Raw genomic sequence first — 72,089 nt, forward strand, 5'->3', positions numbered from 1 at the left:
TATTTAATTATGGAAAAATAGAATTGTTCGATGTTTTCTTCAAGGAATGCAAGGTTATAGAAATTAAATATTAGCTTTCACAGCAGGGGTCCTAGATTAAAAGTTGTACGTCTCTAGGACAATGGTAGGCGTGGGTTGTGAGACGATTCCCTCATCAACATCTGGGAGAGATATTTTCTGCGTTCGCCAGTCGATAAATATCATTGTTCCGGTTAGGTTATAACGTAAATTTGTATACTTTTATTTAGTTTTCTAATCAAAATTGCCTTGTAGCTTCAATAGTCAAATAAAAAGGAAGTCTACAATAATAATGTAATAGGAATTAAGTTTAGGAAAAGAAGGACACGAGCCCTCCACCCGATTGTTGCTAGCGTTTTTAAAGGCTCCCGAAGTCCTACCTTTCTCCTGAACGTAGTGATGCTCGAAAGTTACATTTGGAAAGTTGCATCAAAGATTCGTAACATATCCCGGACAATACAATTTATCGAGTTGCATTATTCTTGCAAACAAAGAAAAATGGATAAGAATTGTTATGCTATTCAAGATATATCAAAGTACATTCTATTCGTTCAAGAATTGCGCCTTTTAGGGGCTTAATAAGCATAATCGGGAGATCGGTTTATGTTAGAGCTGTAGGGGGCTATAGATCGACTAAGACCAGACACATATGTTAAAGGTCATGGGAGAACCGTTGTACAAAATTTTAGCAAAATCGAATAAGAATTGCTACCTCTAGAGGCTTGAGAAGTCAAGATCTCAGATCTGTTCGTATGGCAGATACATCAGTTTATGTACCGATTTGATCCATATTTATCGCAGTTGTATGAGGTCATAACAAAATACTTCATGCAAAATTTCAGCCAAATCAGATAAGAATTGCGCCCTCTAGTGGCTCAAGGAGTCAAGATCCAAGATCGGTCTATACAACTATATCAGGTTATGGACCGATTTAAACCATATTTAGCACAGTTCTTGGAAGTGATACAAAACACCACGTGCAAAATTTCAAACAAATCGGATAAGTATTGCTCTCTCTATTGGCTCAAGAAGTCAAGATCCAAAATCGGTATATATGGCAGCTGGACCGATTTCAACCATACTTAGCACAGTTGTTGAAAGTCATATCAAAACACGTCGTGCTAACCTTTCGGCCAAATCGGGTGAGAATTGCGCCCTCTAGTAGCTCAAGAAGTTATTGAAAGTGAAATACCAAAATACCACGTGCAGATTTAACCAAATCGGTAAGAAATGCGCACTCTAAAAGCTCAAGAAGTCAAAACTCAAGATCGGTTTATATGGCAGCTATATCAAAACATTGACCGATTTGGCTTATTTACAATCCCAACTGAGCTACACCAAAAAGATATATTTGTGCAAAATTTCAAGTGCCTAGCTTTACTCCTTCGAAAGTTACCGTGCTTTTCAGAGACGGACGGACAGACATGGCTACATCGACATAAAATGTCATGACGGTTTAAAATATATATGCACTTTATGGAGTCTTAGACGCATATTTCGTGGTGCTACAAACAAAACGAGGAAATTAGAATACTCCGCAACCTATGGTGGAGGGTATAAAAAGTTTGGTGTTAATCGAACGACAGACAAAAAATGGCAAAACGTAAACTTTTATCTATTGAAGTAAAGAGCCATATTATAACCAAAGTTGATTAAGGCTCTAAAAAAAGAAGGATTATTGGCTAAAACACTCTAAAATATTTAAAAAAATAAATAAAAAAAACAGTAAAGTCAGCCGCAATTAACTGTATTCAATAAATTTTAGAACGTTAGGATGCCTGAATATTCAGATGCTTTACAGAGGGTTAGAATCAGAAAGCTTGTAAAAAATCTACCGGTTGAGAATGGGCAGAGAGCTAAAGAAATTATGCGGGCGCCTCTCAGCAAACCACTACAACTGGAAACCTAGGCATTTTTTCGGACTGTCAAATCTTAATTTGTGGTCCGATTACCAACATTTCTGCGCAAAAGTGATCAAAAATCCCTCCAAAAAAGTCCACTTGAAGTCTCCAATATCTCTTCTGTTCTCGGAGATTTTCGACTTTTGATTTTTATACCCACCACCGTAGGAAGGGGTATATTAATTTTGTAATTCCGTTTGAAACACATCGTAATATTCATTTCCGACTGTGTACAATAAATTATATATATTCGTGATCGTCGTAAAAATCTAAGACGATCTGGTCATATCTGTCTGTCTGTCTGTTGAAAACACGCTACAGTCTTTAAAAATAAAGATATTGAGCTGGAACTTTGCACAGATTCTTTTTTTTTGTGCACAAGCAGGTTAAGTTCGGAGATGGGCTGTACCGGACTTTATATTAATATAGCCCTGCCGATTTAGGGTCTTAGGCAAATAAAAGCCTAAAAATTTGGGACAGTGAGTTGTGTTAGGACTGTCGATATCCTCCTTCAATTTGGCTCCGATCGGTCCAGATTTGGATATAGCTGCCATACAGTCCGATCTCTCGATTTAAGGTTTTGGACCCATAAAAGGCGCATTTACAGAGATGGGCGATGGGTAAATACCCGAATACGATGAAAATTGGCACAGAGTACTCTGATAGACCTCTACCCATTGCTGGGAAATGTGGTCCAGATCGGACCATATTTGGATGTAGCTGCCATATAGACCGATCTTCCGATATAGTGTAATGAGCCAATAAAAGAAGCATTTTTCATCCGATTTTGTGTCGAACATCGTCCAGATCAGTATAGAGTATTGAGCCCATAAGAGGTAAATTTTTCATCTGATTTTAATGAAATTTGAAATTGTGCGTTTTGATAGACCTCTACACTTTTGTGTCGAACATCGAATAGATCGAACCATATTTGGATATATCTGCCCTGTAGACGGACCATCCGATCTCCCGATATATGGTATTGAAGCCATAAAAGATTCATTTATTATCCGAATTCTTTTTAATGTGGCACAGTGAGTTTTGGTAGAGATCTACCAATCCTTGTCAAATGTGGTCAAGATCGGACCATATTTGGATATATTGGGTTGCCCAAAAAGTAATTACGGATTTTTTAAAAGAAAGCAAATGCATTTTTATACCCACCACCGAAGGATGGGGGTATATTCATTTTGTCATTCCGTTTGCAACACATCGAAATATCCATTTCCGACCCTATAAAGTATATATATTCTTGATCAGCGTAAAAATCTGAGACGATCTAGACATGTCCGTCCGTATGTCCGTCTGTCTGTTGAAATCACGCTACAGTCTTTAAAAATAGAGATATTGAGCTGAAATTATGCACAGATTCTTTTTTTGTCCATAAGCAGGTTAAGTTCGAAGATGGGCTTTATCGGACTATATCTTGATATAGCCCCCATATAGACCGATCCGCCGATTTAGGGTCTTAGCCCCATAAAAGCCATATTTATTATCCGATTTTGTTGAAATTTGGGGCAGTGAGTTGTGTTAGGCCCTTCGACAACCTTCGTCAATTTGGCTCAGATCGGTCCAGATTTGGATATAGCTGCCATATAGACCGATCCTCCGATTTAGGGTCTAAGGCCCATAAAAGTCACATTTATTATCCGATTTTGCTGAAATTTGGGACAGTGAATTGTGTAAGGCCCCTCGATATCCTTCCTTAATATGGCTCAGATCGGTCCAGATTTGGATATAGCTGCCATACAGATGGATCCTCCGATTTATGGTGTAAGGTCCATAAAAGCCACATTCATTATTTGATTTTGCTGAAATTTGGGACAGTGAGTTGTGTTAGGCCCTTTGACATATTTCTTCAATTTGGTCCAGATTGCTTCAGATTTAGATATAGCTGCCATATAGACCGATTTCTTGATTTATGGTTTTGGGCCCATAAAATGCTCATTTTTTGTCCGATGTCGCCGAAATTTGGAACAGTGAGTTAAGTTAAGCCTTTTGACATACTTCTGCAATATCGCACAGATCGGTCCAGATTTGGATATAGCTGCCATATAGACCGATATCTAGGTTTTAGGTTTTGGGGCCATAAAAGACGCATTTTTTGTCCGATGTCGCTGAAATTTGGCACAGTGAGTTTGGTAGGCTCTTCGACATCCTTCTTAAATTTTGCCCAGATCAGTCTAGATTTGAATATAGCTGCCATATAGACCGATCTCTCGATTTAAGGTTTAGGGCCCATAAAAGAGGCTTTTATTGTCCGATTTCGCCGAAATTTGGGACAGTGCTCTGTGTTAGGCTTTTCGACATGTTTATGCAACTTGGCCCAAATTGTTTTAGATTTGGATATAGCTGCCATGTAGACCAATATCTCGATTTAAAGTCTTGGCCCCATGAAAGGCGCATTTAGAATCCGATTTCACTGAAATTTGACACAGCGACCTATGTTCGGCTTTTCGACATCCGTGTCGTACATAGATCGGTATGAGGTATATGAGTATAAGGTATGAAATTTTCACCGAATTTTGATGAAAGGTGGTTTACATATATACCCGAGGTGGTGGGTATCCAAAGTTCGGCCCGGCCGAACTTAACGCCTTTTTACTTGTTAATAAAATTTAGAATGAACTTTAATCAAATATACTTTTTATACCCTCCACCATAAGATGGGGGGTATACTAATTTCGTCATTCTGTTTGTAACTACTCGAAATATTCGTCTGAGACCCCATAAAGTCTTACTGTAACCTTCATTGCGAAAGGACGTGTCAAGTACGGTTGCGCACAAAAAATCAAAGTGATCTTGTTTAAATATCGTTTGAAGTTTTGAGGAATTACAGTGTGATCTTACAATGGCATCAGCCCAAAAAGAAGTTATCCTTTGCAATCAGTGCGAACTACAAATTAAAGATAAGCATATGAAATGCTGTGATTGTGATTCGCATTATCATTTTACCCCTTGTTGCTCTATACAGCAATCATCATATTCAGGAATGACCGCACAAAAGAAGGCGATGTGGAAGTGCCATAAATGCAGAGAACGTAGGCTCTCTACAAACTCATACCATATCGTTGTCTCTCCAGCAGACAAAAACAATCAAAAACAGAAAAGAACTAACGAAGGAGAAGATGAAGTATTCGATGAAATAAACAAACGCTTTAAAAACAATGCAAACTTCAATACCCCAACAGGTACTCCAAATCAAAACAACACCGAAAATTTGCAACAACAATGCATCAATGTTAACCAGCAAGTGGCTGAGAGTGAGGTAATGCAGATGATGATGAAGAGTATGTCGCAAATAACAACACAACTGGCAGCGATAACTACGCAATTGCAACAACAACAAGGCACACTTCTTCAAATAAATGAAAACATCACCAACCTTAACGACAAAGTCATTGAACTACAAAATCAAAACAAGGAAAAAGAGAAAAGAATAGATGACATGGAAAACAAAATGCATACACTGGAACAAAAAATTATTCGAAAAAACATAGAAATAAATAACATACAAAACGAAGATATAAACGTAAATGAAATTGTTCAACTAGTTGCTGGAAAAGCAAGTGTGAATATTGAAGAAAGCGACATAGATAACGTATATCGAACCAAAAATAAAAAGAAGATCGTGGTAGAATTCTGCACAATGAGTAAAAAAAAGGAATTGATGGCCAACATCAAAGGTCATAGACTAGAAGCAGCAGATATAAACAAAGATGATGGAGACGGTAAAAACAATAAATATATCTATGTCAACGATCAATTGACGGCACACAAAAATCGATTGCTTTGGTTAGCAAAAAAGAAAGCCAGAGATGTGAATTGGAGATTTGTCTGGGTAAAGGATGGCGAAATTTATGCGAAAAAACAGGAAAATGAATCAATGTTAAAAATTATATCGGAATCGGATGTAGAAAAAATGATTTAAAAAATATATTAAAATATTAAATAATCAAAAAATCAAAATACATAAAAGCAAACAAAAAGATAGTGACTTTTTCCTCGGCCACATTCATAGGATTGGTCAGCCAAATTTAATAAAATAGAAAAAAAATAAAAAAATGAAAGACAGCAAAACCCAAACATTAAACAGCTTTAATGAAATAAATGAATTAAATGAATTACATAGGTACCAAATGAATTTCATATATCTGAACATTAGGTCTTTAAGAAAAAATTTCAACGCCTTTTTAACAGATATAAATAAAATATTAGATAAAGTGAAATTAATCATACTAGTTGAAACCAACATAATGGACGAAGAAAACTGCCTATACACAATCCAAAACTTTAATGGTGTGTTTCTAAACCGCAAAAATAAAGGTGGAGGAATAGCAGTTTACATGCGAAACGATATAAACTTTACCGTAAAATTATTAAATACAAAGAGCTTTGAGTCATTAGCCCTTGAGATGTGTATAGAAAAAATCCCTATTATACTTATGCCCATATATCGGCCACCTTCTCTAAATGTAAAAGATTTCATAAACGAACTTGAACTAAACATGAACTTAATAAATAAAGGAAAAGTGTTATTGGTTGTAGGAGATATGAATATTAATATAGCCAAAGAGAAAGACAAATCAACTGCTTTGTATCGAGACATGATGTCCGCAAATGGACTACAATGTGAGGTGAACACAATAACGAGGGACGCTGGCAAAGGTAATGGATCATGCATTGATCATATGTATGTCCGAACAAACAAAATAACGACCGCTCAGGCCTTCGTCATTAGAAGTATACTCTCTGATCACTATGCCATTTTCGGTTGCCTTAAATACACAAACAAAAAAAACACAAAAGATCAACATGTTTCTAGTAATATACACTGTGAGAAATCAAACCAAGAAAATAAAGTTAAAGTTAGCATTGATAAACGCAAATTAAATTGGTTTATAAACAACACAAGCTGGGACATCGTTTTAAACCAAAATAATACTTGCGAAGAAAAATATCAAATTGTATGCAAAACATTTCACGAAATCTACAATAAATCAAAACAAAACAAAAGAAAACTCAAACAAAGAAACGACTTTCCATGGCTAAACGATCAAATTATAAAGTACTGTGATGTGAGAAATAAATTATACCAAAGCTATAAGAAAAGCAAAAACAATACACAGAAAGAAAAAGAATACAAATTTTTTAACAATAAATTAAATGTAATCATAAATAACGCAAAAAACGAATATAGAAGAAGAGAATTTGAAAAAAATAGAAACAATATAAGAGGAACTTGGTGCCTTATAAACGACATTATTGGAAAAAAGACTGATAATGTAGACGATGTTATAAAGAAAAACTTTAAATCAGCAGACCTAAAAACTATAACAGAAAACTTCGCAGTTAAATTTAAGGAAAACGTAAATAATATTATCCACAAATGCGAAATAAAAACATTAATTCAAACTCCACGTATTGTTCAAAACACAATATTTCTTGAAAATACGGATGAAGCTGAAATTTCCAACATTCTCAGAACTCTGAATGTCAACAAAGGAGCAGGAGTTGATGGAATAAGGCCTATAGATATAAAAAACAATGCGAGAAAACTTACCCCTGTAATAACCTCACTTATTAACTCGAGTATTGATGAAGGAATAGTTCCGTCTGATCTTAAAACGTCAATAGTCAGACCTATTTACAAATCCGGCACAAAATCAGACTATAATAATTACAGGCCTATTTCAATACTGCCATTATTTGAAAAAATACTAGAAGAAGTAATAGTGAGAAGATTAAACGGTTTTTTGAATAAATATGGTATCATCAACAGACAACAGTATGGTTTCCAAAAAGGCAAAAATATAAATAAACTGTTAGGTCATTTCTCGTCTTATATAAATCAACAACTAGATAATAATATGAACTGTTTAGTATTGTTTATAGACTTTAGTAAAGCATTTGATACCCTACCCCATTCAAACCTTTTAAGTGTGTTGGAAAGAAATGGAATACGAGGACAATGCCTAAAGTGGTTCAATGAATATTTACATAAAAGAACGTTCAAAGTTAAAATTGATGCCAATTATAGCAGTGAAATGCAATCCAATTACGGTGTACCGCAGGGTTCAAAACTTGGACCCATATTGTATCTAATATATGCAAATGAATTAATAAACGTCACGACAAACAGTGAAGCATTTGCATATGCAGATGATACAGCCATTGTTGTGCGTCACAAGGACCCATCAGAAGCTGTAAAAATCTTGCAATCTGAGTTCAATGTTATATCAAGATGGTGTCACGACAATGGTCTGATAATCAATGCAAACAAATCTAAAGTTATGCATATTCGCCAACCACATCTAAAATCTTCAAATATACAAATAAAATTCCATAACTACGATTGTCTACATGACAATAAATCTACATATGAAATGTGTAATGGAAAATGTGATCAATTTCTTGAAGCTGTGGACACGTATAAATACTTAGGCGTAACAGTTGACCGAAACTTCAATTGGAAAACACACATAAACTTGCTAAACAATAAACTTCGTTCAACATCCTATATATTGTACCATTTGAATAACTGCGCACCACTCTCCATAACTAAACAAGTATACTTTACACTGGGTGAATCGCATATCAGACACGGCATAACGGCCTTTGGAACCTCAAGTCACATTAAAATTATACAAAAAACTCAAAAAAGACTAATAAAAACCTTAATGAGAAACAAATCGCACAAAGAAAACAGCAATATCTTAAATACTATAACACATAGAAACACTCAATATACACAAAATCAAAACCAACACTATGAATTTTCACCAGAAATGGTCTCGAACTTTCTAAAACAACATAACATTTTAAACGTAACAAATCTTTATAAATCTGTGATAATGAATGAGTTCGATGATATAAATCTGCTGAAACCCATTAACCACACATACAACACAAGAAGAAAATCAAAATCACTATTTAAAACGCCAAAAATTAGAACAAAATACGGAAAAAATGCCCTCAACTATCAACTGCCAAATACCTGGAATGCAATGCCATCGGATATCATCACCATAACCAGCCAAAAGAAGCGTAAAAAAGAAATCAAAAGGGTTCTAATCGCATCGCAATGAAGATAACCATAACCATTATTCATTAATTTATTAATTAGTAATATTTTAACAAACATAATAATGCAACTTTTTATATTCTATATACTTTTTTTTTTTTTTTTTTTTTTTTTCGTCCTTGCAAACAAGCTCAGCTTCGCGAGGAGAAATTGCTAAATGTATCTTGAAGTTATGAATTTCAATAATAAAATGTTAAACTAAAAAAAAAAAAAAAAAAAAAAAAAAAAAAAAAAAAAAAAAATATATATATTCTTGATCGTCGTGAAATTTTATGTCGATCTAGCCATGTCCGTCCGTCTGTCCGTCCGTCCGTCCGTCCGTCCGTCCGTCCGTCCGTCCGTCCGTCCGTCTGTCTGTCGAAAGCACGCTAACTTCCGAAGGAGTAAAGCTAGGCGCTTAAAATTTTGCACAAATACTTTTTATTAGTGTAGGTCGGTTGGTATTGTAAATGGGCCATATCGGTCCATGTTTTGATATAGCTGCCATATAAACCGATCTTGGGTCTTGACTTCTTGAGCCTCTAGAGTGCGAAATTCTTATCCGATTGGGATGAAATTTTGCACGACGTGTTTTGTTATTACATCCAACAACTGTGCTAAGTATGGTTCAAATCGGTCCATAACCTTATATAGCTGCCATATAAACCGATCTTGGGTCTTGACTTCTTGAGCCTCTAGAGTGCGCAATTCTTATCCGATTGGAACGAAATTTTGCACGACGTGTATTATTGTGACATCCAACAACTGTGCCAAGTATGGTTCAAATCGGTCCATAACCTGATACAGCTGCCATATAAACCGATCTTGGGTCTTGACTTCGTGAGCCTCTAGAGTGCGCAATTCTTATCCGATTGGAACGAAATTTTGCACGACGTGTTTTGTTATGACATCCAACAACTGTGCTAAGTATGGTTCAAATCGGTCTATAACCTGATATAGCTGCCATATAAACCGATCTTGGGTCTTGACTTCTTGAGCCTCTAGAGTGCGCAATTTTTATCCGATTGGAATGAAATTTTGCACGACGTGTGTTGTTATGACATCCAACAACTGTGCTAAGTATGGTTCAAATCGGTCCATAACCTGATATAGCTGTCATATAAACCGATCTTGGGTCTTGACTTCTTGAGCCTCTAGAGAGCGCAATTCTTACCCGATTGGAATGAAATTTTGCCCGACGTGTTTTGTTATGATATCCAACAACTGTGCTAAGTATGATTCAATTCGGTTCATAACCTGATATAGCTGCCATATAAACCGATCTGGGATCCGATCCGATCCGATTCCGATCCGATTTGCCTGAAATTTTGTACAACAGATCCTCTCATGACCATCAACATACGTGTTAATTATGGTCTGAATCGGTATATAGCCCGATACAGCTCCCATATAAATCGATCTCTCTATTTTACTTCTTGAGCCCCCAAAGGGCGCAATTCTAATTCGAATTGGCTGACATTTTACTCAGGTCTCCAACATATTATTTAATTGTGGTCTAAACCGGATCATATCTTGATATCGCTCTAATAGCAGTGCAAATCTTTTCTTATATCATTTTTTGCCTAAGAAGAGATGTCGGGAAAAGAACTCGACAAATGCGCTTCATGGTGGAGGGTATATAAGATTCGGCCCGGCCGAACTTAGCACGCTTTTACTTGTTTTACACTTTTTTTCTAAAGCAAGCCAAAGTAACAGCTGATAACTGAAAGAAGAAAGAATGCAATTACAGAGTCACAAGCTGTGAAAAAATTTGTCAACGCCGACTATATGAAAAATCCGCAATTACTTTTTGGGCAACCCAATAGCTGCCATATAGAACGTTCTCTCGATATAATGTTATGAGCCTATAAAAGTAGCATTTTCCATCCTATTTCCATAAAATTTCGCACAGCGAGTTCCGGCACCCTCGAAACCTTTTTGTAGAATATCGTTCAGATCTGACATATAAACCGATCTTGGGTCTTGACTTCTTGAGCCTCTAGAGGTCGCAATTATTATCCGATATGCCAGAAATTATGTACTACGGATCTTCTCATGACCATCAACATGCGTGTTTATTATGATCTGAATCGGTCTATAGCCCGATACAGCTCCCATATAAATCGATCTCTCTATTTTACTTCTTGAGCTCCCAAAGGGCGCACTTCTTATTCGAATTTGCTGACATTTTACACAGGTCTCCAACATGTAATAATATAATAATAGCAGAGCAAATCTTTTCTTATATCGTTTTTTGTTTAAGAGAAGATGCCGGGTGAAGAACTCGGCAAATGCGATCCATGGTGCAAGGTATGTAAGATTCGGCCCGGCCGAACTTAGCACGCTTTTATTTGTTTTTTTTATCCCTCCTACCCTTGGACAAGCTTCCACAATAGTCTAAAAGTTTTATAAAAACGTGGCCTTAAAATATATGGGTAACTTAGTGAATGCAAAGAAGTGTAATTGAAAAGAAAGTTATATTTCATATGGTGTAAAAGAAGGCGCAGCGAAGCCGACCGGGTTCAGCTAGTTTATTATAACACTACTATATTCATACTTATATCCAAACAAAGTCCGATCTTAATCATGTTTGGTTCAGGTGCCGAGAAGCGAGAACGGCCGTTCATGTGATGGACGGGCCTAAGTCGGATGATTGATCTATATAACAGCTATATCTGCCATGGAGTTGGGACCCTAAACCGACATATCGGTCTATTTGGCAGCTATATGTAAATATCGTCCGATATGGCCCCTAGTGCAAATCACTGTTTAAAATTTCAGCAAAATCGGAGAATGAATGCGCCTTTTATGATCTTTTGACCCTAAAGCTGAAGATCGGTCTCTATGGCAACTATATCTAAATATAGTCCGATCTGGACCATATTTGCGACAGTTGCTAAGAGTCTTGATGCAACACCCCCGTTTCGAATTTCAGCGAAGTTGGGTAATAAATGCGCTTGTTATAGGCTTAAGACCAAAAATCGGCAGATTCGTCTATATGGCAGCTATATCCAAATATGGTCCGACGAGCAACAACATTGGACAATAAATGCGCTTTTTATGGGCCCAAGACCTTAAATCGAGAGATCGGTCTATAGGGCAGCTATATCCAAATCTGGACCAATCTAGGCCAAATTGCAGAAATATGATAAAAGGCCCACCACAACTCACTGCCCTAAACATCGACGACATAGGACAATATATGCTTCTCTTATGGGCTCAAAACCTTAAATCGAGAGATCGGGCTAAATGGCAGCTATTTACAAATCTGGACCGATCTGGTCCAAATTGCAAAAAGATGTCGAGGGGCCCTACGCAACTTACTGCCCCAAATTTTGGCAAAATCAAACAATAAATGCGCTTTTTATGGACCTTATATCGAGAGATCGGCTTACATGGCAGCTATATCCAAATCTGGACCGATCTGCGCCAAATTGAAGAAGGATATCGAGTAGTCTAACACCACTGTCCCAAATTTCACAAAAATCGGATTATATATGAGCCTTTATGGGCCTAAGACCCTAAATCGGGGGATCGGTATATATGGGGGCTATATCAAGGCAGAGTCCGTTATAGCCCATTTTCGAACGTAACCTGCTTATGGACAAGAAAAGAATCTGTGCAAAGTTTGAGCTCAATGCCTCTTTTTTTTAAAGACTGTAGCGTGAACAGACAGACGGACGGTCATGGATAGATCGTCCAAGATTTTTACAACGATGAAGAATATATATACTACATAGGGTCGGAAATGGATATTTCAATGTGTTGCAAAAGGAATGACAAAATGAATATACCCCCATCCTTCGGTGGGGGATATAAAAAACGCATGAAATTCAAAAAAAAAAAAAAAAATATATATGAAATATTTATTTGAATCCGACCAATTGACCGTGAAATAAAATGTTGATCTAACTTGCCTCTCAATGAGTCCATTGTATCGCGCGCTTTCTACCATGTGGCACCGTCTTGTTGAAACCACATATCATGCATGTCAAGCTCTTGCATTTTGGACGAAGAAAAGTTGGATATCATCTCACCATTCACTGTTACATGACGATTCTCATCATCATTAAAGAAGTATGGTCCTTCTGGCTGATCTTAACGCCAAAATCGACAATTCTGCTTATTTATGTACCCATTGTGCCAAAAATGAGATTCGTCGTATTATGGAAGAAGCGAGCGATGAAAATTCCTAACAGAGAACTTATTTTGATAATAAAATTTATTTCAATTATGGTTTAATTATAGACCAAACTTAAGATTTCTAACAGTGAAACAAAACACGAAACGTGCGTGAGCTGTTTAAATCGGTGCTGCTAAAAATATAATAGCTAAAAAGTCACGCTTTAAAAGGCGATTCTAAAACTCTCCCCGATAAGGAGGCTCGGAGATTCGCTGCACAGGCTGCCCCAAAGACTACACGTCTATATTCGGAAGCTGCAAAACAGCAGTCAGCCAAAACACTGCGGTCATGTGGAGGGCATCCCATGCCCAAAAGAACTAGGGTGAACAATTTGAATATGCGTCCAAGAACCTTTGCAAATGTCTCTAGGGACAGCTTAGTAAAGTAAGTTGTCGACAAAGGTGAAGAGCAGGGCTGCATATCTTGGAGCAATAGCGAAATTGCCTGGGCCTCCTCCAGTTTGTAACGATTCAGTCTGGTATCGGAGCCGATACAAACTAATTGCTTTCGGGGATCCACGCTCAATTGAAATGTATCAATGCGCCGCAAAGAAGATTGGCGAGATCTGGCCAGGCGTAGGCTGGATTTAGTCAAGAAGGAAGATATTCATTCTCGACCAATGGGACACGCTTGGATACCAAGGACTCCCTCAGACACTGAATCCATCATTGGGGGACTAAGGGAATGTAAACTCAGTCTTTCAACCACCGACTGGAAGATTGGTAGATTCGATTATGGAGATCGAAGACATGCAGTATTCGTACTAAACTCCGACTATCTCGGAGACTTCGACAAGTCAAAAGTACCCTTCATAGAAGCGTAAGTGGGTCCTTAATTTCCGCCTCTAGGTATAGCAACATTCTCATCCATTCTTTTTTACGCACTTACCATACACAAACATTCACACAATAGACAAAAGCTTGATGCAAAACATCAACATAATAATTTCCTTTTACCACACTCTTATGGCCGGGCATACAGGACACTCTATGGCTAAATACAATGTATATTGTGCTATTGTGAATGTGTGTGTATGTGTGTTAGAAATGGAGGTATAATTGCAAGAACTATCCCACCTACCGGACAACAATTGTTTCACTAAACTGCCATTGTCGAGAATGACCGACAAATTTTATGAAAATGTTACACAAAGCGCTTTCAAAGCAAAAGCAAAAAAAACTTAAAAGTTACAAAATGTTTAGGAAATTGTTCACGTGCTCATTTTTAGTATCCTCCTCCACATCGCTTGTGTTTTTGGTGTTCTTTGTTTTGCAGTTTTAAATTCAACAAAAATAAACGGAAATGGAAAACAAGACTACCTAAGAGTATCCAGCAAGGATTGGTATATTAAGTGTGGTCAATTGGATAAGTTAAAAAAAATCTAAAATTAAAAAAAAAAAACAGTAAGGAAAGGCTAAAGTCCGGCGCAGCCGACTATATAATTTGCTACACCACCGAGTCTCCCTACTACTTTTAATGTATACTAGCTGACCCGAGCCCGCTCCGCTGCGCCTTCTTTTACTTTATATGGAACAAAAGTTTCCTTGGAATATTTATTTTCGACAATTAAAGATCTTTTAGTGAAATACCATGCTACGAAAATAGTATATCGCTTGACTAACAGTTTAACAATATAAGTGCCTTTATCTAAATCCCATATGAACTTAATTGGTCTACGAATTTAAGGTTGGATGTAAGGTGTACTCCATACTACTTCATTTCAGCCCGATATTCTCATGATGTATGATCTAGTGGTGTTTTCGGGGGAGAGGTGGTCCCCCAGATACTTTGCCCTGAAAAATATCAGCATTGTGCTCTTCTCTCAAATACCATTTATTTAAACCCCATATTGCCATTGGCTTAAGAGGAGTTTACAGGATGAGGCGTCCCCCAAATACATGGCCCAAAATTGGTTATCAAATTCGTTTTCTAATTTCAAATACCTTTCATTTGAGCCACATATTGGCATGGTCGAAAATTGTTTTCCTTTTGTGGGTGTGTTGGGAAAGGGGTGATGCCCTAAATACATGGTCCTACACTTGGATATCAAATTCGTATTCTACTCCTAAATACCTTTATTTGAGCTCCGTATTGCGATGGTCACTAAAAAAATGCTGTTTGTGCGGTATTTTGGGAAAGGAGTAGACCCACAGAAAATTGATCCCGAAAATGGGTATCAATTCTTGCTCTATCCCCCAATACCTTTCATTTAAGCTCCACATTGACATGGTCGGTAAATATGCCCGATTTAGGGGTGTTTTGGGGATTGGAGTGGTCCCCCAAACACTAAACCCGGAAAATATATCAACAACGTGCTCTATTCCCATATATCATTTATTTGAACCATATATTGCCATTGCCCTCAAAATTGGATATCAAATTCGTTTTCTAATCTCATTTAAACTCCTTATTGCAAAAGTCAGCAAATATGTCCGGTTTGGGGTATTGGCCCTAAAAACTATGAATATTAAGTTCCACTCTCGTTAAGACCCAAATTGTCTTGGTGAGCAAAAACGTCCTATTTGGGGGTTGTTATGGTGGTGGAACGTCAGCTAGACAGTTGGCCCCTAATGTTGATATCATTGGGGTCTACTCCCACATACCTTTAATTTGAGCCCCATATGTCCATAGTGGGCAACCATGACCGGCTTGGGGTGCTTTGGGGAATGGGCGGCCACTCAGTGCATTGGCCTTGAAAATATATAGGGGATTCAGGTTGTACTTTAAAAACCCTCTTATTTGAGCCTCATATTGCAATAGTCAGAAAATACTTACTATTTGGGTAGTGTTGTGGGGGTGGGGTGGCACCATAGACACTTTTCCCGAATATTGATATTAGATTCGTGCTTTACTCCCAAAGACCTTTCATTTGAGCCTCATATTACCATGGTCGTAAATTTGTCCCCTTTGGGGGATGTTTTTGGTGAGAGGTGGCCCCCCAAACACGTGGTCCCATATTTGGATATCAGATCCGTATTCCACATTCAAATACCCTCTATTTAAGCCCCATATTCCCATGGTCAATAAATAAGTCCAATTTAGGAGGTGTTTTGGGGAAGGGGTGGACCCCTAGAAACGTGGTCCAACATTTGGATATCAGATTCGTATTGAACATTCAAATACCTTTTATTTAATCCCCATATTCCCATGGTCAGTAAATAAGTCCTGTTTGGGGGGTGTTTTGGGGAAGGGCTGGACCCCTAGAAACGTGGTCCCACATTTAGATATCAGATCCGTATTCTACTCGCAAATACCTTTCATTTGCGTCTCATATTTCCATGGTCGGTAAATATGTCCGATTTAGGGGTGGCTTGGGGTGGTCCCCCTAGCACTTGGTCCGACAATTGGATACCAGATACGCTTTCTTATCCTAAATACCTTTCATTTGAGTCCCATATTGTCGTGATTGATCTAAATATATGTTTGGTAGGTTTTAGGGTGGGGCAGCCCCCCTAGGTACCCCATCCGAAATTTGGATACGAAATTTTTATTTTTAGGCTACTATTTGAGAGCACACAAAATTTCGCTTAAATCGCACCACCCATCTCCGAGATCCGGCGTTTCTGAAAATTAGGGTAAGGGGGAAGGTCCTATCGGCAAAAAAATATATATGGGAGCTACATATAAATCTAGGCACTCCGATTGCCGAGTTGGAGGCGTGCTTGGATTGCCAGAGCGGGGGTCTTGGATTGGATTACCACCAGAGGCCTTGGACTGTTGCTACTGTGGTATCACAATTGACTTAAAATTGTCTAAGAGACTTTTTAAAGGACTGCCACTCTTACCTTACCTAACCTACATATAAATCTGCACCGATTTTGATGAAATTTTGCACACATATTAGGACGTTAAACGAATCACCTCGAGCAAAATTTGGTAATGATCACTCTAAAATTTTAGCTTCTGCAGCCTTAAAAGACCACATCGGGAAGCTATATCTAAATCTGATCCGATCCTGGGCGTAAAAAAAAAACACTCTAAAATTTTAGCTTCTGCAGCCTTAAAAGACCACATCGGGAAGCTATATCCAAATCTGATCCGATCCTGGGCGTCAAAAAAAAAACACTTCGTGTCAAATTTGGTAAAGATAGGGCCAAAATAGTGGCTTCTACAGCCTTAATCTTTCAAATCGGCTGAAAGATTTATATGGGATCTATCTGATCCAATTTTTATGAAATTTTACACACGTATAAAGAGGTCACACGAAGCATCTCATGCTAAATTTTGTAAAGATCGGACCAAAAGTGTGGATACTAAAGACTGAAAAGGCCACATCGGATGGAAGATATATATGGGAGCTATTCCAAATCTGAACCGATTTTGATGAAATTTTATACACGTATTGGGCAGAATTTACAGCTTTAAAAGGGCATATCGTGTTCGTCCTCGGACGAAAAAGGTGACTTTTGCAAAATTTTATGAAAATCGGACAACAAATACGCCCTGTACAGACATAGCTAAATAGAATCAGTAAGTGATTCGGCTTAGAATCGGTATACTTATCGATGGGTCTAGCTCTTCTCCTTCTTAGCGTTGCAAACAAATGCACAAAGTTATAATACCCTGAACCACAGTGGTGGTGGAGGGTATACAAATTATGAGGATTCTCCACTTTTGTTTTTTTATACCGATAACCGAAGCACGGGGATGTCTTCATTTTGTCGTCGTGAGTAACACATTCAAAACTCCATATTAAATCCTACATATATAACATAAAGTTTTGGTCTTCGTGATAGAAAATTATCATGTCCCTCCGTTTGTTGAAATCAATTTCGAAGAAATTTGAAACAAGGATTTGTGTTTAACCCCTCGACATCGTTGCTGAATATTGTCAAAATTAGGCTACATTTGGATATAGTTGCCATATAGACAGATCTACCAATGGCAGGTCCTGGTTTATTATTTGATTTCGTTGTAATGTGCCACATGGCGTTGTATTACATCCCTCGATTTCCTTCCAGGCCGGGTTTGGTCCAGATGGGAGCATATTTGGATATAATTGCCATATATACCGATTTCCCGATGTAAGCGGTAGGGTCCATGAAATATTTTGATATAGCTGCCATATATGACCTGTTAGGACTTGGTTTCACAATAAACACATTTACTACTCGATTTGTTTCCAATATTGCATGGTGAATATGGTCTAGGTCGGTAAAATGGAAAAAAATTTTTGGGTTATATATTTTTCATCTGATTACTTCGAAATGTAGATAAGAGATACATTTATCGGTGGTGGTGTGTACCCATGAATCCTAAAATATATGAAAGAAAATTTGGGGTTTGGGGGAGGTTTAAATGGTACATCCTCCTAAATTTCATTCTATTTGGATAATAACCAACATCGCAAGACTCGGCCACAACGAACTGTAACGAGGAAAGTCGTTTCGCTCGTTTTCCTGCCAACATATTAAGTGCCATATAATTTAAGTCTTGAAACATGATTATCGTTGTTGAATTATTAAATGTTTGAATTATTATTGAGTGATTATTTAATTACTGCACCTAGTCCATTTGGCCACGAAGCGGAGTTGAACTACTATGTCGTAGAATCGACCCTTTTTGCATGGAACCAACGAAACATAATTGGTGTTTTGTCAACGGAAATATAGGCAACAACACCACACAAGAGTGAGTTTTAGCAGTGTTCAACGTGGAAACAACTAATCACAGGCCTTAGCAACAGAGTGAATTGTGGTAAACAAGTTACTGTTATCCCGAATGGTATAAAAATGGGCAAGGCCAGCTTGAAAAGGAGCAGTCAAGTAGCAGTATCCAGACAAGTGCAGTGAGAAATTTTAGTGTGCTGAGCATGAGTGACACAGGCTTTAAATCGATATAGGCGCCATCGTTTTGCCCGGTGTCCACTAGACATAGGAGCCGCTGAGCCAGTGAACAACTGACCCGCCTACCCGTGATCCACGCCGTGAGTGAACCACAACTCCGAGACCAAAGTTGCAGCACCTCGCCTTAGTCCTCCGGATATAAGAGCTGCTAAGCCCGCGAATACACCCACGTGCCATCTGTCCATGACTACAGTAAACCACGTCTCCGAGGCCAAAGTTGCCAGCACCTCGTCTTTGTCCTCCAGACATAAGAGCCGCTAAGCCCGAGAATACACCCATGTGGTATCTGTCCACGACCAACAGAATGAATGGTGTATAAAGGTCAAGGCCAGCTTGAAAACGGATAGTCAAGTGGCAGTATCCAGGTAAATGGAGTGGGAAACTTTAGTGTGCTGAACCTGAGTGACAGAGCCTTTAAATCAACATATTCGCCAGCGTTTTGCCCGGTGTCCGCTAGACATAGGAGCCGCTGAGCCCGCGAAAACACCCAAGTGCCATCTGTCCACTACCTCGTGATTTAGTGCCGCAGTCACGCCGTGAGTGAACCATGCCTCCGAGACAAACATAGCCACCACCTCGCATTTGTCCTTCTGACATAAGACCGCGAGCACCCGTTCGTGCCAAGAGTCTACGGCCATCACCCCTTGATTTAGTGCCGTATCCACGCTGTGAGTGTACCACCACTCAATTTTGTCCTCCTGACATAAGAGCAGCTAAGCCCGCAGAAACGCACTCGTAACATCTGTCTACGACCGCTAAGGCATCCTGCCATGTTAAAATTTCTCTATAAGTGGTGTCACTATGCCACACGCCGTTCGGACTCGGCATAAAAAAGAAGGTTCCTTATCATTGAGCTTAAACTTTAATCGGGCTGCACTTGTTGATATGAGAGTATCCCCTGTTCTTTAATGCAATGTTCATGGAAATTTAATAGACTGACCCGGCCTCGGTAAGTTGTACCCCAGCAATCAGAGGTAAAATCGTCGTTACAGAACTTATCATGCTTTTACTTGTTTTCTTATCGAGAAAAAAAAACCAATGTATTTCGATGCATTTGGCAATTGGAGAGTGACCCCACTCTAACACAGGAGTTTGAAGTACAGTGCCATAGATCTCCGACTTAAGCGTAGCAGCTTCGTCTTCCGTTCGCCACCAATTTCTATTCACCCACCATCGACAGCGACCTTTGTATGATTTCACTTATAGAAATTTGCCTATGATTTGGTGTATAGTAATACTCAAATTTCAGCAAAATCGGATACCTAAACATCCTTCAAGAGTTGAATTTTGTACAACCCACATCAATCGATTAAAATTTGCAAATTCACTCCCACCTGTTTTGCCTTTTGGGTAACTGTGCGTACAGCCACATTTAAGACACATTTTCTTTCAAATTTCATTGTTTTCTTCCATTGTATTTTTTTTTTTTTTTGGATATTTATGATTTTCTTGATTTGCCCAACTTATCACACTTCCTCCATGGTCAGCTGTGAGCTGTAGTAAAACGAAATGAACAGGAATTATTATAGTGCCGCGTGAGATAAGGATGGTGGAACCTCCGTGGTAAAAAAAAAAAAAAAATAACTCTTTGCAATTTGAAGTCTGAACAAAGAATAATTTTTATTTTCATTTTAAATCTTAAAGAAAACTAAGTTACAATATAATAAATGATGATTAAAGTAAAAGCTAGATTTCTTGGAATTATACAATAAAAGTTACAAAACAATTTCTTATTAATTAGTTGGTGTTAACAATGATATTGGTTATATGAGACAAATATATTTATTGGTTATTCAGCGTTAATTATGACCTAAATCAATAGGTTAACGTTCTCGGTGGTTTTGGTGGAGATAATAAGGTGGGTGTCGTAACTGGTTTTGGTGGAGACAATAAGGTGGGTGTCGTAACTGGTTTTGGTGGAGACAATAAGGTGGGTGTCGTAACTCCTCCCCCCTTAAGATAGAGCGACGGCCACAATGAAGATGTTGTGGTCGGAGTGATAGGCTGTGGAGGTGGAAAGTGGTGTTTGTACGTATTTTTTCGTTTAATGACAATGATGAGTATGGTAATGACTACTATTGTGCATACTAATGATGTTGTTGTTGTGACTGAGTGAACTGTTGTAGTGGTTATTTCCAGGTTGCTAATTCTGTTGTTGGTTAGAAAGTTGAAATCCTCGAGTTTTTGAAGACTAAGTATTTCGATTGTGGAGTTTACGGAAATGTTGCTGTTTGGTAACGGGGGTATGTGGAGTTGATCCCAATATGCATCGGTATCATCGTGGTATGTTATACCATTTATTGAGACGTCACAGTTCTGGAAACGCACAAGGGCTGTGTCTTTTACTGTGAGAGTTTTGATACTGCAAGTAGAATTTATTAGTGTCTCTGGTGAGTGTATAAAAAGTATTAGGTTTTGTTCCACTTGTGTGATCGATTCCCTTTTTCCAACGTCACTAATTGGGCAATTTGCTTCTTTATTGTTTATTAAGTTTCCAATACATAACGAGTATTTGGTTTCTTCCTGTCGGATCGGTATACCGCAATAATATGTTCCTTCGATCGATGGGCAAAGTGTTTTGTGATGGTGTGTGGAATTTTCATTAAACAGTATATATGGTTCTGTTATTATTAACTTAGTTATGTTTATTGGTAAAGGAATTATGTGGTATAGAAAATAGTCTTCTTCAGAGACATTCGGTACAAGAATATTAAAAATGATATTTGTTTCATTGTAGTAGGCTTGCATGCCTAGCATTTCATAAATATTTTCGATAGATCTGACTTCAATATTTTTTTGTTTTAATTTGACTTCTATGTTTTCGAGTTCTTCCGGGCTGAGGAGGAATCTTGAAATTATATTTAGTTTTGACAGAACTACTGCCTCAGCTATGTTTGTTAAGTGGTGTGTTAGAAGGTCGATGTTGTAGTTTATCTGGTTGAGGTATTGTGTTTGTAATAGTATGTCTTCTTCCTGTTTTATTTTATTAGTTGTGCTCGACATGTATCTTTCTATTGTGTGCTGTTCGTTATTTATGTGGGATGTTATGTTATTGAATCTTTCAATCATTTTAAAGTTGATTGAATGTTCGTGTGAAAGTGTATATGTAACGTTGTTTAGGTTTGAGTAAATGTTTTCTATCTGTTGATTTATTGTTCTAGCGTCTTGGTCATCCATGTTACCCGTTATGAATTTAATCACGGAACCTAGTCCATTTATTAGCCCTCTTCTCTGTCTTTTAATTGGGTATAATGCTAAAAACTTGGTCTTTAATTCTGCAAGTTTTAGCTTAGTTATTCTTACGATGTTAGGTTCAAATATATGTTTCTCGAAAAGGTCAAGATTGTATTCTATAACGTCAATGTTTGTTTTGTAGTTTTCAAGATTAATGATGTGAATAAAGCTGTTGAGATTTGTGACGAATCTTGCGGGGCCTAAACGCAGTGGTAAAATGCTTTGGTGTGTTGGCAAGTTGTGTACCTCGATTATTTGTGCCTGAATTGAAGGAATTCTAAAAGTGAAAGATTAGTGTTAGTTTGTGTGAGAAGAGCGTGAGGGTAGTTCTGGTCAATGTTCTATCCCTAGTATATATTCATATTAATTTACTGAATTATTGTTTATTTGTTTATTTATGTACTAAACATGTAGTAATAGTATAGGACATTTCTTTTTCTTTTTGCAAAGGCTATAATAATTCTTGATACAATTAAAATTTTAGTTTTTATTTATTTATTTATTTATTTATTTTTTTTTTTTTTTTTTTTTTTTTTTTTTTTTTTTTTTTTTTTTTGATATTATATTTTTCTTAATTTACTTAAAATAATCTTAGTTCCATTTTTATTTATTTTTTTTTTTTTTTTTTTTTTATTATTATTTTCTTTTCCACACACACACAAACACTTACATAAGCCCGATCAGGAAGTTAGTGATGCTCGTTCTCCTTGTTGATTTCGTCATGTTGTGATTTGTTGTGTCCTCCTAGGTTCCAGTGGATAAAGGGTTGATACCCACTATCTCGTTGTTGGCTTGATGTGTGTTTTCGTGTTTCCTCCAAGGGACAACGAGATTGTCCACTGAACTGCCGACTGCGCCAGATAAGGATGGTGGAACCTCCGTGGTAAAAAAAAAAAAAAAATAACTCTTTGCAATTTGAAGTCTGAACAAAGAATAATTTTTATTTTCATTTTAAATCTTAAAGAAAACTAAGTTACAATATAATAAATGATGATTAAAGTAAAAGCTAGATTTCTTGGAATTATACAATAAAAGTTACAAAACAATTTCTTATTAATTAGTTGGTGTTAACAATGATATTGGTTATATGAGACAAATATATTTATTGGTTATTCAGCGTTAATTATGACCTAAATCAATAGGTTAACGTTCTCGGTGGTTTTGGTGGAGATAATAAGGTGGGTGTCGTAACTGGTTTTGGTGGAGACAATAAGGTGGGTGTCGTAACTGGTTTTGGTGGAGACAATAAGGTGGGTGTCGTAACTCGTGCGTGTCCAAAAGTGGTTCACATAAATGTTTCTATAATTGCATGGGTGTACATCCTGTGGCGAATGGGTCAGTCTTATCTGTCTGTCCGCTGTAGAGTTTGATGGTGCACCTACCCGCTCCCATATTTATACTCTGCAACAGCATCGGAAACTGGGAAAATGAACATGTGTGTGTAAAAATGTTTGCATTTAAGGGATCCCCATGCATAAGTGATTGTATGTTGGTATAGGCAACAGCAAACAAATGGGTGTGTGGTTGTTGGGGAGTCTCTAAGTGTGTGTGTGATTATATGCGTAATTGAAATTTCAAAAGTGAAAAAAATGCGGCAGCACTTACAATTTGCACCTTCGCTTGGTCAACAAACACTAGAAATGGAAAAGCAATGATTTTTTTTTCTTTCTTCTTTTGGATGTTTATCTGTGCGTGTATGGGTGTGAGCTTGTGACCACGGCTACAAATGTGTATGTGTATATTCTTGGGATGGAGTTCAAATGCGCAACCATAACTGTGATGGCGAGGTTTTGCATAACTTGTACAGCTTCACATTTTTGTCTGCTTTGGGATTTTTCCCACACACACAAACAGATATGTATTTGTTCAAAGCGACACTATTATTCACTGTCATGGACCCGCTTGGCAGTCTACTTTAGTTTTTTCACCAAGAATTTTAAGTGTTTTCCAACATGTGAAATGATAATAAAATTGAAACTGTGAGCTTCCATTGAATTTTTTGGAGTTTTTTTTTTTTTTGTATTACTCTACTACCGCTCAGCTCGTTTTATGGGGCTAGTGGTTGGTGTTATTGTTGATGGTGTGTGGGTGTGCATCCAACATCGTTGGATTTTTCATTACTCACAAACGAATTTTTCATTTATTTGCCGAATACATGCGATTATCGTAAAGTTTATAGCAGGACATGTGCATTAAGTTGAAGGTAAATAGATTCATACTCTCCCACATTTACTAACCATCTGGTATCATCAGCATAGAGTCCCTGTTTCTCTCTCTCCTAGCCCTCATGTCGCTTGGTGCAAGGTTGTAAAATAATTTATTAAAACAACTCTCGTAGCAGTTATAAAATATAAATAACACAAAATGTGAATAGATTTTCATCTAAGGACTATTAAACTTAAGCATAGCCAGCTTATGTGGCATTGCCAAAAGCTTCTATGGGTATGAGTTCCTATTTCTATCTCTCCAAGGTTTGCGACGATTTATTGCCCTTGTGTTATTCTCACTATGGGACTGATGCAAAGGGGAATTGGTATGTGAGATTCAGCCAAATATAAAAGAAAAACTTAAAATTCAATTTATATTTCAACCTAAATTTGCTCAATTTAATACTCGTGCCTGGAATTCTAAAAATGACTACAACTTAGATTAGAATAGCATATAAAGGTGATTTTTAGTAGAGACTGTATTGGAAAAATGTAGGGATGATTACACTTAGTATTGTTGTAAAATATGCAGGTGTTAGGAAAATAATACTTTCCATTCCGTTTTTAATGCCCATATCTCTTTAAAGCCATACAATGAAAACCATATCAAGTAAAAGCGTGCTAAGTTCGGCCGGGCCGAATCTTATATACCCTCCACCATTGATCGCATTTGTCGAGTTCTTTTCCCGGCATCTCTTCTTAGGCAAAAAACGATATAAGAAAAGATTTGCTCTGCTATTAGAACGATATCAAGATATGGTCCGGTTTGGACCACTATTAAATTATATGTTGGAGACCTGTGTAAAATTTCAGCCAATTCGAATAAGAATTGCGCCCTTTTGGGGCTCAAGAAGTAAAACAGAGAGATCGATTTATATGGGAGCTGTATCGGGCTATAGGCCGATTCAGACCATAATAAACACGTATGTTGATGGTCATGAGAGAATCCGTCGTACAAAATTTCAGGAAAATCGGATAATAATTGCGACCTTAGAGGCTCAAGAAGTCAAAAACCCAGATCGGTTTATATGGCAGCTATATCAGGTTATGAACCGATTTGAACCTTATTTGACACAGGTGTTGAGAGTAAGAATAAAATACGTTATGTACAATTTCAGCCAAATAGGATAGGAATTGCGCCCTCTAGCAGCTCAAGAAATCAAGTCCCCAGATCTGTTTATATGACAGCTATATCAGGTTATGGACCTATTTGAACCATACTTGGCATAGTTGTTGGATATCATAACAAAACAAGTCGCGCAAAATTTCATTCCAATCGGATAAGAATTGCGCACTCTAGAGGCTCAATAAGTCAAGACCCAAGATCGGTTTATATGACAGCTATATCAGGTTATGGACCGATTTGAACCATACTTGGCACAGTTGTTGGATATCATAACAAAACACGTCGCGCAAAACTTCATTAAAATCGAATAAGAATTGCGCACTCTAGAGGCTCAAGAAGTCAAGACCCAAGATCGGTTTATATTGCAGCTATATCAAAACATGGACCGATATGGCCCATTTACAATACCAACCGACCTACACTAATAAGAAGTATTTGTGCAAAATTTCAAGCGGCTAGCTTTACTCCTTCGGAAGTTAGCGTGCTTTCGACAGACAGACGGACGGACAAACGGACGGACGGACGGACAAACAGACGGATGGACGGACAGACGATCTAGCGATCGACATAAAATTTCGCGACGATCAAGAATATATATACCTTATGGGGTCTCAGACGAATATTTCGAGTAGTTACAATCAGAATGACGAAATTAGTATATCCTATGATGCAGGGTATAAAAATCAGTATATTGTTTTTTTCTTAAGAAGCTAAGTTTGTTTAGTTCCTCACTTTCATTTGGCTCCTAGCGTATGAGTTATATTAATTTTTTTAGAACTTTAAAATAAATCTACGAAACATGGGCCAAAACAATAAAACCTACACCAAAACCCACATATACCAGTATATAGCAATGGAGTATTTACTTCCTTATTTTTATTTGGACAAATTATTGGGCCATTGTGATACACTAGTGAAAGGAACATTTGTAGAAGAGACAAACATGGATTAAATCTTCAGATAATAAACCAATGGAACGATAAGGTAATGAGCACACCTATATGCAAATATGCTTACATGATTGTGTTCGAATATCTCCGGAGAAGCATTGACCTGCACCCAAATACTCTGTCATTTTGTATAAGACCCCTCTGAACTCATAGGTTGGTTTCTTTGTTTTAGGGATTGCGCTTCTGCACCCCTTACTTTGAGCAAAACACTTCTAAGTTAATAAGACAGTTTTCATACCCTCCATGAAAGGATGGGGTATACTAATTTCGTCATTCCCTTTGTTACACCTTCTAATACGGACCCATGTCCTTCTGTTCATCTGTCAAAAGCGCGCTAAATTTCAAAAGAATAAAGTTAATCGCCTGAAATTTTGCATAGGTAATTCTTATTAATGTAGGTCGGTTGGGATTATAAAGGGTGACTTTTTAGCTATTATATTTTTGGCAACACTGGTTTAAACAGCTCACACACGTTACGTGTTTTGTTTCACTCTCAAAGTCTTCAGTTTGGTGAATAATTTAACCTTGTATAGTCTTACAAGCGAACAACGCTTGCAAACTATTGAATTTTATTATCAAAATGGAGTGAAGATTAGCCAGAAGCTACCAATGCATCCAGAAAAAGTCAGAGTTTGGTGCGGTTTATGGGCTGGTGGCATCATTGGACCGTACTTCTGCAAAGATGATGCGAATCGCAACGAAACTGTAAAAGGTGAGCGCTACCGTGAGATGATATCCAACGTTTTTTTTTTTTTGCCCAAAATGCAAGAGCTTGTCTTGCATGACATGTGGTTTCAACAAGACGGTGCCACATGCCACACAGCACGCGTAACAATGGACTTACTGAGAGGCGAGTTCCATTTCAAGTTCGGGACCGGTCACTTGGCTCCTAGATGCGATTTAAACCTCGCGTCAATTGACCTATTGAAAGACAACATTGAAGCATTTATTCGTGAGATACCGGCCGAAGTGTTGGAAAAAGTATGCCTAAGCGGATGAACTATTTGAGACGCATTCCAGCATTCATGAAATAATCTTCAAGTATTAAATCACATGGACCGTATATCGATTTAAATAAAGATATCATACAATTTTCTGAATTTTATGTCGAAGAGCTGAAAAGAGTTAACTGTACCAAATTTCAGCGAAAAAACAGGAGATCGGTATATGTTACTGTTAAATCCAAATTGGAGCCCACCTTCTCCCAGAGGCTAGTATGTGCGCCTATGACATCAAACGCCTGTGTTTAAATCCCTTCGTGAACATCTTAAAAAAATTTCTATCTGTGGGTATCCTCTTACTAATGCTGGGTACAACTTCTCTACCAAGTGGTGTCGCTATGCGGCACACCGTTCGGGCTCGGCATAAAAAGGAGCCACCCACTCAGTGAGACTAAACTTTTATTATTTATAAGGGATCCCCTGTTACTTAATGGAGCGTTCATGGGAAATTTCCGATGTTGACCAAACCCGATACGAATGTCGAGGGGGACACTGTGACTACTTCCAACGAAACTGGATAATAAATGCGCCTTTAATGGGCCCAAGACCATAAATCGGAAGATCGGTAAATACGGCAGATATATAAAACCAGTAAGGAAAGGCAAAAATTGGGAGGTGCTGAATTTATAATACCCTACACCTACACTATAGGAACAAAGTGGGAGCTATATCTAATTCTGAACCAATTTTGATTGACCTAGGCGGCTGCTTTCAGATGGGTTTATGAACAATCAGTATCAAATTTCGAGCAAATATGTTCAAACTGCAATAAATATGGTGACAACATTATTGCAAATCTGATGAACATATATATGGGAGCTATATCTAAAGTTGAACCGATTTCAAACAAACTTCACAGATATTTTGGTACTCGTCGGAGAAAGCGCTGTACAAAATTTTGTCAAGATTGGTCAATAAATGAGCTAGAAGTGACCATAGAAGTGAAAATCGGGCGATATATCTATATAAAGGGTGATTTTTTTGAGGTTAGGATTTTCATGCATTAGTATTTGACAGATCACGTGGGATTTCAGACATGGTGTCAAAGAGAAAGATGCTCAGTATGCTTTGACATTTCATCATAAATAGACTTACTAACGAGCAACGCTTGCAAATCATTGAATTTTATTACCAAAATCAGTGTTCGGTTCGAAATGTGTTCAAATTTTGACAAATTTTGTTCAGCGATGAGGCTCATTTCTGATTGAATGGCTACGTAAATAAGCAAAATTTGGAGTGAAGAGCAACCAGAAGCCGTTCAAGAACTGCCCATGCATCCCGAAAAATGCACTGTTTGGTGTGGTTTGTACGCTGGTGGAATCATTGGACCGTATTTTTTCAAAGATGCTGTTGGACGCAACGTTAAGGTGAATGAACACATTTCGAACCGAACACTGATTTTGGTAATAAAATTCAATGATTTGCAAGCGTTGCTCGTTAGTAAGTCTATTCATGATGAAATGTCAAAGCATACTGAGCATCTTTCTCTTTGACACCATGTCTGAAATCCCACGTGATCTGTCAAATACTAATGCATGAAAATCCTAACCTCAAAAAAATCACCCTTTATATAAAAATGAATTTGTGCTTGTTTGTTTGTTTGTATGTTTGTTTGTTTGTTTATCGGTTTGTAAATTTGTTTGTTCCGTATAGACTCAAAAACGGCTGAACCGATTTTTTAAAATTTTCAAAGATTGTAGGGAATGATCCGAAACGAGCAATAGGCTATATAATTTATTGATATCGGTAGGGGGGCGGACCCTCCCACTTACCCTAAAAGTACAACGCCAAAATAAAAGTGAACCAATCGAGACAGGTATTCAGGAGTAGACTACGAATTTCATATTAAAAATTGGATCCAAGTAACTGGGGGGCCGGGGCGGCCCCCAAAACCCCCTAAAATAGGTTTATTGGACGATAATGATAATATGGGACTCGAATGAAAGGCATTTGGGAGTAGATTACGAAAATGGTCAGGAAGGAGGAAAGGCTTGTTAGTTTGTGGATATTGGAGGGGGCGGATATATATGAGGTTAGGCGTCCCTCACACTTGGGCATTTAACAGATACAGATTTGAGCCCCTTTTTGTCATAATCCACAAATATGTCCAGTTTAAGGGGTATACACGGTGGGGCAGCAGCCCACGTTCTTTAATTTGAGCCCCAATTGCCATATGTATAGACGGAGTATACGGGGTGACACAACTCCTAGCATTTGGCCTTACAATTGGATATCGATTTCGTTTTCTACTATTAAATACCTATTATTTATCGCCATAGTAGGCAATCGTGACCAGTTTGAAGGGAGTTTAGAGACAAACCCTGAAGTAATATCAGCATCTTGCTAGAGCACGATTTTATTTGAGCCCCATTGAGCCCCATTGAGCCCCCCCCCCCCCCAAGCATTTTGAAGAAGGCTATCGGTATTCAGATCTACGGGTCTCGTTCAGATTCAATCTAATTAATTTTTTGGTATTGGTTATCATCATATTTCAAAGCGACCACTTGGGATACTACATTCTTACAGATCCGCATGTCCTCCTATGTCCATTGCTATCCTGATTGGCCTTCATATGTTAATTCATATTACTCATATATTATTTTTAATTCCTTTTTATTTTTGGGTAGGATAGGGGAAGGGCAATCCCCCTCTGACACAAACTTCATTTGAATACAATATATTCTCGGTCATCCTACATGACAGGTTGGCGTTGCATTTATTGGGAGGAGAGGGTCGCTCCCCCCTACGCTAAGAACCAAACGACAATTTGTTTGAGTCTTTTATTGTCGCGATCTACTGTCCTGCGGAACGGTAAGACGTAGCCCAGACACTTGAATCCTTATACCAACATTAGATTCAAAATATACTATCACAGACCTTTATTTTAATTGACATATTATCCCGATCGAACTACACGTCCTATTGAAGGATATTTAGTGGGTGGGCCTGTCCCAGACTCTGTCGTAATTGTATATACCAGATTCGTAGTTAACACCCAAAGGCCTTTCATTCGATACCCATTTTGTGACTTTGGACATTAATCCCCTTTTTGGGGTTGGGGAGGCCCCATAGACACTTTGGACCAAATTCTTATAACAGATATGTACTCAGCTTCCAAATATCTTTCGTTTGAAACCCATATTGTCGCAATCGGTAAATATGTGTTGTTGAGGGGTTTTGGGGGGTGGGGGGCGCCTCAGACACCAAGGAATAAATTTTTATATCAGCATTGGACACTACCTTTAAATAGCTTTCATTTGATATCCATATTGTTCCAATCGGTTAATTTGTCCTCCTGGGGGGTTTAGGAGGGTGGGGAGGGCCCTCAGACACAAAAAAAAATTGTGTGTGCCAGATTTGTATTCTACTTTTGAATACCTTCCATTAAACCCCCTCGAAAATTAAGAGTGAAATTTGTATGCCAAATGCGTACTCTACTCTTAAAAACCTTTCATTTGATACCTATATTGTCAAAATCGGAACACATTTCCGCTCGGGTGGGTTTTGGGATGGGGCGTCCCCCCAGGTTATTTGACCCCAAAATTTTTTAACAATTTCGTGTTTTTGGGGTACCATAAAGTGGCATAGAAAATTTCGCTTAAATCGGTGCACGCATCTCCGAGATGTAGCGTTTTTGAAGATTGGGGTATGGGTGATTCTGAGTCGATCGGTATACTTATCAATGGGTCTATCTCTCTTCTTTTTAGGTGTTCCAAACAATAATACCCTGTTCCCCAGTAGTGGTGTAGGGTATAAATATTAACCAGTCTAAGCCATATTTAACACGGATGTCGAAGAGCCTAACACAGCACTCTGTGCCAAATTTCGGAGAAATCGGATAATAAATTGGCCTCTTTTGGGTCCACGACCCTAAATCAGGAGATCGGTATATATGAGCTGTATTGAATAGGAATCTCGAAATCTGATAATAAATGTGGCTTTAATGAACCTAGACCGGCATATCGGTCTATATGGGGGCTATATCAATATATAGTCCGACATTACAAGCCAAAATTGTTGTCCGATTTGGCTAAAATTTTGCACGTAGTGTTCTGTTATGACTCTCAACCACTGTGGTAAATACGGTCCAAATCAGTCTATAACCTGATATAGCTCCCATGTAAGCCGGTCTCTTGATCATCCTTGTTCGGTTTCTAGAAGCTTTAATTTTGACTTAACAGAAGTTTCGTATATAGAATAAAATTATGCCTTTCAACTAAATTTATTTTGTATAAATCTTTAGCAAAATCCGTGGTGGTGGGTCCCCACGATTCGGCCCGGCCGAACTTAGCCCGCTTTTACTTGTTTGATATATCAAGGGTGACGGATCCTCTCCCTTACCCCAAAAATAAAAGTGGACCGATCGGGACAACATGGGACTCAAATGAAACGTATTCGGGAGTAGAATACATATTTGATATCAAAAGTTGATACTAAAACCTGCTCAAATAGGCATATTAGATGATAATGACTATATAGGACTCAACTGAAAGTTATTCGGAACGAATATAGTCGGGAAGGAGCAATAGGCAAATAGGACCCTCCCCCGTTACCCCAATACCTCCACGCAAAATCAAGGTTTACTGGTCGGAACAATATTGGTATCAAATGAAAAGAAATAGAGAGTAAAATACGAATATGATATTAAAAGTTGGGTCCAAGGAGCCCGGGGGCCACTCCAACCCCAAAAGATCCCCAGTGAGGCATATTGGACGTACATACCAATTTGGGACTCAAATGAAAGGTCTACGGAAGAAGATTACGAATATGACATAAAAAAGTATGCTTAAGTATTTGAGGGAATTTTACTCGATCAAAGCTATATGAGACTTAAATTAATGGTATTTGGGAGCAGATTACGAATATGAATTTAAACTTCGTGTCCAAGAATCTAGGAAAACCGTCTCCATTAGATCATGTGACCAATTCAAACAATGGGGATCAAGTACTAGATATTTTTGACTGACAAATTTGTGCTCAATTGGCAGATGGGGTCTGGCGCACAATACTCCTATAGACTCCCACAACCAAAAGTCTGTTTACACCAATCATGACAATATGGGGCTAAATTAAAGGTATAAGGTTGTGGACTGTAAATCTGATATCTTTATTCTCCTCGTATATCTAGCGGGCCACCTGACCCCAAAACAGTTGATCAATCATAAGGACCTAACAGGACACTGTATGATTTAATTAATTTGGGGACATAAATAAATATAGACCGCCATTCCCCCAAAAATCGTCTTGATTCGTGCAGAGTGATAGGAGAAGATGCAACCTTAGTGTTAAGGCGGCCGCCATTTCTAGCTCATCGATAAGGGGCCTTCTTTTCATAGACAAGTCCAAACGACGTGCTGCTGGATAACACTTTTTTGTTCAAAAATTTCACATGGTTTAATGACTACCACTAATTACTAGACCGGCCAATTAATTCATTAGCACAAAAAATCGATAAATATGGCAATTTGATTTGATTTTAAAAAGACGAAATTATGACTATTTGATAGGTAGTCATATAATCATTTTTAGACAACTATCATATGGTCGCTAACAGAGAGAGGGCAGAGTGGTCAAAATGGATCATACAGAATTTATCTCTATTATGACAACCTATCCCTTTGAGTTAAGAAAAATAACTTGTAGGAATTTCGTTGTAATTGCTTGCGGTATTATTTTTTCCCACCCTATGACAGGCCTTAACAATACGTGTTTCACGTAATGTAAGTGCCTATCTTTGACATAGATAGAAATTTATTTAGTAGAGTGGGAGTATCCAAGTTTGTGCTTAACGGTTAGAGGAGAAGGCTCAACAAACGTACACAGAATCAGAGCTTTTGGAGAGAAGGTTACTTTACAAAGATGACTTTTTCTACGTTTTGAATGCAAAAGCATAGTGGAGCGGGTTGGGTTAAATTTTTGCTGAGCGATAAGAAGCCTCCTTATTATAGCCGACCCCAAGTGGCGTGCCCATAAGCACACTCTTTTTTTTTTTTTCTTCTTGTCACTCGATTAGATTTTATAATCGCAAAGTATGTGTTTTCAATCGAGTGAGTTCTTTTCCCGGTATCTCTTTTTAGGCAAACATAGGATAGAAGATAAGAATTGATGTGCTATTGGAGCTATATCAAGCTATGGTCCGATTCGAACCATAATTGGATTGAATGTTGAAGACCATAGAAGAATACGTTGTGTAAAATTTCAGCCAATTCGAATTGCGCTCTTAAGAGGCTCAAGAAGTAAAATAGGGAGATCGGTTTATATGGGAGCTGTATCAGGCTATAGACAGATTCAGACCATATTTGAAACGTATGTTGAAAGTCATGGGAGAAGCCGTTGTATAAAATTGCAGCCAAATCGGATAATAATTATGCCATCTAGTGGCTCAAGAAGTCTAGATCCCAGATCGGTTTATGTGACGGCTATATTGGGTTATCAACCGATTTGATCCATCCTTAGCATAGTTGTTGGAAGTCATAACAAAACAATATACCCTAAAAATAAAAATTAGGCATCCAAATTTTGGTACGTTTTTAGGTGGGGACCGCCCCACCCTAAAAACGTACCAAACATATGCTTAGACCAATCGCGACAATGTGGGACTCAAATGGTATCAAGGTTCGGGAAAAGTTTCTATGGGGCCACCCCACCCCCACAACACCACCCAAATAGGAAGTATTTGCTGACTGTTGCAATATGAGGTTCAAATAACAGCGTTTTTAGAGTAGAAGACGAATCCAATATATATTTTCAAGGCCAACTAACTGAGTAGCCGCCTGGCTTAGTGATTGGGGGACTACCCCAAACCCCTAAATCCGGCATATTTACCTGCCATGTCAATGTGTAGCTTAAATGAAAGTTATTGGGGGGTAGAGCAACAATTGATACCCATTTTCGGGACCAATTTTCTTTGGGTATACCCCTTTCCCAAAATACCACACAAACAGCAATTTTTTACTGACCATCGCAATATGGGGCTCAAATAAAAGTATTTGAGAGTAGAATACGAATTTGATATCCAAATGTAGGACCATGTATTTAGGGCATCACCCCTTCCCCAAAACACACCCCAAACGGTAAACATTTTTCTACCATGCCAATATGTTGCTCGAATGAAAGGTATATGAGATTGGAAAACGAATTTGATAACCAATTTTGGAGCCATGTATTTGGGGACGCCTCATAGTGTAAACTCTCCTTAAAACAATGACAATATGGGGTTTAAATAAATGGTATTTGAGAGAAAAGCACGATGCTGAAATTTTTTCAGGGCTAAATGTCTGGGGGCCACCTCACCCCCGAAAACACCCCTAAATCAGGCATCGTGAGAATATTTTAAGAATGGAGTACATCTTACATCCAAAATTAAATTTGTAGACCAATAAAGATCATATGGGATTCAGATAAAGGCAGTTATATTGCTAAACTGTTTTTCAAGCGATATACTATTTTCGTAGCATAGTATTTCACTAAAAGCTCTTTAATTGTCGAAAATAAATATTACAAAGAAAATTTTGTTCCATATAAAGTAAAAGAAGGCGCAGCGGAGCGGGCTCTGTCCAGCTAGTAAACATCATATAATAAAACATTTGTGAGGTACTATGCCATATTTAAACTTCTCCTCAAAAGAGGTGTCGCACTGCTGTACGCAGTTTGAAATCGGCTTTAAAAAGGAAGTCCCTTATGATTGAGCATAAACTTGAGTCGGACTGCACCTTAAAAGAATGTTCATGGGCAAAGTTTGCAATTTGGAAAAAAATTTTCACTGGAATGTATACTTTAGAAAAAATTTATTAAAATGTAGTCTCAAGATAAATTGTTATTGAAATTTTGACTTTAAAAAAATTTCGGGGGTAGTCGGGCTGCAGAGAATGTTATGCTTGATTATTAAAATGTTGTCTTAAGGAAAATTTGTAATGAAGTTTTGTCTTTAAAAATATTACGCTGAAAAAATTTTTTCTCTGTAGAATATTGTAAATATTTTTTTTTCGGAAGTTGTATTGATGGCTTCGAACGCTAAGACAACGGCATTGGCTCTAGCCGTTGCTCCGTGGTCCCAGGTTCGAATCCTGGCCGGGCTCTGCCGAATTTTAATTTTTCAAGTTTTTTGCATGTTAGGGCGAGATCATTAAATTTTTCAATTTTAGTTTGTTTCTCTTTCGAGACGAGCTGAATGATCGAAGAAGCAAATGGAAAAGGAAAGCCAAAGGTATCAACACACACCAACCACTATGGGACGCTTTTCGTCTTTGGTTAGAAGACTTTTCAACCATATTAGGTGTGATGGCTTCAAGGGCCGTGCGTAGGTATGTTGTATTTAAATCTTATTAATTGCGAAAACGCATCTATGATACAATTACCATATTAACCAAGTTCGACAACCCTGCTTATTAGCTGTACATTTTCCAATGCATTTATTTTTGTGTAATGGCAGACATTCTGTCTGTGGTAAAGTACACTTTCTTCCGTAACACACATGATTTTGTACATCTCCTGGAAGTTGTATTGATGGCTTCGAATAAAATTTAGAATAAAATGTTGTCCTTCAATTAAATTTATTTTGTATAAATTTTTAGCATAATCCATGGTGGTGGGTTCCCAAGATTTGGCCCGGTCGAACTTAGCACGCTTTTACTTATATTATATTGTTTTAATCCCCACGTTATGTTCGAGACATTTGCCCCTTTTCTACAGTCCTTTTCACAAGGTGGACACATTCAGTTGATTGATTATTCCCTTTGATCTTTCGATTGGATTCCTGTAATACATTCTTAATATCTAGACATTGTTTCAGACAACAACCATTGATTTAAGTGAGCGAACCTCAACCATGCCAAATACTAGACAACTGTTGGGGCATCCTGTAAAACTTGTATCACAAGACATGCAATAATGCTTTTATACTTATTCTCTTCTTCTTCTCAATGATGCAAATTGTGTATTGTTTTATAATTTTTAAAACTGAAGCAACGATTATGTTTTGATGTATGAGCAATTTGTGGAAATATATGTTGAGTAGTATTGAGTGTATGTGTGGCGTGCATGTAAGGGTGCTGCAGCATGTATTTTGTCTTGGACGTGCATTTGAAGTTGAAAATATTGCAGTTTTCCCATATCCCTCCTCTCCTTTTGCCATTTATACATATTTTATTTCTTAAATTTCATGTTCTGAGACGTATGCCTGTTCGTTGAGGGTTATGCATGTTGCTCACTCATATCATTGGGATTTTTTTTTCCACGGCTGGCAGTTGTATGTGCCTGAAGATTTTCGCAATAATTCCAATTTCTCATGCAAGATAGCAAGTATGTGTATGCGATTTCGTATGTATGAGTGTGCGTGTATGAGATGTGTGTTCTAACGGTGGCAGTAAAAAGATATTTTTCTTGCATTTGATTGCAACAGATAATAAAACGTATTTGATTGCACATAAAAACGTGGTACTTATTAAATGTATTACACTTTGTATACAGATGCCATGAGCAATCCCATGCATGGCACTCGAACACAAATCTAAGACCCCTCCTCCTCCCCCAAAACATGTACAATCTTTTGAGAATACGTGTGTGAATATTTCTGTTTGAGCCTCTTATGCAGTTATTTTTCACACACACTTACCTTGATAACATTCCATACTATGTATATTTGATTACTTATATGCACTTGTAGTGGTGTCATGGTTTAATGTGATTGTCTACGTGTTCAAGAGATCTGCACTGATGGCAAGTTATATGAAATGCAAGATTTTTAAAGTAGCTCTTCTACTTTTGTTTTAGGCGTCTGCCTGTCTAGCTGGGGTCATAAATTTTGCAGATAGTATGTGAATATTGTGCATATGGAAATCTTGACTTTATTCTTATATTCTCTGCAGATAGTTTACGATACTTAAGAAATTAAAATATGAGCATTAATTCGCATTGTAGTTCAAAGGGATGCAACTATAAAATCGAATGTGGTTTAATATCTCCCGGACATACCATTGAGGAACTAAGCAGAGGGATTCTAATTTCTCACAGCATCATTGATTGCTGTCCGATTAAAATTTAAGCTCAATGATAAGGGGACCTCCTGTTTAATGCAGACCCCAAACGGCGTTTCACTGAAAACCTGACACCTCTTTTATGTACATGGCAGAAATACTCTGAAATGTTGCCAGCATTTGGTGAGGCTAAGAAGTTCTCGCCAGCGGGATTTGAATCCGTGCGTTTAGGCACTATAGATGGGCATGCACAACGGGGGCACAAAACGAATATGCATTTAAAACTAACTACCAAAAAACAGTACATAATGAGAATCAGTTTAATCTGGAATCGGTTTACAAGGAGATTTCCATCCATTGAACTATATTTGGTGTGGGTATTAAACCACTAAGTGTACTTCACATACCTTATAAGTGTACATCGCCTTATCGATCATTAATTGAGGCTTATAGGGGATCTAATATTAAATTCGCGATCTCTTTATGAGCCTACTTACAATATTTGATATGGGTGTTTGGCCGCATAGGTATACTTCATATGAGATAAGGGTACTCCTAACCTATGTTGGTGGATATATATACGCATGATAAATTCCCAGCAAAAAATATTGTACCCCCGGATGCAATAGTGTAAGTTAAAGCCATCGTGACGTTAACATACACAGTTGCTTCCATCATGCATGATTCTTGTGGGCGATGTCCCATTTAAATGCGATTGTTTAAAGATCCAAAATGCGCATCTTGTTTAAGGTAAGGTAATGGTGAAACCACTTCACATAGTTTAGCGCTTCATGTTTAACTTCAAATATACAACATAAGCATCACATATCTAATTTCCCTTTTTCATGCAAAGTATATTTTTAATTATAACGCCGTTTCCTACGAATAATACCCCAGAAAATATAACGTTTTTTATACACATAGTTCATAAAGTCTGCGCTCATGTGACAATTTCTTTTTTAATGATTAAAAAACAACTTAAAGAAGTAAAACGGAGTCAAGTTCGGCCGGGCCGAACTTTGGATACCCACCACCTCGGGTATATATGTAAACCACCTTTCATCAAAACCCAGTGAAAATTGCATACCTTATAGCAGTTACATCGAAATATGATCCTTTTTGGAGCAAAATACTTGTAAGTACAAGGCAATGTTCAATTATGTATAACAAAATATTGGTCTTTATAGTAGCTATATCTAAAAATAAACCGATCTGAACCATATACGGATGTCGAAAAGCCTAACATAATTCAAGTGTCAAATTTCAGTTAAATTGGATTATAAATGCGCCTTTTATGGGGCCAAGACTTTAAATCGAGATATCGGTCTATATGGCAGCTATATGCAAATCTTGATCGATATGAGTGAAATTTAAGAAAGATGTCGAAGTCTATATGGCAGCTATAACCAAATCTTCACCGATCAGTTCCATAATGCAGAACTATGTCAAAAGAACTAACACAACTCACTGTCCCAATTTTCAGCAAAATCGGATAATAAATGTGGCTTTAATGGGCCTAAGACCCAAAATCGGAAGATCGGTCTATATGGCAGCTATATCCAAATCTGAACCGATCTGGGCCAAATTGATGAAGGATGTCGAAGGACCTCACTGCCATAAATTTAAGCAAAATCGCATAATAAATGTGGCCTTTATAGGCCTAAGACTCTGATTCGGCGGATCGGTCTATATGGCAGCTATATCCAAATTTGGATCGATCTGGGCCAAATTGACGAAGGATGTCGAAAGGCTAAACACAACACACTGTCCAAAATTTCAGCAAAATCGTATAATAAATGTGTCTTTTATTGGCCTAAGACCCTAAATCGGTGGATCGGTCTATATGGGGGCTATATCAAGATATAGTCCGATATAGCCCATCTTCGAACTTAACCTGCTAATGGACAAAAAAAGAATATGTGCAAAATTTTAGCTCAATATCTCTTTTTTTAAGACTGTAGCGTGATTTCAACAGACAGACGGACAGACGGACGGACATGTCTAGACCGATTTAGATTTTTACGCTGATCAAGACTATATATACTTTATAGGGTCGGAAATGGATATTTCGATGTGTTGCAAAGGGAGTGACAAAACAAATATAAACAAGTCAAAGCGTGCTCAGTTCGACCGGGCCGAATCTTATATACCCTCCACCCTGGGTCGCAATTGTCGAGTTCTTTTTCTGGCATTTCTTTTTAGGCAAAAAAGGATATAAGAAAAGATTTTCTCTGCTATTAGAGCAATATCGAGATATGGTCCGGTTTGGACCACAATTAAATTATATGTTGGAAACCTGTGTAAAATATCAGCCAATTCGAATAAGAATTGCGCCCTTTGGGGGCTCAAGAAGTAAAATAGAGAGATCGATTTATATGGGAGCTGTATCGGTCTATAGACCGATTCAGATCATAATGAACATGTATGTTAATGGTCATGAGAGGATCCGTAGTACATAATTTCAGGCAAATCGGATAATAATTGCGACCTCTAGAGGCTCAAGAAGTCAAGATCCCAGATCGGTTTATATGGCAGCTATATCACGTTATGGACCGATTTGAACCATACTTGGCACAGTTATTGGATATCATAAGAAAACACGTTGTGCAAAATTTCATTCCAATCGGGTAAGAATTGCGCACTCTAGAGGCTCAAGAAGTCAAGATCCCAGATCGGTTCATATGGCAGCTATATCAGGTTATGGACCGATTTGAACCATACTTGGCACAGTTATTGGATATCATAACAAAACACGTCGTGCAAAATTTCATTCCAAGCGGATAAGAATTGTGCACGCTAGAGGCTCAAGAAGTCAAGACCCAAGATCGGTTTATATGGCAGCTATATCAGGTTATAAACCGATTTGAACCATACTTGGCACAGTTATTGGATATCATAACAAAACACGTCGTGCAAAATTTCATTCCAATCGGGTAAGAATTGCGCACTCTAGAGGCTCAAGAAGTCAAGATCCCAGATCGGTTCATATGGCAGCTATATCAGGTTATGGACCGATTTGAACCATACTTGACACAATTTCAACAAAATCTGGTAATAAATAAAGCTTTTATGAGCTTCAGACCCTTAATCGGCACATCGGTCTATATGACAGGTATATTTAAATACAGTCCGATCTTTACCATATTTGGGTCGGAAGGCGGGTGGACTAAAACTACTTAATGTTCCAAATTTCAGCGAAATCGAATAAAAAAATAAAGCTTTTATTCGCTTCAGACCCTTTATGGAGATATCGGTCTGTATGGCAGCTATATCTAAATATAGTCCAATTTGAACCATATTTGGAACGGATGTCGGGTAATAAATAGAGCTTTTATGGGCTTCGTACCCTTTATAGACAAATCGGTGTACATATACTCCGATCTGAACCACATTTGGGTCCTATGTTAGGAGGCGTTAAACTACTCAATGTTTCAAATGTCAGCGAAATCGGTTAAAAAATAAAGCTTTTATGGGCTTCGGACCCTTAATCGGGAGATCGGTCTATATGGTAGCTGTATTTAAATATAGTCCTCCGATCTGAACCATATTTGGGTCCTATTTTAAGAGGCGTAAAACTAATCAATGTTTAAAATTTCAGCGAAATCGGTTAAAAAATAAAGCTTTTATGGGCTTCAGGCCCTTTATCGACAGATCGGTATATATGGCAGCTATATGTAAATATACTCCGATATGGACCATACTTGACTTAGATATCGGGATGCCTAAAACTACTCACTGTTTCAAATTTTAGCGATATCGGATGAAAAATAAATGAAAAATAAAATTTATGGGCATTAGACCATTTACCGGAAAATCGGTCTATATAGCAGCTATATCCAAATATTGTCCGATTTGGCCCGTTCAAGAAATTAACCAGCGTGCATCAAAAGGACGTATCTGTGCCAAATTTCAGCTCAATATCTCAATTTTTAAAGGCTCTAGAGTGATTACAACAAACGGACGGACAGACACACCGACATCGTTATATCGTCTTAGAATTTTACGACGATCCGAAATAGTCTCAGTTAGTCTCTTAGACGGGTAGTCTCTTAGACAGGTATTCTCTTAGATGGATAGTCTCTTGGAAGACCCTAAATCGGTGGATCGGTCTATATGGGGGCTATATCAAGATATAGTCCGATATAGCCCATCTTCGAACTTAACCTGCTAATGGACAAAAAAAGAATATGTGCAAAATTTTAGCTCAATATCTCTTTTTTTAAGACTGTAGCGTGATTTCAACAGACAGACGGACAGACGGACGGACATGTCTAGACCGTTTTAGATTTTTACGCTGATCAAGACTATATATACTTTATAGGGTCGGAAATGGATATTTCGATGTGTTGCAAAGGGAGTGACAAAACAAATATAAACAAGTCAAAGCGTGCTCAGTTCGACCGGGCCGAATCTTATATACCCTCCACCCTGGGTCGCAATTGTCGAGTTCTTTTTCTGGCATTTCTTTTTAGGCAAAAAAGGATATAAGAAAAGATTTTCTCTGCTATTAGAGCAATATCGAGATATGGTCCGGTTTGGACCACAATTAAATTATATGTTGGAAACCTGTGTAAAATATCAGCCAATTCGAATAAGAATTGCGCCCTTTGGGGGCTCAAGAAGTAAAATAGAGAGATCGATTTATATGGGAGCTGTATCGGTCTATAGACCGATTCAGATCATAATGAACATGTATGTTAATGGTCATGAGAGGATCCGTAGTACATAATTTCAGGCAAATCGGATAATAATTGCGACCTCTAGAGGCTCAAGAAGTCAAGATCCCAGATCGGTTTATATGGCAGCTATATCACGTTATGGACCGATTTGAACCATACTTGGCACAGTTATTGGATATCATAAGAAAACACGTTGTGCAAAATTTCATTCTAATCGGGTAAGAATTGCGCACTCTAGAGGCTCAAGAAGTCAAGATCCCAGATCGGTTCATATGGCAGCTATATCAGGTTATGGACCGATTTGAACCATACTTGGCACAGATATTGGATATCATAACAAAACACGTCGTGCAAAATTTCATTCCAAGCGGATAAGAATTGTGCACGCTAGAGGCTCAAGAAGTCAAGACCCAAGATCGGTTTATATGGCAGCTATATCAGGTTATAAACCGATTTGAACCATACTTGGCACAGTTATTGGATATCATAACAAAACACGTCGTGCAAAATTTCATTCCAATCGGGTAAGAATTGCGCACTCTAGAGGCTCAAGAAGTCAAGATCCCAGATCGGTTCATATGGCAGCTATATCAGGTTATGGACCGATTTGAACCATATTTGACACAATTTCAACAAAATCTGGTAATAAATAAAGCTTTTATGAGCTTCAGACCCTTAATCGGCACATCGGTCTATATGACAGGTATATTTAAATACAGTCCGATCTTTACCATATTTGGGTCGGAAGGCGGGTGGACTAAAACTACTTAATGTTCCAAATTTCAGCGAAATCGAATAAAAAAATAAAGCTTTTATTCGCTTCAGACCCTTTATGGAGATATCGGTCTGTATGGCAGCTATATCTAAATATAGTCCAATTTGAACCATATTTGGAACGGATGTCGGGTAATAAATAGAGCTTTTATGGGCTTCGTACCCTTTATAGACAAATCGGTGTACATATACTCCGATCTGAACCACATTTGGGTCCTATGTTAGGAGGCGTTAAACTACTCAATGTTTCAAATGTCAGCGAAATCGGTTAAAAAATAAAGCTTTTATGGGCTTCGGACCCTTAATCGGGAGATCGGTCTATATGGTAGCTGTATTTAAATATAGTCCTCCGATCTGAACCATATTTGGGTCCTATTTTAAGAGGCGTAAAACTAATCAATGTTTAAAATTTCAGCGAAATCGGTTAAAAAATAAAGCTTTTATGGGCTTCAGGCCCTTTATCGACAGATCGGTATATATGGCAGCTATATGTAAATATACTCCGATATGGACCATACTTGACTTAGATATCGGGATGCCTAAAACTACTCACTGTTTCAAATTTTAGCGATATCGGATGAAAAATAAATGAAAAATAAAATTTATGGGCATTAGACCATTTACCGGAAAATCGGTCTATATAGCAGCTATATCCAAATATTGTCCGATTTGGCCCGTTCAAGAAATTAACCAGCGTGCATCAAAAGGACGTATCTGTGCCAAATTTCAGCTCAATATCTCAATTTTTAAAGGCTCTAGAGTGATTACAACAAACGGACGGACAGACACACCGACATCGTTATATCGTCTTAGAATTTTACGACGATCCGAAATAGTCTCAGTTAGTCTCTTAGACGGGTAGTCTCTTAGACAGGTATTCTCTTAGATGGATAGTCTCTTGGAAGACCCTAAATCGGTGGATCGGTCTATATGGGGGCTATATCAAGATATAGTCCGATATAGCCCATCTTCGAACTTAACCTGCTAATGGACAAAAAAAGAATATGTGCAAAATTTAGCTCAATATCTCTTTTTTTAAGACTGTAGCGTGATTTCAACAGACAGACGGACAGACGGACGGACATGTCTAGACCGTTTTAGATTTTTACGCTGATCAAGACTATATATACTTTATAGGGTCGGAAATGGATATTTCGATGTGTTGCAAAGGGAGTGACAAAACAAATATAAACAAGTCAAAGCGTGCTCAGTTCGACCGGGCCGAATCTTATATACCCTCCACCCTGGGTCGCAATTGTCGAGTTCTTTTTCTGGCATTTCTTTTTAGGCAAAAAGGATATAAGAAAAGATTTTCTCTGCTATTAGAGCAATATCGAGATATGGTCCGGTTTGGACCACAATTAAATTATATGTTGGAAACCTGTGTAAATATCAGCCAATTCGAATAAGAATTGCGCCCTTTGGGGCTCAAGAAGTAAAATAGAGAGATCGATTTATATGGGAGCTGTATCGGTCTATAGACCGATTCAGATCATAATGAACATGTATGTTAATGGTCATGAGAGGATCCGTAGTACATAATTTCAGGCAAATCGGATAATAATTGCGACCTCTAGAGGCTCAAGAAGTCAAGATCCCAGATCGGTTTATATGGCAGCTATATCACGTTATGGACCGATTTGAACCATACTTGGCACAGTTATTGGATATCATAAGAAAACACGTTGTGCAAAATTTCATTCTAATCGGGTAAGAATTGCGCACTCTAGAGGCTCAAGAAGTCAAGATCCCAGATCGGTTCATATGGCAGCTATATCAGGTTATGGACCGATTTGAACCATACTTGGCACAGATATTGGATATCATAACAAAACACGTCGTGCAAAATTTCATTCCAAGCGGATAAGAATTGTGCACGCTAGAGGCTCAAGAAGTCAAGACCCAAGATCGGTTTATATGGCAGCTATATCAGGTTATAAACCGATTTGAACCATACTTGGCACAGTTATTGGATATCATAACAAAACACGTCGTGCAAAATTTCATTCCAATCGGGTAAGAATTGCGCACTCTAGAGGCTCAAGAAGTCAAGATCCCAGATCGGTTCATATGGCAGCTATATCAGGTTATGGACCGATTTGAACCATATTTGACACAATTTCAACAAAATCTGGTAATAAATAAAGCTTTTATGAGCTTCAGACCCTTAATCGGCACATCGGTCTATATGACAGGTATATTTAAATACAGTCCGATCTTTACCATATTTGGGTCGGAAGGCGGGTGGACTAAAACTACTTAATGTTCCAAATTTCAGCGAAATCGAATAAAAAAATAAAGCTTTTATTCGCTTCAGACCCTTTATGGAGATATCGGTCTGTATGGCAGCTATATCTAAATATAGTCCAATTTGAACCATATTTGGAACGGATGTCGGGTAATAAATAGAGCTTTTATGGGCTTCGTACCCTTTATAGACAAATCGGTGTACATATACTCCGATCTGAACCACATTTGGGTCCTATGTTAGGAGGCGTTAAACTACTCAATGTTTCAAATGTCAGCGAAATCGGTTAAAAAATAAAGCTTTTATGGGCTTCGGACCCTTAATCGGGAGATCGGTCTATATGGTAGCTGTATTTAAATATAGTCCTCCGATCTGAACCATATTTGGGTCCTATTTTAAGAGGCGTAAAACTAATCAATGTTTAAAATTTCAGCGAAATCGGTTAAAAAATAAAGCTTTTATGGGCTTCAGGCCCTTTATCGACAGATCGGTATATATGGCAGCTATATGTAAATATACTCCGATATGGACCATACTTGACTTAGATATCGGGATGCCTAAAACTACTCACTGTTTCAAATTTTAGCGATATCGGATGAAAAATAAATGAAAAATAAAATTTATGGGCATTAGACCATTTACCGGAAAATCGGTCTATATAGCAGCTATATCCAAATATTTTCCGATTTGGCCCGTTCAAGAAATTAACCAGCGTGCATCAAAAGGACGTATCTGTGCCAAATTTCAGCTCAATATCTCAATTTTTAAAGGCTCTAGAGTGATTACAACAAACGGACGGACAGACACACCGACATCGTTATATCGTCTTAGAATTTTACGACGATCCGAAATAGTCTCAGTTAGTCTCTTAGACGGGTAGTCTCTTAGACAGGTATTCTCTTAGATGGATAGTCTCTTGGAAGGATATTCTCATGGCGGGTTGTCTCTTAGACGGGTAGTTTATTAGGCAGGTAGTTTCTTAGACGGATCGTCTCTTAGACGGGTAGTTTATTAGACAGGTAGTCTCTTAGACGGATAGTCTTATAGGCGACAGAAAGATTTTAGACCGGTAGTCTCTTAGACGGATAGCCTCTTAGACGGATAATCTCTTAGACAGATAGTCTCTTAGACGGATAGTCTCTTGGATGGGGAGTCACGTGGGCGTATATTGGATATTCTCTTGGACGGGTTGTCTCTTAGACGGATAGTCTCTTAGACGGATAGTCTCTTAGACGGATAGTCTCTAAGACGGATATTCTCTTAGATGGATAGTCTCTTGGACGGGTAATCTCTTGGACGGATATTCTCTTAGACGGGTAGTCTCTTGGAAGGGTAGACTCTTGAACGGGTTCTCGTAGACGGGTAGTCTCTTACACTGGAAGTTTATTACACAGGCAGTATCTTAGACAGAAAGTCTCTTAGACGGGTTGTCTCTTAGACGGATATTCTCTTAGATGGATAGTCTCTTGGACGAATATTCTCTTGGACGGGTAGTGTCTTAGATGAGTAGTCTCTAAGACAGATAATCACTTAGACGGATATTCTCTTAGACGTATAGTCTCTTAGACGGGTAGTCTCTTACACGGGTAATCTCTTAGACGGGTAGTCTCTTAGACGGTTAGTCTCTTACACGGGTAGTCTCTTAGATGGATAGCCCCTTAGACGGATAGTCTCTTATACAGGTAGTCTTTTATACCCTTTAAACCCCTTCTTGGTTTGTTTACCAAACATAACTATACGATGCTGGAAGGTTTCCTGCATTTGTTGCCGTTCAATAAATTAAAATTTTTTAATCAACATCTCTTATACGATTTTTTTTAATTCCGATTTAAAAAATATAAAACTATCTCTGCCTTTGACAATTTGTGGTGCTTATATACTTATGCCAATGTTAAAAGCCATTAACAGTCTTGGCCAAGCAATGTCAAAACAAGGAACTGATATGTGAAACACTCAACAACTCATGATGTGATGTGATGGAGACACAAAAAGCAAATAAAAATTGAATGGAAAATCCTATTAATCCTTGAACTCGACTGGAAATAAAACTCCTTTTAGGCAAATTTTCGTACAACTTTGTTTTACTATTTCACCTCCTACCAAAGCAAAGAATTTTCATTACTTAACCGAAAATAGCAATTTTGGTGAATGCTATTTGGGTTGGGTGAGCGCGAAATAGAGAATGAAACAAACTCAATCAGTTTTGGAAGTATGGTATAAAGCAGTAAAATCTACAGAATCTCAATTTTTAAACATTGATTCGTTGCAAGCCCCTTTAAGCATTACGATAGTAAGTAGAGTTGCTCGGGAGTGGAGACGGGGTGGGCAAGATATTAAAAAGTATTTATTTTGGAAGAAAGGCAAGAGCCACAGCAACTAAACAGCATCAGATTCGTCAATAGAAACGAGAAACAAAAAATCAGTTTGAAAACCACTTAAAACACTTGAGCAAAGAAGGGAAAGAAAAGGAACTTTTCCCCTTGTTAAAAAATTCCCAATGAACACTGCCGTTGCAAACGAATGACAAAAAACAAAGGCAAATAAACTGAAAACTGTTTCTCCCTTGCCATTCCAGGCAAATATTCTTAGCCCGACACCAAACCATGCTCCACTACATCCCCCCACAAAGAAATTGGGAAAAAATAAAGACAACAGACCATGTTGCACTTTGAAAAATTTGAAAAAGTCTTTTCAAAATAAAAACTTTATTCAGTAAATTAAAATGTTGACACAAAGAAGATTTTTCAAAAAATTTTACAATATTTTAAAATTAAATTTTAAATAAAATTTGTCAAAGAAAATCAAGTTTTCCATGAAATTTAATTTTTATTAACTTTTTTTTAATGAAAGTTGTCAAAATTTTCTACAAAATTCTAATTTTAACACAATTATCTGAAAATTTTATATTTTAACATAATCCTCATGTTGACAAAATTTTGTGAGAAAAAATCAAGAAAAAACGCGTTAGTTTCGGCCGTACCGAACTTTGTATAACCACCACCATGGATAAATTAACCATCCTCTTTAATAAGAATTCAACTACCATACACGCAAAAAAATAAAATGTTTGGGATATTTTTACAACAAACAAAATACTTTTATCCCGATGTTTGGCTTTTATTGTAACCGTGTTACGTTTCGCTTCAACATATCAAACCATAGCCATAAAAGTAGAACAATTGATCGTAACTAAATTTGTTTATCGTAAACCCTTTAGCAGCTTCGTCTACGTTAAAAGGGCCTTCCTCTTGTTGTAAAACGAAAAACTCTTTTATTACAAAAGTAGTTCGATAAACGCAAACGATTATTCGTGTACTGGACCAATAATTTTTCTCTTGTGTCTCCACTACTAGAGAGAAAGGGTGAGTATTTGAGCGTATACACCAGTGGTTGGCAAAATACTTACTCTATTACATATTGTATGTACACAAGAAAATAATCCCAAGAAGTTCCATAGAAAAGTTTCGGTAAAAAATTCTGGTACGTCCAATGACAAAAATCATAAGAGCAACACACAAATGGTTGCCCGGTACAAGAAAACACAACAAGATGGAACATATATTGTTTGGTAACATTTACGCGATAAAGAAATATCCATTATAAACAAGTTTAAATGTGCGAAAAAAACAACAACTATTATTTGTTTTATTTAAAGAATAAACAAGTAAAAGCGTGCTCAGTTCGGCCGGGCCGAATCTTATACACCCTCCACCATGGATCGCATTTGTCGAGTTCTTTTCCCGTCATCTCTTCTTAGGCAAAACAGAATATAGAGCGATATCAAGATTTGGTCCGGTTTGGACAACAATTAAATTATATGTTGGAGACCTGTGTAAAATGTCAGCCAATTCGAATAAGAATTGCGCCCTTTGGGGGCTCAAGAAGTAAATAGAGAGATCGATTTATATGGGAGCTGTATCGGGTTATATACCGATTCAGACCATAATAAAAACGTATGTTAATGGTCATGAGAGAATCCGTCGTACAAAATTTCAGGCAAATCGGATAATAATTGCGACCTCTAGAGGCTCATGAAGTCAAGAACCCAGATCGGTTTATATGACAGCTAAATCAGGTTATGAACCAACTTGTACCTTATTTGACATAGTTATTAAAAGTAACAATAAAAAACGTCTTGCAAAATTTCAGCCAAATCGGATAGGAATTGCGCCCTCTTGAAGCTCAAGAAATCAAGTCCCCAGATCTGTTTATATGACAGCTATATCAGGTTATGAACCGATTTGAACCATACTTGGCACAGTTGTTGGATATCATGAGAAAACACGTCATGCAAAACTTCATTCGAATCGGATAAGAATTGCGCACTCTAGAGGCTCAAGAAGTCAAGACCCATGATCGGTTTATATGGCAGCTATATCAGGTTATGGGCCGATTTGAACCATACTTGGCACAGTTGTTGAATATCATAACAAAACACGTCGTGCAAAATTTCATCCCAATCGGATAGGAATTGCGCACTCTAGAGGCTCAAGAAGTCAAGACCCAAGATCGGTTTATATGGCAGCTATATCAAAACATGAACCGATATGGCCCATTTACAATACCAACCGACCTACACTAATTAGAAGTATTTGTGCAAAATTTCAAGCGGCTAGCTTTACTCCTTCGGAAGTTAGCGGGCTTTTGGCAGACAGACGGACGGACGGACGGACAGACGGACGGACATGGCTAGATCGACATAAAATGTCGCGACGATCAAGAATATATATACTTTATGGGGTCTCAGACGAATATTTCGAGTAGTTACAAACAGAATGACGATATTAGTATACCCCCATCTTATGGTGGAGGGTATAAAAAATTGGGTCCAAGTACCTGTGGAGGCCGCCCATCCCTAAAACCTCTTAAAAGAGGTTTATTTGACGATCATGACAATATGAGACTCAAATGAAAGGTATTCGAGAGTAGATTATGTATATGGTCAGGAAGTAGGAATAGACTTTATAAATTGTTGATAACGGAAGGGGGCGGACCCTCCACCGATACCCCAAATAAAAAGTGGACCGATAAGGACCATATGGGTATCAAATGAAAAGTATGTGGGATTAGATAACGAATCTGGCATACAAATTCATGTCGAAGTATAGGGCGCCACCACACCCCCACAAAAACTCTCAAAATGGACACATTAGCCAATCACGGATATATGGGGCTCTGGTTGTTTGTTCTTATAGACTGAAGAATCAATTTTCTCGAAATTTTCGCATATTGTGTCCGTTGGTCTGGAAGGAAACATAGGCTATATAATATTTCGGTATCGGATGGGGGACGGACCCTCCCCTTCAAGCCAAAAACACACTCCAAAATCAAAAGTGGACCGACCGGGACAATATAGGTATCAAATGAAAGGTATTGGAGATTAGAATACGAATATGGTATTAAAATTTGAGTCTGGTCTGGAAGGAAACATAGGCTATATAATATTTCGGTATCGGATGGGGGACGGACCCTCCCCCTCAAGCCAAAAACACACTCCAAAATCAAAAGTGGACCGACCGGGACAATATAGGTGTCAAATGAAAGGTATTGGAGATTAGAATACGAATATGGTATTAAAATTTAAGTCTAAGTGCCCATCGGGCTGGCCCAACCCTAAAACTCCCCCCAACAGACATATTGGATGTTCATTTCAATATGGGGCTCAAAAGAAATGTATTCGGGAGTAGATTTCGAATATGGTATACAAAATCAGATTGAAGTATAGGGGGTCACACCACCCCTCAGAAACGCCATTAGACCCATTATGACTACATGATACTTGACTGAATAGATTTTATTAAAATGTTCATAGATTGTGTACGTTTGTCTGGAAGGAAAAATAGGCTATATAATTTTTAGATATCGGGTGGATATCTCACCTTACCCAAAAAAACGCCACCCATATCCGAAAGTAGTCCGATGGGCACAATAAGGGTATCACATAAAAGGTATTAGAGACCAGAAAACGAATATGGTTAAAAAATTTGGGTTCAAGTACTATTCGATATCCGCATTCAGGGCGAAGTGTCCACATCCTAAAAAGATACTAGAGAGTTTTAGAAGGCGCAGCGGAGCGGGCCCGGTTCGGCTAGTTTCATATAAAAATCCAATTTGGAAAATTTTTTGAAATTTTTTAAAATTTTTGTGAAAATGAACATTTGTTACAATGTTTTATAAAAGCTAAATTCAAAATCTCTTTTTTGCAAAATTTTCTTAAAAAAATTTAGTTTGAAAAGATCTAAGTAAAATTTTTCTATATAAGTAAAAATCTACAAAACGCTCTCTGTGTACCCATTCAGGCTAAAGCAAATGCCTGAGAGTTCAATTTATGGTGGGGTTTATTTGTCATTTTTTGCCTTGAAGAGCTTTTCGAACAAAACTTAAGTATTATTTGCTTAAAAATCCTAGCATTTGACAATTCCTTGAGGCTGCAGTGGCAGTACCAACAGCAGCCGGAGCAGAAGCAAGCCAGAGCAAATCAAAAAAGAATCAAAGCAAGCTGGAAGCCGAAAAGAATTGCAACAGCCAAAGAAATTCAACATGAAACTTTTTTAAAACAACTTCAAAACTAAGGAACAAACTGAGAAAAACAAACAGCTCTTAACCCCATTTCAACCACACGCACACATACACACAAGGGACAGCATCAAGTCTTATGAGCGGCTGCTTGAAGCCAAGAGAAGGGTTGCTTTGGTTTTAAATCGTTTTATAAATGTCTCCATTCGTACGTACATCATTTGCCATGTGTGGCTAGGGAAGAAGTTCCTCATCGTTGTCTGCGCCTCACCCACCCAAAGCTTCCGCTTCCAATAAACCCAGTGGCTCGTACAAAGAATTTACAAAGTTTTTCCATTAGAAAACATTAAATATTATCCGCCTACTTCTTTTTTGTGTTTTTCCTTTTTGCTTCATACCATCTTTTCATCCTGCTAAAGGGCCCGTAAAGCAAAGGACCAACGTATGTGCACTCAATGGCGTATAATTTCTTTTCTCATGAGATAATCTTGGGGGTACATTCATTCTTGGGGAGTTTACCGCAAAACAAGTTACAGCTTCAGCAACTCCGACGCGAACATACTTACGGGCTGCATCATTCGCCATTCATGAAGCCATCGCATGCACCAGAAAGAGTTTTTGGTCTGTGGGAGATTTTTCTTACCAAGTTTTCTTGCCACATTACGTGGTTTTCAATACTTTGTAAAACTTGGGTTACCAAAACAAAAACCCCAAAAAGCAACAAAAAAAAAACGGGCAAACTTCAGGTGAAGAAAAGTATGAATTTCTTGTTATAAATCACAATTTTCTACATATGTTGCATTTGGCATTTATTTCAATGATGAAGGCGGGGATCAACAAAAACTTATAAGTTTTGTAAAACTCTATTAGCCGCAGATATCAGAGGATTTGTATTAAAAGTCAGAATGAGTTTAACATTTGTGGGGGGATATTCCTAAAGCAAACTCACAAAAAAGAGAATCTTAAGGACCACTATGGAAGATTTATGTTGGTAAATGTTTGTTTTATTTTATCTGTAGGGACATTTATTTGCTAATACCTATCTTATGTTAAAAGATAGCAGAGGGTGACAAGATAAACGCCTCGTAGAGGAATGTGATGAACGAAATACTAATACAACTTTAAGGAACAACAAATTAGAAGTAAAAGCTTGCTAAGTTCGGCCGAATCTCATATACCCTTCTCCATGGATCTCATTTGTCAAGTTCAAGTGTATATGAGCTACATCAAGTTATTGACCGATATGGATCGGATCGGATAAGTTATAGAAAAATACCACCTCAAATTTCCGGCTAAGCGAGTAATAATTGCTCCTTCCAGAGACTCAGAAAGTCAAACTGGGAGATCGGTTTATATAGCAGTTATATCAGGTTATGGACTGATTCAGACCAAACTTTGCACAGTTGTTAGATGTCATACAAAAGGGTATGTGCAAAATTCCAGCCAAAACGGATAAGAATTGCGCCCTCAAGAAGCTCAAGAAATCAAGACACACGATCGGTTTGTATGGTAGCTATGAACCGATTTGGCCCATCTACAATGCCAACCAACCTACAATAATCAGAACTAAAACAAATAAAAACACATAAACTTCAGCCAGGACAAACTTTGAATATCAACCATCACGGATATATTTCTTATCTATATTTTGTCAAAGACTGTCGAAATAAAGGCACATTACAAAATTTCAATAACTTCGATCGTAAAATCGGTCCATATGGCAAATGTAAATTTGCCAACGAATATTCCATTAAGAAACTGGGGGCAAACTTCTCACATCATGATTAGAAACCTAATTTTTATAGCAGAGTCCTAACGCTCTGCAGTATGTCTTCACCTCTTTGGAGAGAGGCTGCCCCACAAATGTCGCCTGCATTAGGACGGGAAAAACGCAGCAGAAAATTTGTCTGATGATCTTGCCAGAATTCGAACCCAGTCGTTAAGTGACATAGGCAGACATGCTAATGGTGGCCTCCAATGTTCATGGATATGTAGTAGTGTAATACCGATTTAATGGACTTCCATCTCTGAATTGTATCACATTGAGCCTAAATAGGCAAATTAACTGGGACATGTGCACAACTTTGAATTTCCATCTTAAATTCCTATCTAAATAGGGGCTAATCTGGATCATATTTGATTCAGATCCCGAGAACTCTTTTACAAGTCACAGTTTCAGCGAAATCAAGCTATAAATCCGCTTTCTATGGGACTCATACCCTAAATTGGAAGATCGGCCTATGTGGCAGCTTTATCTAAATATAGTATGATCTGTATCATATTCTGGTCGAATGAAGGGAGGCTCCCATATTTGGTACATTTCCTCGATCATAAGCTACGAAACTCTAGAAAAATTAAAGTTTTGCAGATTACACGTACTAGATTTAGAGTTCACAATTTTCACCACCCTCTCTGAATGGGCTCACACTGCTAAATAAAAGACCCTTCTACCCGTGTGCTTAACCTCTGTGTCTGACCCTCGAAATTTTATATACTCACAATTAAGAGCAATTATATTAATGTAGAAAATTCTTAAAATTTTTTAAAATTAAACAAGTAAAAAGGCATTAAGTTTGGCCGGGCCGAACTTTGGATACCCACCACCTCGGGTATATATGAAAACCCCCTTTCGGCACAATCCGGGGAAAATTGAATAGCTTGTGCACCCAAATTCGACACGGATTTTGAGTGGGCTTACAAATATAAGTCAATGTTGAATTTTGTATTTCAAATTTTAACGCAATCGGGTAATAAATAAAACTTTTATGATCTTCAGACCCTTAATCGGCACATCGGTCTATATGACAGCAATATTTAAATACAGTCCGATCTTTACTATATTTGGGTCGGATAGCGGGTGGCCTAAAACTATTTACTGTTTCAAGTTTCAGCGAAATCGGATAAAAAATAAAGCTTTTATGGTCTTTAGACCCTTTATCGGGAGATCGGTCTATATGGTAGTTATATCTAAATATAGTCCGATCTGAACCATATTTGGGTCAGATATCGGAAAGCCTTAAACTACTTACTGTTTCAAATTTTCAACAATAAATAAAGCGTTTATGGGCATTAGACCCTTTATCGGAAAATCGGTCTATATAGCAGCTATGTCCAAATATGGTCCGATTTGGCCCGTTCAAGAACTTCATCAGCGTGCATCAAAAATGAGGTTAAGGGAGCTTTCGCTTTGGTCGTTTGGCGGCTACGGACACTGTTATCCTTGATACAATACCCCATAATCCAGGCAGTGTGGATTGTACCCTACCTGAGCAACTTTTTGACAAAGAGAACAACGATATCCCTGGTAACAGAAGTTACATAAACTTCTATACGGATGGTTCCAAACTAGACGACCATGTGGGCTTTGGTGTGTACTAAAGGGTGATTTTTTTGAGGTTAGGATTTTCATGCATTAGTATTTGACAGATCACGTGGGATTTCAGACATGGTGTCAAAGAGAAAGATGCTCAGTATGCTTTGACATTTCATCATGAATAGACTTACTAACGAGCAACGCTTGCAAATCATTGAATTTTATTACCAAAATCAGTGTTCGGTTCGAAATGTGTTCATTCACCGTAACGTTGCGTCCAACAGCATCTTTGAAAAAATACGGTCCAATGATTCCACCAGCGTACAAACCACACCAAACAGTGCATTTTTCGGGATGCATGGGCAGTTCTTGAACGGCTTCTGGTTGCTCTTCACTCCAAATGCGGCAATTTTGCTTATTTACGTAGCCATTCAACCAGAAATGAGCCTCATCGCTGAACAAAATTTGTCAAAATTTTAACACATTTCGAACCGGATTTTGACGAAACGTGGTTTATATATATACCCGAGATGGTGGGTATCCAAAGATCGGCCCGGCCGAACTTAACGCTTTTTTACTTGTTTTTATCCTGCACTTGTTCTTTGCTTTCTCTTAGTAGCTTTAATGTATCTGCTAACCCAAGTAAATGGGATGTGATTTGACGTACAAGGTTAGCTTGGGGTTGGTATACTGGGGTAAACGTTTGCTCAATTTCTAGGCAAAAGGTAAGTTTTTGCATAACTGCTGAAAAAAATTGCGATCCGTTGTCGGAGTTAAGCCTCCTCGGGATACCATAGCGCAGAAAAATCTCATTTTGTAAAATAAGGACGCAATTTTCAGCCGATGCCTCACGTTGAGGAAATAATTCCGTCCATCTACTGCATAAATCTTCTACGATGAGAATCCACTGATTGCTAGTATCTGTTTTCAATGTAAAACCTAGGGTTTCATTGACCTGTTGTAAAGTGGGTGGAGAAATTAGTTTCTGTTTTAGTTTCTTAAAGGCATTGTTTTCTTTTTCCTTACAACTCCATTTCGACTTCTTCTTCGTGAAATCAGATAAGGGCTTAGATATATCCGCAAATGACGGTATAAACCTTCTATACCAAGAGCATGTCTGTAAGAAAGAAAGAACTTCTTTGGAGTTTTTGGGATTAGGTCGTTCTCGAATCGCCTTGGTTTTGTCAGGGTCAATCATGAGGCCTTTTGTAGTATGCATATGACCAAGATAACGAATTTCTGGCATGCAAAACATTTACATTTCTCGCTATTTAAGTGAAATCCAAAATATTTTAACCGCTCAAAGGTTTGTTTTAAATTAGATATATGCATATTAAGGCTTGTTGAACAAATAATAAAAATATCGTCCAGATATGTTAATATCGTTACGTTTGGAAGACCTTGGCGAAATTTATCGATTAAACGCTGAAATGTGGCTGTTGCATTCTTTAATCCGAATGGCATTCGATTGAACACGTAAATGCCAAATGGGGTGCTAAAAGCCGTTTTGATTTTGTCTTTTCTGCCACCTTAATCTGCCAATAGCCTGATCGCAAATCTAATGTGGAAATATATGGCGTGGTCTTTGCAGTATTCAACAGATCATCGATCCTTGTTATTGGATAACTATCCGATTACGACAATGGCATTTAAGTGTCGATAATCAACACAGAGTCGTATTTTTTCATTTTTCTTTGGAATCAACACTACTGGGAAAGCCCATGGGGATTCCATTGTTGTTATAATATTTTTGTTAAACATCATATCGATTTCTGTTTTTGTTTTCATTTTGGGCTGTTGATATGGGGTCTTGAGAACCAGTTTTTATATTGTATTTCACATGCGTAATGGGAATATCGATATCGTTAAAAATATCCTGTTTTTCAACAAGAATGTTATTTAACATCTCTTTCTCATCGCTTTCCAAATAAGCACTTTCATCAGGACGCAACTTAATTTTGATCGAATTTAATTCAATGGGTTGAACCACCTCATCGCAGAACTCTTCGTAATTTATTTTCTTTAATGGATGAAATAAATCTTCAGGCTTCTCCATTTCGAAATCAGAGGGCAGCGTGTCTTCAAATAACTTGTTGGTGAAACCAGGGGAATAATAATTATTCTTTGAATTTGTGCGTTCTAACCAACCAAAAAATTGTTTGACGTCCTTGTTGTATTGTTCGAACTTTTCCTCTTGCGAGATTCTATTAATAATGCAGGGTTCAACAAGTTTGAAGCTATATAATTTCGATGGTTCATCCTTGAAAACCCATGTACAATCTGCGAGACACAAAATAATTCCACATTCTTCAAGTAAGTCGACCCCAAGCAAAGATCGGTTTCCTTTAGCTTTTGGAAGGCAAATAAATCTTATTTTCTTGAATCTTTTTCCGATTCCAGCAATCGTGTAGACAACTTCGTTTCTTATAAGGCCGTCTGCAAGGACAATCTCAGCATAGACTTTTTGAAAGGGTAGTGCTTTTTGCTTTAATTTTTCGAAAAGAAATTATCCTGCTACACTGGACCTGGCAGCAGTATCAAAATATGCTTATTATTTTAGGCCATTCAAATTGATTTCAACTAATGGAGCATTTCTGCCAACAATAGCAGTATGGACCGAATTGAAATTTAGTGGTTCAATACATGTTCCAGGTTTATTTTTGTTGTATAAAGGACAATTTGACCGATAAAACCCACGTGCTCCACAACAATAGCAGTTTAGCTTAACATCCTTAGTTTTTGCGTTAGAGTGCTTATCCGCCTAGAGCTTTGTATAACAATTTTTTATTGTGTGATTTCTTTTTCTGCAATACGCATATTTCATAATAGTTAAGTACAGTCCGAAGTACTTCACTATGTCTTTCGCTATTTTCTTGCATGTTTTCATTAGCTAGAACTTCGATTTCTCTGGCCTTAGACAGGAGTTCTTGAAATGAAAATACAGAGCCTCTGGAAATTTTTCTCTTATTGGCAAATTTATTTAAGAAACAATCATAACCAGCATAATCTTTCAGAAAGCCTTTCTGTTTGTTGAGAAAATAATTGTGTCTGTCTGCATATGAAACTGTCTATTGTTTCTGAACCTTTTTTGCCTATCCTGAAAGATTTCGATATAAATTCGCCAACCTGGTTTAGGTGGAGCGAAGGTTTCCGCAAAAGATCTATCGCTTCTTTAAACGTTCTGACCTCATTTTATACCCCCATCCACCAAATCGAAGAATAACCCTCTAACAACAGCGGAAGGCTATAGTGTCGGAAATACTTTCGGCCTCCTTATAAACTAGTATTGTAGCCAGGAAATCTTCAATATTGGTCGAATTTCTTTCTCCTGTTAAACGACTAGTACATGTACTAAACGTGCTTACTTTAAAGCTCTGATTAACATCGAAACCAAATAAAAGTTTTCTAAATTGAACATCAGTAAGATTAATTGTGTTAGATCGATTCTGATTAGTTGTGGGTCGATTTTGATCGTTTTGGATTGTCTTGTGCACCCTGCATATTCTGTGCTGGTGCACCATTGGCTCCCCCATTTTTGTGTACTGGGCATATTTTCATTGGAATTATTCCGTTGAGCTGGTACTGATAAGTTATCAGATACCTCGCGAGAACTGTCGCCTATCGATGTTGGATAATCATTTCCAAAGATCAACAATTTTGAAGCTTAGCAATCTTTTATAGTACCCTCATAAAAAGCAACAGTATTTATAAGAATAAAAAACAACAACAACCAAGCACACTTGAATTTACGGCAGAAATTTAAGAAATCTGCCTGCAACAACAGTCCATTGGGAACCGAAATTTTAAGGCATCGATAGATTTTTCTTTTTGATGACAACAATAACAGTGATGCCCAACCGAACGTAGCTGCAGTTCCACGAAGTCGAAGGTATCATCAGAAAAGGTTTAGTTGGCCGCCAATGAAGGAATCGTGGAGGTACCACAGTTCCTCATGTTTAGGTTATTCAAATTTATCAGCGGAAACTATCCAGACAGTCAACGTCTAAGATTTTATGCGCTGAGGTTTTAATTTTTTTTAAGTCTTAGAAGTGGATTTCGGCACAGACGGTAAACGTCCAGATACGTCGACACTTCTTTTTTATTCACAGGAGGAATGAAAGGCCTTCAGGTATTCTTCCGTCTTCGGTCTATACTGCTTAAAAGCAAGATCAGGAATGACAATTTGTACATTTACATTTTTACATAAACGCAAAATTTTACAAAAAGACAATGGTAACGGGTTGTCACAACTGATACTTTGAGTGTAAATAAACCAGTAAGTCAAGACCCAAGATCGGGGCATGGCAGCTATATCAAAACATGGACCGATTTGAACCATACTTAGTGTAGTTGTTGGAAGTGATATCAAACACCACGTGCAAAATTTTAAATCGGACGAGAACTGCGCCCTCTAGAGCCTCAAGAAGTCAAGACCCAGGATCGGTTTTTATGGCAGCTATATCAAAACATGGACAGATTTGTCCCATTTACAATTCCAACCGACCTACACTACTAAGAAGTATTTGTTCAAAATTTCAAAAGCCTAACTTTACTCATTCGAAAGTTAACGTGCTTTCGACAGACAGGCGGACATGGCTAGATCGACTTAAAATGACATGACGATAAAGAAAATATATACTTTATGGGATCTCAGATGCATATTTCGAAGTGTTACAAACAGAATGACGAAATTAGTATACCCCCATCCTATGGTGGAGGGTATAAAAGCAAATGAGATGGTCCTCTATAATGTGAATATTCGCAAGTTTTTGGGTTTTTTAAAGCGATCTAGATGGTTCAACGGTAGGAACTAGAAGGCATCTTAATTTTTCTGTTCCTGTGGTATCACAATGGACTAAATTGTCGAAGTGTGTCTGATGGCAAACTGCCACTTAAACCTTACCTAACCTAGCTTTATTCAATATATCCCAAGGTAGTTTTTGGCAGATTTTTTTAACGGTCCAATATTGTGAAGATAATCATATAATCAAATTTACAACAATAAAAAAAAATCCAAGAGACATTTGAGCTATATCAAGTTAAGAACCGATTCGGGTCAGACTTGGTTTGGCTGTTGAAGACAAAAATGAAAGTCATTTCAGCCGAATTAGATAAGAATTGCCCCCTTTATATGCTCAAAAGTCAAGATCCAGGATCGGTTTATATGACAGCTCTTTCAAAACAAGAACATAAAACCGTTTTACAATTCCAACCGACCTACGCTAATGGAAAGTATTCATGCAAAATTTCAGGTACCTATCTTTTTTCCATCGAAAGACGGACGGGCAGGACTAAATCGACATAGAATGTCAGGACGATCATGAATGTATGTACATACTTAGTTGGGTCACACACCAATATTTCGATAATGGAATATTTATAAATGGAATGACGAAATCTGTATACCCTTTATCCTATGGTGGAAGGTATGAGGTTGAAGGTTCAATATTGAATCATTTAAAAAAATTAAGTTTTTTGACTTTGAACTATTTCTGTTTTTAATTTATTAATGCAATTTTCTATTTTGTTCACTTTTCAAAGAAACCTTAAAACAGGTTAATTTTGGAGCTAGCTTATATATCGAAGCTATTGATATATATTGCTGTATTTTGGGGTATCGTCATCGTATTATGTCTATTTTTCGTAAATCTAAAATCCATTACTATATCGGAAATTAAAAAAAATCAATTAAGCGTCATTTTGGCGGCCAAGTAGGCCACCGTGCGATGATGGAACGAACACGAATAGACCTCGAACCAGCGATTGGCCGGTATCTGAATCACAGAATCGCTAAGGTTCATAGCTTGGGCTGCGTTGATGAACATAACGTCGTTTGAGATTTATAACCAACCCATCATGTATGATGAAGGACTTTTTTTCCTATCGGATTTAAAGAAGTAAGGGCAAAATAAAAATAGACTAATTGCTAAACGTGAATCTTCGTAAAGTCCTTCCCATTTAGCAATAAGACGATTTTTATACCCACCACCAAAGGATGGGGGTATATTCTTTTTGTCATTCCGTTTGCAACACATCGAAACTTCCATTTCCGACCCTATCTTATATATAAAAATCAATTTGTGTTTGTTTGTTTGTATGTATGTTTGTGTGTTCCTTATAGACTCAGAAACGGCTGAACCGATTTTCTTGAAATTTTCACAGATGACGCATAATGACCCCTAATTTTCAGAAACGCCAGATCTCGGAGATGGGTGGTGAGATGTAAATTTGTGTGCTCTCATATAGAATCCTAAAAATAAAAATTTGGTATCCAAATTTCAGATGGGGTACCTAGTGGGGCCGCCCCACCCTAAAACCTACCAAACATATATTTAGACCAATCACGACAATATGGGACTCAAATGAAAGGTATTTAGAATAAAACAAGTAAAAGCGTGCTAAGTTCGGCCGGGCCGAACCTTCTATACCCTCCACCATGGATCGCATTTGTCGAGTTCTTTTCCGGGCTTCTCTTCTTTTTGGAAAAAACGGATATAAGAAAAGATTTCCTCTGCTATTAGAGCGATATCAAGATATGGTCCGGTTTGGACCACAATTAATTATATTTTGGAGGCCTGTGTGAAGTAAAATATTGAGATCGGGGGGGGGGGGGGGGGGGGGGGGGGCTCAAGAAGTAAAATAGTGAGATCGATTTATCAGGCAAATCGGATAATAATTGCGACCTCTAGAGGCTCAAGAAGTCAAGATCCCAGATCGTTTTATATGACAGCTATATCAGGTTATGAACCGATTTGAACCATACTTGACACAGTTGTTGGATATCATAACAAAACACGACGTGCCAAAATTCATTCAAATCGGATAAGAATTGCACACTCTAGAGGCTCAAGAAGTCAAGACCCAAGATCGGTTTATATGGCAGCTATATCAGGTTATGGACCAATTTGAACTATACTTGGCACAGTTGTTGGATATCATAACAAAACACGTCGTGCAAAACTTCATTCCAATCGGATAAGAATTGCGCACTCTAGAGGCTCAAGAAGTCAAGACCCAAGATCGGTTTATATGGCAGCTATATCAAAACATGGACCGATATGGCCCATTTACAATACCAACCGACCTACACTAATGAGAAGTATTTGTGCAAAATTTCAAGCGGCTAGCTTTACTCCTTCGGAAGTTAGCGTGCTTTCGACAGACAGACGGACGGACGGACGGACAGACGGACGGACATGGCTAGATCGACATAAAATGTCGCGACGATCAAGAATATATATACTTTATGGGGTCTCAGACGAATATTTCGAGTAGTTACAAACAGAATGACGAGATTAGTATACCCCCCATCCTATGGTGGAGGGTATAAAAACGAATCTGATATCCAATTGTCGGACCAAGTGCTAGGGGGGCCACCCCAAGCCCCATAACACCCCTAAATTGGACATATTTACCGACCATGACAATATGGGACTCAAATGGAAGGTATTTGCGAGTAGAATACGAATCTGATGTCCAAATGTGGGACCACGTTTCTCGGGGTCAACCCCTTCCCCAAAACACCCCATCAAACTGGACTTATTTACTGACCATGAGAATATGGGGCTTAAATAAAAGGTATTTGAATTTAGAATACGATTCTGATATCCAAATATGGGACCAAGTGTTTGGGGGGCCGCCTCTCACCAAAAACATACCCCAAAGGGGACAATTTTACGACCATAGCAATATGGGGCTCAAATAAAAGGTCTTTGGGAGTAAAGCACGACTTTGATATCAATATTGGAAAAAAGTGTCTATGGGGCCACGCCACCCCCTCAACACCACCCAAATAGTAAATATTTTCTGACTACTGCAATGTGAGGCTCAAATAAGAGGGTTTTTACAGTGGAACACGAATCCGATATATATTTTCGAGGCCAACTCACTGAGTGCCCGCCATCCCACAAAACACCCCCCAAGCCGGCCATTTTTGCCGACTATGGAAATATGGGGTTCAAATTAAAGGTATGTGGGAGTAGACCACGTATCTGATATCAACATTAGGTGCGAACTGTCTAGCGGACGTCCCACCACCATAACAACCCCCAAATAGGACGTATTTGCTCACCAAGACAATTTGGGTCCTAAACAGAGTGGAACTAAATATTCATATTTGCTGACTTTTGCAATAAGGAGTTAAAATGAGATTAGAAACGATTAGAATTTGATATCCAATTTTGAGGGCAATGGCAATATGGGGTTCAAATAAATCTTATATGGATATATGAGAATAGAGCACGTTGCTGATATATTTTCCGGGCTTAGTGTTTGGGGGACCACCCCAATCCCCAAAACACCCCTAGATCGGCCATATTTACCATGTCAATGTGGAGCTTAAATGAAAGGTATTGGGGGGTATGGCAAGAATTGATACCCATTTTCGGGACCAATTTTCTTTGGGTCTACCCCTTTCCCAAAATACACCACAAACAGCAATGTTTTACTGACCATCGCAATGTGGGGCTCAAATAAAAGCATTTGGGAGTAGAATACGAATTTGATATCCAAATGAAGGACCATGTATTTAGGGCATCATCCCTTTCCTAAAACACCCCCAAAGGGAAAAAATTTTTCGACCATGGCAATATGTAGCTCGAATGAAAGGTATATGAGATTAGAAAACGAATTTGATAACCTATTTTGGGGCCAAGTGTTAGGGGTCGCCCCATCCTGTAAACTCCTCTTGAGCCAATGGCAATATGGGGTTTAAATAAATGGTATTTGAGAGAAGAGCACGATGCTGATATTTTTTCAGGGCCAAGTATCTGGGGGACCACCTCTCCCCCGAAAACACCACTAAATCAGAAATCATGAGAATATCGGGCTGAAATGAAGTATTTAAAGAATGGAGTACACCTTACATCCAAACTTAAATTCGTAGACCAATAAAGATTATATGAGATTCAGATAAAGACACTTATATTATAAAACTCTTAGTCAAGTAAGCATGGTATTTCACTTAAAGATCTTCGAAAACAAATATTCCAAGAAAACTTTTGTTCCATATAAAGTAAAAGAAGGCGCAGAGGAGCGGGCCCGGGTCAGCTAGTAAAATATAAATCTTCTTGATCAGCGTAAACATCTAAAACGATCTAGCCTTGTCCGTCCGTCTGTTTGTTGAAATCACGCTACAGTCTTTAAAAATAGAGATATTGAGCTGAAATTTTGCACAGATTTTTTTTGTGTCCATAAGCAGGTTAAGTGCGAAGATGGGCTATAGCCGACTATATCTTGAAATAGCCCCCATATAGACCGATCCGCCGATGTAGGATCTTAGGCCCATAAAAGCCACATTTATTATCCGATTTTGCTGAAATTTGGGTCAGTGAGTTGTGTTAGGCCCTTCGACGTCCTTCTTCAATTTGGCACAGATCGGTCCAGATTTGGATATAGCTACCATATAGACCGATCTGACAATTTAGGGTCTTAGGCCCATAAAAGCCACATTTATTATCCGATTTTGCTGAATTTTGGGACAGTGAGTTGTGTTAGACCCTTCGACATCCTTCTTCAATTTGGATCGGTACAGGTTTGGATATAGCTGCCATATATACCGATCTCTCGATTTGAGGTTTTTGGGCCCATAAAAGGCGCATTTATTGTCCGATGTTGACGAAATTTGGGTCAGTAAGTAAGGTTAACCCCTTCGACATACTTCTACAATATGGCTCAGATCGGTCTTGATTTGGATATAACAGCCATATAGACCGATCTCTCTATTTAAGGTTTTGGGCCCATAAAAGGCGCATTTATTGTCCGATTTCGCCGAAATTTGAAACAGTAAGTTGCGTTAGGCTCTTCAACATTTTTCTGAAACTTTGCCCAGATCGGTCCAGATTTGGATTTAGGTGCCATATAGACCGATATCTCGATTTAAAATCTTGGCCCCATAAAAGGTTTATTTATAATCCGATTTCACTGAAATTTGACACAGTGACTTATGTTAGGCTTTTCGACATCCGTGTCGTATGTGGTTCATATCGGTTTATTTTTAGATATAGCTACTTAAAAGACCAATTATTTTTTACACATTTGAAAAATGACTTGCACTTATAAGTATTTGGTCCAAATTAGAACATATTTCGATATAGCTGCTATGGGGCATAAGGTATGCATTGTTCACCGGATTTTGACGAAAGGTGGTTTACATATATACCCGAAGTGGTGGGTATCCAAAGTTCGGCCCAGCCGAACTTAACGCCTTTGTACATGTTCCAGCTTTAATTTTATACTTTCCTTTTTTCCTATTGGAATTATTCTTTCCTCTGGCTATTCTTTTGTGTAATAAAATGACGCTGCATAAGATATGCTTAAGCGTTAAACGGAATATAAATTCCTCATCAAGTACCGGATACGAAAAACTCTACAGCAAAATAAAATAAAAAAAAAATGACTAGAAATTCTATTCAAGGAAAAACAAGCACGATTTTTAAACATGATCTTGGATTTGAAATCAAATAAAAACCACAGCCAGTCCACCACCACCACCATTACCTGGTATCAATCATGCGTTGTCATGAACTTTATATGGCCCATGACTTGCAATAAAAATATAAACCATATGCAGATGGAGATAACGTACTTAAGGCATAAGCTTAAGTTGGAAAAATTACTAAAGGAGCAGCAGGATACTAAAAGACAATATGGCAGATGGTCCCAATGCGCCGTCGATATATATCAAGTACTCATTCAAGCTAATCTCAGTAAGGATTTAAACTTGAGGGATTTTTTTGTATGTCTAAGGGTATTAACCTGCAAAAAAGATAATAAACTAAGGATGATGAAATTTTTAGATCTTAACATAATGTAAAGACATACAAAGCAGATGTGATGAAATTTATTATTAGGAAATAAAAAAGTTTTGAAGTTTTATGATTCAGCAGGAATGTTAGCTAAGGATTATTAATCATTTTATGCACAAAATAGAGGCATCACTTAAACCTATCTATGCTTTAAAATAGCTTTTCACTACTCATATTGTTGGCAATCTTTCAAAAGCTTTGGTGGCGGCTCTATGCTATTGAAATTCCCATCTGCATTCATTAACCACACATTGTATATTATTGTCTTGTGTGTACGTCGGCATCTGCTGTGGCTTCCAATTGAGTTCATATTTCACTTCAGTTATTTTCCATGGCCACTGCCTGCCAAATGAGCAGTATTAATTTTACCATTTTCATTCTCATGTGCCCTAATTACTTCTGGCTTCGCTCTAGCTTCGGGATATTTAAGTGTTTTCTTTTATTTACTGCAATTTAAGTACCCATTAATATTTTGTAATTCATTTGCATTTACTGAATTATTTAAGTGTCCGCACGCACACATATACCAACAAATAACCCTTCAAAAACCAACAGCAAGGCAGCCAACCAATGATTGCAGGATGTTAAACTGTGCATTGTACATGTAAAGGGTTGCGTTGAAAATTTCAAGTATTACAAGGCCATGAGTGTAGGTGACACAGTGGGATAATGTAATGTGTATTAGTTGCGGTTAATGCTGAAAAATAACTTTTAAGTTTTCGATAACTATCGATAAGGCTTATCGGTTATTTGTTACGGATTTCATATATATTTATATTAAAATTAATATATTTTTTAAGTGATCGTTATTTGGAGCCCACCATAACGCAGAGGTTAGCATGTCCGTCTATGACGCTGAACATCCGGGGGTTGTCGCCTCTTCATGGGGGCGACATTTGTGAGGTACTATGGCATGCATAACGTCTCCCCAAAAAGGTATCGCATTGCGGCTTGCCGTTAGGACTCGCCTATAAAAAAAAGACCCCTTATCATTGAGCTTGAACTTGATTCGGACAGCACTCATTGATATGTGAGAGTTTGCACCGGTTGCTCAATGGAATGTTCATATCCGAATTTCGAGATATCTTCCTCCACTTGGTCACTCCATCAGAGTTTTGGTCTTTCCCTTTTGCCCATTCTATTACGATCGCCATCAAAAGACTTCTTTGCTGGATCTTCCTCATTCATTCTGACAACATGACCTAGCCAACGCAATCGTTGTATTTTGATACATGTAACTATGCCATCGTTGTCATACAGCTCGTGGTTAATACAACGTGGTTAACGCAAACTGGTCGATAAATATTTTTCGAATGACTCTTCTCTCAAAAACTCCAAGTACTGTCTCATCTGTTTTCGTAAGTAGCCATACCTCCGAGCCATTTAACAGCACGGGTAGTACTAGCCTCTTGTGTAGTGTCATTTTCGTCTGTCGAGAGGTGGCTTTGCTCCTGAACTGTTTGCTCAATCCGAAGTAGCATCTGTGAGCCAATATTATTCTTTGTTTTTATACCCTCCACCATAAGATGGGGGGTATACTAATTTCGTCATTCTGATTGTAACTACTCGAAATATTCGTCTGAGACCCCATAAAATATATATATTCTTGATCGTCGTGAAATTTTATGTCGATCTAGCCATGTCCGTCCGTCTGTCCGTCCGTCCGTCCGTCCGTCCGTCTGTCTGTCGAAAGCACGCTATCTTCCGAAGGAGTAAAGCTAGGCGCTTGAAATTTGGCAGAAATACTTCTTATTAGTGTAGGTCGGTTGGTATTGTAAATGGGCCATATCGGTCCATGTTTTGATATACCTGCCATATAAACCGATCTTGGGTCTTGACTTCTTGAGCCTCTAGAGTGCGCGATTCTTATCCGATTGGAATGAAATTTTGCACGACGTGTTTTGTTATCATATCCAACAACTGTGCCAAGTATGGTTCAAATCGGTCCATAACCTGATACAGCTGCCATATAAACCGATCTTGGGTCTTGATTTCTTGAGCCTCTAGAGTCCGCAATTCTTATCCGATTGGAATGAAATTTTGCACGACGTGTTTTGTTATTATATCCAACAACTGTGCCAAGTATGGTTCAAATCGGTCCATAACCGGATATAGCTGCCATATAAACCAATCTTGGGTCTTGATTTCTTGAGCCTCTAGAGTGCGCAATTCTTATCCGATTGGAATGAAATTTTGCACTAAGTGTTTTGTTACGATATCCAACAACTGTGCCAAGTATGGTTCAAATCGGTTCATAACCTGATACAGCTGTCATATAAACAGATCTGGGGACTTGACTTCTTGAGCTTTTTGAGGGCGCAATTTCTCTCCGATTTGGCTGAAATTTCGCAAGACGTTTTTTATTGTTACTTTCAACAACTATGTCAAATGAAGTACAAGTCGGTTCATAACCTGATATAGCTGCCATATAAACCGATCTGGGATCTTGACTTCTTGAGCCTCTAGAGTTCGCAATTATTATCCGATTTGCCTGAAATTTTGTACGACGGATTCTCTCATGACCATTAACATACCTGTTTATTATGGTCTGAATCGGTCTATACCCCAAAACAGCTCAGATATAAATCGATCTCTCTATGTTACTTCTTGAGCCCACAAAGGGCGCAATTCTTATTCGAATTGGCTGACATTTCGCACAGGTCTCCAACAAATAATTTAATTGTGGTCCAACCTGGACCATATCTTGATATCGCTCTAATAGCAGAGCAAACCTTTTCTTATATCCTTTTTTTTGCCTAAGAAGAGATGCCGGGAAAAGAACTCGACAAATGCGATCCATGGTGGAGGGTATATAAGATTCGGCCCGGTCGAACTTAGAACACTTTTACTTGTTTTTTTTTATACCCTCCACCATAAGATGGGGGGTATACTAATTTCGTCATTCTGATTGTAACTACTCGAAATATTCGTCTTGGACCCCATAAAGTATATATATTCTTGATCGTCGTGAAATCTTATGTCGAACTAGCCATGTCCGTCCGTCTGTCCGTCCGTCCGTCCGTCTGTCTGTGGAAAGCACGCTAACTTCCGAAGGAGTAAAGCTAGCCGCTTGAAATTTTGCACAAATACTTCTTATTAGTGTAGGTCGGTTGGTATTGTAAATGGGCCATATCGGTCCATGTTTTGATATAGCTGCCATATAAACCGATCTTGGGACTTGACTTCTTGAGCCTCTAGAGTGCGCAATTCTTATCCGATTGGAATGAAATTTCGCACGACGTGTTTTGTTATGATATCCAACAACTGCGTCAAGTATGGTTCAAATCGGTCCATAACCTTATGTAGCTGTCATATAAACCGATCTTGGGTCTTGACTTACTGTGCCAACAGCGTTATTTCGCCAAAGCGCGAAAGATTGGATAAGTTATTATAGCTTGGATATAGGGACAAGCGATCCGATTGCAAAAGAGGCTATCACATGAATTACAAATGAATTCCAAGATATATTTCGCCTATCAGGTAACAGGTTAATTGTAAACCACTTTTACGAGCAGCACATTCAAATCTCTGATTAAACTCCAGTATACATAAAGAACTGCAGACTACCAGTGACACAGATGAAGGAGTTCTGCAATATCCAGATTTTTCAAAAACTTTTATACTTACAACAGTCGCATCAGGGTATGCCCTTGGAGCTGTATTATCCCAAGATAAGATTGGATTTTACTTACCTATATCTTACGATATGAATAAATTGGGGCATACATTTTTTTGTAACACCTCGGAATATTCGTCTAAGACCCTATAAAGTACATATATTCTTGATCATCTCGACATTCTGAGTCGATCTAAACATGTCCGTCAGTCCATCCGTCCGTCCGTCTGTCGAAATCACGATAGCGGTCGAACGCGTAAAGCTAGCTGCTTTAAATGTTGCACAGATACTTAATATTAATGTAGGTCGTTTTTGCAGGATTGCAAATTATGCCCTTCACCTAAATTTTATGCTGCATTAATTTTTAGCAGAATCCATGGCCCGGCCGAATTTAGCACGCTATTACTTGTTTAGACCATACCTCTACGATAGAAGTTTACTGTGATCACAGATCGTAGACCTCTAGAGTCATTATTTTCCACTTAACAACCCTTCGTCAAAGATGACGAGAATACGCATGGCCATTATGATCTTAAAATAAACTACAAGAAAGGAAAGACGAATACGAATGCAGACGTACTATCGAGAATAAAATTAAACATTGAAGCTCTGAAGGCAATGATATCAAAAAGAGCTGAAGATTAACGGATATTAGCTATCACGAGTACAAAACAATAAGACCCTAAAAAGGGGCTCTGAAGTGTGCAGGAAATCGGATCGGCATTTCATTTGGGATTGTGTGTCAGTTACAGATATGAAGAATACAAGAAAGTTTACATTCATTCCTTGCAAAGAGAATAAGAAACCTTTTACAAGCATGGTAAATAATGACGGAATTTTGAAATGCACTGAAAATCCATCGAGCATCTAGGTGACATTGGAGAAGCTGATGTTGGACATGTGTAACTCGAGATTAGCATTAAATAGGAAATACATAATAATCAACGTTATAGACATTGACCAGTGTAAACAACGTTTAATATAATACAAATGAGAAACAGCGGAAAATTGAGAATACTTTTGTATGATTACCCGCAAAGAACATATTGCAAGGATACACATATATAAGAGTACCTATTTCTATGAAATTCATCAGTAATTAAGAGTCATGAGAACATCCTTCTTGCCAAATTTCGAAAGAATGGTTGACAAATGAGGACTTCATTGGAATATTTCTCATAATCGGACGAGCATATATATGGAAGCTTTACCCAAATCTGAACCGATTTCCACCAACCTTAATAGATATTATGGTAGTACAAAATTTTGGGACGATAGGTCAATATATGTGCTTGCAGTCGCTGTAGGAGTGAAAATATATATATATATATATATATATATATATATATATATATATATATATATATATATATATATATATATATATATATGTATTTTCACTCCTACAGCGACTGTGTGTTCCTTATAGGCTCAAAAACGGCTGAAACGATTTTCTTGAAATTTACACAGTTGGTGCATAATGATCCCGTGGTGAAAAAAGGGTATTACTCCCCCTTACCCTAATTTTCAGAAATGCCATATCTCGGAGATGGGTGGTGCGATTTAAGCCAAATTTTGTGTGCTCTCATATAGTACCCTAAAAATAAAAATTTGGTATCCAAATTTCGGATGGGGTACCTGAGGGGGCTGCCCCACCCTAACACCCACCAAACATATATTTAGACCAATCACGACAATATGGGACTCAAATGAAAGGTATTTAGGATAAGAAAACGTATCTGATATCCAATTGTCGAACCAAGTGCTAGGGGGACCACCCCAACCCCCAAAACACCCTTAAATCGAACATATGGGACTCAAATGAAAGGTATTTGTGAGTAGAATACGAATCTGATATCCAAATGTCGGACCATGTTTCTGGGGGTCCACCCCTCCCCCAAAACACCCCACAAACAGGACTTATTTACTGACCATGGGAATATGGGGCTTAAATAAAAGGTATTTGAGTGTAGAATTAGAATCTGACATCCAAATATGAGACCAAGTGTTTGGGGGGGCGCCCAAAAACCTCCCCCAAACGGGACACATTTACGACCATAGCCACATTGGGCTCAAATGAAAGGTCTTTGAAAGTAAAACACAAATCTGATATCAACCCTGATATCTGATACCCCACCCCCACAACACCACCCAAATAGTAAGTATTTGCTGACTTTTGCAATATGAGGCTCAAATAAGAGGGTTTTTAGAGTGGAACACGAATCCGATATATATTTTCAAGGCCAACTCACTGAGTGTCCGCCCATCCCCAAAACACCGACTATGGAAATGTGGGCCCAAATTAAAGGTATTTGGGAGTAGATCACGTATCTGATATCAACATTAGGGACAAACTGTCTAGGGGACGTCCCACCACCATAACAACCCCCAAATAGGTCGTATTTGCTCACCAAGACAATTTGGGTCGTAAAGAGAGTGGAACTTAATATTTATAGTTTTTAGGGCCAATACCCCAAACTGAACATATTTGCTGACTTTTGCAATAAGGATTTTAAATGAGATTAGAAAACGAATAAAATATCCAATTTTGAGGGCAATGGCAATATGGGTTCAAATAAATGATATACAGATATATGAGAATAGAGCACGTTGCCGATATATTTTCTGGGCATAG

The 72,089-nt window shown here is 38.0% G+C and overlaps 2 protein-coding genes across 2 annotated transcripts; both read right to left on the reverse strand.

Moving 5' to 3' along the window:
* Window positions 1-20,598: 20,598 nt before the first annotated feature.
* Window positions 20,599-21,971, reverse strand: LOC131994245 (uncharacterized). The gene is made up of 2 exons (XM_059360872.1): window positions 20,906-21,971; window positions 20,599-20,869 (listed from the first exon to the last, which is right to left on the reverse strand). Exons 1-2 carry the CDS (start codon window positions 21,766-21,768, stop codon window positions 20,827-20,829), a joined length of 906 nt encoding a protein of 301 aa, XP_059216855.1. The 5' UTR covers window positions 21,769-21,971; the 3' UTR covers window positions 20,599-20,826.
* LOC131995565 (uncharacterized) lies at window positions 21,825-23,150 on the reverse strand. The gene is made up of 3 exons (XM_059364330.1): window positions 22,916-23,150; window positions 21,892-22,522; window positions 21,825-21,839 (listed from the first exon to the last, which is right to left on the reverse strand). Exons 1-3 carry the CDS (start codon window positions 22,966-22,968, stop codon window positions 21,825-21,827), a joined length of 699 nt encoding a protein of 232 aa, XP_059220313.1. The 5' UTR covers window positions 22,969-23,150.
* Between the last annotated feature and the right edge of the window lie 48,939 nt (window positions 23,151-72,089).

This window comes from Stomoxys calcitrans, chromosome 1 (genome assembly GCF_963082655.1).
Source record: "Stomoxys calcitrans chromosome 1, idStoCalc2.1, whole genome shotgun sequence".
Lineage (NCBI taxonomy): Eukaryota > Metazoa > Arthropoda > Insecta > Diptera > Muscidae > Stomoxys > Stomoxys calcitrans.

What these genes read in the sequence shown, in the direction of transcription:
- LOC131994245 (XM_059360872.1), bottom strand. Translation starts at nt 21,768, where the DNA reads ATGCTAGGCATGCAAGCCTACTACAATGAAACAAATATCATTTTTAAT. An exon ending in AAACCAGTTACGACACCCAC is followed by an intron (nt 20,870 to 20,905) that starts CTTATTGTCTCC and finishes TACGACACCCAC; the next exon opens with CTTATTATCTCCACCAAAAC.
- LOC131995565 (XM_059364330.1), bottom strand. Translation starts at nt 22,968, where the DNA reads ATGACGAAATCAACAAGGAGAACGAGCATCACTAACTTCCTGATCGGG. An exon ending in AACTTCCTGATCGGGCTTAT is followed by an intron (nt 22,523 to 22,915) that starts GTAAGTGTTTGT and finishes TTTCACTTTTAG; the next exon opens with AATTCCTTCAATTCAGGCAC.